The sequence below is a fragment of the Peromyscus maniculatus genome, chromosome 9 (genome assembly GCF_049852395.1).
Source record: "Peromyscus maniculatus bairdii isolate BWxNUB_F1_BW_parent chromosome 9, HU_Pman_BW_mat_3.1, whole genome shotgun sequence".
Taxonomy (NCBI): Eukaryota; Metazoa; Chordata; class Mammalia; order Rodentia; family Cricetidae; genus Peromyscus; species Peromyscus maniculatus.
This window is the reverse complement of record NC_134860.1, coordinates 43,412,561-43,484,649: the sequence shown is the minus strand read 5'-3', so window position 1 is coordinate 43,484,649 and position 72,089 is coordinate 43,412,561. Positions and strand designations below refer to the sequence as shown.

The following is a 72,089-nucleotide window of genomic DNA, read 5'->3' as shown; positions in this document are numbered from 1 at the left end:
AATCTTTTCTCAAAACAAAACAAAAATTGTCTTCAAGCTTGTGGCTGCGCTCACCTTTTGCCGAATCCAGCTAGAACACAGTTCAAACTTCCTGGATGCCTTACCACTTAATTCTTGTACTATTTCAGTTTGCTATGAATGCTCCTGGTTTTCCAACTATATTACAAGCCTCTCAGACAGCAGAGACTACGTAGCCATGTAAGCTATTGTATAGAAGCCCACCTCCCCACCCCAGCACTCAAATCTTATATTAAGAAGTTCACATTCACTTATTATTTACCCTCAATGTTTATTTATTAAAATATGTGGCAATGTGTGATTGCTGAGTGAGGAAGTTAAAATGACGCATGTGACCTAAACTCTGAGAAACCTGGTGATCCTTGATAAGTCGGAGTGTGTGTTCTCATCTCATGTTTACTCTGTCAACATTATAGGACAGATTGTTGACAAATTGAAACTACAAATGTTCCAAGCAGAGTTCAAGTGTGAGAACTGCTGTGCATGTTTTTATAATTGCAACTGACACAAAAATGTTACAAATTAATGACATGACTTAGGGGAACACATTTTGCAAACTTGGGAACTGCATAAATGACCAAGGCTGACGAGCCAGGAATAACACTCTCTATAAGTGCTATTTTCAACGGCATATTGGATGACAGCATGCTCCCTGTGATTCAATCAAGCTGTGTCTATGAAACACTGCCGTTTAATTCCTTCAAGACCAATGAAATAGATGCCCTTCCTCTACTTGGTAGGTGGAGGGCTACCTGCCATCTCTACCATAGCTTTCAAGTTTCAAGACTCTAACATATTTTAACTAATGAAAGTCAGAGTAAGCTGAGTTATCATGAAAACTATTAAACTAGATTTTATTTCAATACATATTAAAATGGATTACATTTGTTGAACTGTGTGCCTAAAGATAGACGTCCCAAACCGTGAAAAGTGTTTCCACAAGTGCTATGTGAGACAGGATCCCTTCCAGAGCAAATACATTCCCTCTCTTTTGGACTCTGCCTTCTTTCAGCTATTTCACCCACTAGGAAGGTGCCAAATAATTCCCCTACGGACGGAACCTTGGTCAGCGCCACCTGGTGGTCAGCTTTGAACTTTTTTTTTTTTTTAACCATACAAATTTTACTGAGAAGCTTGAATACTTGAGTTTCAGGTGGGGAAAAGATTCTAATCAGACTGATATGCATCGAAATATTAGCTCTAGCATTTTTTTGGTCATTACATTTTTTATATTGAGATAATTCAGATCTTTTGGACTTTTTTCTTATCCATATTGTATAACCATTTACAGAATAGAGAAAATAAAGACAAACAGAATAAAATAATACCTTGATTTAACAAGCATCAATCAATTGCACCAACAAATTCTATTGCTGTTGCCAGAAATGCATGCTTCTGTGCACTGAATGCTTGTCATATACCAGGAACACGTGCTGTTTATCTGTGTTGCCTCAGTTAATTCTCTAAGAAATCTGTCAAGTTGGTATCATTATCTACCAGTTTAACAATTAAGCCATGACTGCTGAGAAATTAGTCTCTCCCAGAAATGAGCCCCCTAACTGGTATTCAATATAAAATGATCAGTCCCAAAATCATATACACACAAACCACACTAAACATAGTCAGCAGGTTGTATTTACATATTTATGCATTTATATTTATATGCACATATATGTATGTATGTATATCATTAATAGTCAAAAAAGGACATCAATTTGAGAAGAATTAAGAGGGTGACATGGGGGATCTTGGAGAGAGGACAGGGACAAGGGGAATAATGTAATTATATTTTAAATTTTTATTGAAATTTTAAAAACAGAAGACAATGGTTACAAACTTAAGTGGTTGAGGATCATTTAACAAGTAAAAGAGCCAAGATTCAAACTTACCCGTGGGGCACCAAGGCTATAGTCTTCATGAGTATTATAATACTATCGCTATCCCAAATGATGATGACACACAGGTGATGAATATTTTATAGATTTATCCTATAATAATTTTCTTCATAGATAAATCCAGCTGAAACTGATCCGAAAATTGTATCCCTATCAGCTAGTTTGCATGGTCCTGGGAGGTGCTATACAGAGGGAGTGAAAACACAAATGGAATTACCCAGCAGCAAACCCTGACTGCCACGATGCTAGTCTGCCAGGTAAGATCTTTTCCACTTGTGCAGTAGTGGCACTAAGGTTATGGGAGTGACCACCTGCTTTTGGATTGCACTTGAGGCCTGCTTATTTATCTTCAAAAAAAACATAAAACAAGACAAACAAAAAACTAATCAAAAGCCCATAGCTCAGTAGTTCAGATGCCCAAGGGGAGAACCTCCCACTGCTATCTTGCTAAATGGACATGAAGTCCTACTGCCTTCCATACACAGATGTTATCCTACTGTGGTTCTATACATAGGTTGGTGTTGCCCTCAACTTTGGCCAAAGAAGCTTCTCTCTGCAGAGGTCCACAGTTAATACAGATGCATAGCTAGTCAAAGTGTTGAGGATAAGTTACTATTGAGTGCTCAATCCTAAATGACACATCTATATCAATACCGCCACCACCACCACCAAGGCTCAGGGAACATTAAGGAAGAGGGGGAAGAAAAAAATGGAGGATGGAAAGGGGTGCCATCTGCTGGACATGGCACAGCCATGGCATTCATGGAGTCACAGCAGCTCTAGTTACCTGCACAAGACCTGAAAATGCTCAAGCCAAAAAGATCAGTGAACATCCCAAGAGGCAGCACTAATTGAACTCAGTAGGTCACCAAAAGAGAGAGGATGTGTCATAAGAAGACAGATGTGTTGGGAATGTCTAGGAGGAATGAAAAGGAGATAGAAGTAGATATGACCAAAGTACATTGTTCCCATGCGATCAATTGTCAACAGATAACAGATATTCTATGAAAATAAAGTCATTTACTAAAATCATAAATCGTAATAAAAATCATAGATCAAAGATAAATATTCTCTCCCAACCCTGGCACAAAGGACATATGAGTGTCTATGGGAACAGTCTCTACTAACTTTTCCCCCAGAATTCATAACACTAATTGAAAAGATACCCTTCTATTTTACTTATAGGATATCGATGCTCTATCTCGTGTGTGTGTGTGTGTGTGTGTGTGTGTGTGTGTGTGTGTGTGTGTGTTCATGGATATGAGTGCAAGCACGTGTGCACCACAGTGTCAGTGTGAAGGTCAGAGAACAAGCTTGGATGTCAGCCCTTGCCTCTCACTCTGTTTGAGACATTGTTTTTTTGTTGTTTCCTATGGTGATATTTTATTTGTGCTGAAATGTGATTTTATTTGTATGTTAAAATAAATAAAGTTGCCCGGGGGTCAGAGCTATTAGCAAGCCATAGCGAAAGCCGGGCGGTGGTGGCGCACACCTTTAATCCCAGCACTTAGTAGGCAGAGCAAGGTAGATCTCTGTGTGTTCAAGGATACATCCAGCATTGGAGACACACACCTTTAATCTCAATACCAACCATAGAAGACCTGGAGGTCTATACAGACAGGCAGTGACGAGGCGGTCATGTGGTTGGGTTTACAACCAATGAGAAGGCAGAACAGAAAGTCTTTATAAAGACAGACACACAGGAAGTAGGTCTCTTTCAGAGAGGTAGGACCACTGCGAGAGGAAGGGTAAGGTTTTTAGCTCTTAGCTATTGCTCTGACCTCTTGGTTTTTATCTCTGTATTGGCTCTGTGTTTCTTATTTAATAAGATGGTTGGTTACTTCTACAGTTTCCCACAGTCAATATCAGGATAACTGGCCTAGAAGCTCCCATAGATTTTCCTGTCTTTGCCTCCCATATACCCATAGGAGTACTTAGATCATAGATGATCTCCACCACAGATGATGGCTACCATACCTGGTTTTATGTAGGTTCTGGGGATTTGAATTTAGGTCCTCAGGCTTGTGAAGCTGGTGCTTTACCACTGAACCACCTCCATCCAGGACATCCGTGTTCTCTCGCTTTGACAAAAGTCACTACCTTCAAATATCTCCTCTTAGCAGAACACTTGGGGAGGCTTATACAATTAGATAGAAAGTGCTGTAGGAACAGAGTCATTTAAGCATCTGTTCAAGTCAGCCTGTTCCCAGGAGCCACTTCAGAGGGACTCAATACTTTTCCTCCTATTTGACTCATCCAATTAAAACAAAAGGTTTAATGCAAAGGTGTTATATTTAACATTTTATTGTGAATGGAATATGTGCTTATTGTTGCTATGTTTAGGAAAGTATACTTTTAAAAAAGCACACAAATCAACTGTGAAGGCGGTACACAGATCATGTCACTCACATGCAAAACTATCCTACAGAGCACGACACAGAGTGTATGTGTCCCTACACTCTCAGAACAGTCAGAACCTTGCCAGCTCTGTGCAAATTGATAGTGACAGGGGTCATAAATACAGACCTGCGTCCCGGAAAGTCCGGAGACAGAGGTTATGGTGGTAATAACTAGCTCAAGGGGGGGGGGGGCGAGTAGCACAAGTTTAACAAATAAAAGATACTGACCAGAAAACTCGGGGAAATACACAGGTGTGCAGGGAGGACCAGAAAACTCGGGGAAATACACAGGTGTGCAGGGAGGACCAGAAAACTCGGGGAAATACACAGGTGTGCAGGGAGCCTGCGAACATTCGGGGGGAAGCTAATGAGGCCATTCAAGTGATGCAAACCTTAACACCTGTGGGCCAAACCTGTCTCCTAAATGAGCCATGGGGCCTTGGTAATACCTGAAGTGAAATAGCAAAGGCCACTGCTCCTCAGCCCTGTGTAAAGAAAGCTATTCCAGCCCAGGGAAAACCCTGTCCTTCTCAGCAACAGCATCAGTGTAGGAAGTACCTGGGACCAGTCTGGAATGGGAGACACAATTCCCCTAGAAGTGATGCAGCCAGACTAGAGGACCACAGTCATCACCATGATGAGCCAATACTGCAGCCAAGGACAGTGTTGAAGCATCTATTTCAACGAAGAAGCATGAAACAGCAAATCGGTGTAGCCAACTGGTGTGACGGGAGGGCCACCAACATCTCCTCTGCATTTCAGTATTACCCTGTGGCCACTGCCGGGAGAGAGGACCATGGGCCAGAAGACCTTTGTGAGAAAAGGAGCTAAAGAACAAAGATATTCATGTGTTGCTTTGATAGGCAGGGCAATTACCCAGTGGAGGGAGGAGAAAGTCACACAAACTTGAGCAGGGTGAAGCCAGACTCACTGGTGCAAAGAGCAGGTGGATTCAGGCAAAGGGCCAGCAACATGTGAAATCAGGGAATAAACAAACACACTCAAAATGTGTCACCAAGAATTCACAAACAGGAGGCCTGAAGTCATTGCTTAATATCTTAAGTTTGGTATCTCTGAAAAAAAAATACCAATATACAATAGAATATTGTCTTCATTTCCCATCAGGAGCATATATACATACACACACACACACACACACACACACACACACACACACACACACATATACACACATATATGTATATACATAAAATTCTGATATACACACCTTTAATGTGTCTAGTATACATTTACATCTACACACACACACACACACACACACACACACACACACACACACATATACATATACATATGCATGCTTTTTCCAATGAATAGGAAGCTGCCTATCAAGGTCCTGGCACCAGGGAATAGGGAGATCGTGAGAACTCTACAGAGGTGGTGAAGCATCAAAGGATACTCACTTCAGAATGCTCCATCCAGCATCAAGGTTTGCTGGCTGAACCGAGAACGACAAGGACAAAAATGAAATGACAGACAGGATGCTCCACTTGGCATGTGCATATATAACTAGTAATGTGAATTGTTCAGACTCGGTTGTGCAAATCGCAAGTCCCTGGCTGAGGGCTCTGCTGGGCCGCCTGGATGCATAGATGTGACTGTTAGCAGCTTAGCAGTGTGGGCACCATAAGACAGAGGCCATGAGCGTGACATGCAAGTGTCCTTTATCTTCTAGGCCTCTGTGATCTTTGTTTCTCCTATTTCACTCCATTTTGTCCTCTGGGATTTTTTTTTTAATGCTGCTGAAGAAGTTTTTAAATTATAATTAATTCAGTGGTAAAAATGTATACCGAGCACCATCTCAGCTGTTGGAGTACAAATCTCAGTTAAATGTAGGGTCATGCACAGAGCAAACCACATCGCGAGTAGAATGAGCCTAGAGGGTGGTAAGAGGTTAGGGCATTCCACAAATGAACTTCTAATTAACATCAATTGTAGGCAATTAATGGGCATAGCAGGAAGGTATCTCCACAGAGACTGTGCTGTTGACCTCAAATGGTCCTGATCAGATACTGATCATATCACAAATCAGAAAAAGGATCAGCCCGTTGGCCTGGCAATTCCCCCCCCCCAAGTATTTTATCCTAAGAAAATAACACAAATGAAAGGAAAAACAATAGGCAAGAAAATGTTCTTTGAAAATAATTTATGCAAATATAGCTAACAATAGGAGAATGAATGGAATTGTATCACAATCTACTTGTCATTATGAAGATTACATGGTATGAGAAATGCTAAAGACACAGTGCTAACTATAAAAAAAGAAAGGAAAAGAAACTATATGTAAAAGCAAAAGGCATCCATAAGAAAAATTTGAATGTGTACAAATAATAAGTTACATGTGGCATACTTTCATATAGGTAACGTTTTCTTTATATATTTTAAATTATGTGTATATGGGTGTGCTGTGTATAGGAATATGTGAGTGTAGTGCCTGCAGAGGCCAGAAGAGGGCATCAGATCCCCAGGAGTTACAGTTATGAGGTAGGTGCTGGGAAACAAACCCAGGGCATCTGCAAGAACAGGACCACACTTTTAACTACTGAGCCTTCCCTCCAGCCCAGCTGTCACATTTTTAAGAATGCTTCCATGTTGATGTGTTTAAAGCTAGGGGAGAGATAATAAATGGATGGACACATTGTCTCGAGCCAAAGTTAATACTTCAGGATTTTAAACCACAATACGGTGATTTTTATCTCAAGCTATCTTGATTTTTCTTGGATATTGTCCTACTAATGTTTCTATTGCTGTGATGAAGACTGTGACCAAGAGCAATATGGGATGTAGAGGGTCTATTTCATCTTCCAGCTTACAGTTTATCATGAAGTCAGGGCAAGAACCCAAGGCAGCAACCTAGAGGCATGAACAGATGCAGAGGCCATGGAGGAATACTGCTTATGGGCTTGTTTCTCACCGCTTGCTTTGTTTGCTTTCTAGTACAAGTCAGGACCACCTACCTAAGCCTGGCACCACCCACAGTGGACTAAGCCTTCCACATCAATCATTAATCAAGAAAATGATCCACAGCTTACCTGGAAGCCAGTCTGATGGGGGCACTTTCTCAGTTGAGATTCCCTCTTCCCAGATGACCCTGACTTGTGTCAAGTTGACAAAAAAAACTAATCAGAGCAGATGTTACATAAATAATATCCAGATAATTACATCACTATGCTTTCTTTTTGCAAATTAAAACTAAGGGACTGAGATTGTAGCCCAGTGATAGATCACTGACCCAGTAAGCACCAGGCTTCCGGTTCAGTCCCCAGCAATACACACACACACACACACACACACACACACACACACACACACACACGCCAAAAAAAAATAAGAAAACATAACAGAGAAATGAAATATGAAGCCAGGGAGTTGGGAGCTTACAAGCCTGAGTTTGAATGCAAACTAGTAACCCTGAGCAGTATTTCATTTGTTTTTTTGTTTGTTTGTTTGGTTGGTTGGTTGGTTGGTTTTTGGGGTTTTTTTTTTTTGTTTGTTTGGTTGGGTTTTTTTAAGATTTATTTATTTATTATGTATACAGCATGTATGACTACAGGCTAGAAGAGGGCACCAGATCTCATTACAGATGGTTGTGAGCCGCCATGTGGTTGCTGGGAATTGAACTCAGGACCTCTAGAAGAGCAGTCAGTGCTCTTAACCTCTGAGCCATCTCTCCAGCCCAGTATTTCATTTGTTTTAGGCTTTGGTCTTGTTGAATGTAAAGTAGAAATAACTTCTGTTACTTACATCATGCTTAGAAAGCAGGATGGTATCTGGAAATAGGAAGCATCAATAACCATCAGCCATGAGGTGGTGGTGATGATGACTGGTGAGGGCAAGAAAATCCAGATGTGCAGGAGGGGACCAAGGAAGGAGGGAGAGCTGTCTACAAGATGCAACTGCTGGGAGAAACAGACAGGAAGTGTGTTTCCAAGTCTAGGCTTGAGTGGCTTGCTACTTGAATCCCATGACACTAAAGCTGGTGGTGGCATCTAGATGTATCCCACTGTCACCGAGTCTCCTGAAGACTGGAACAATATCATTCCAATCAAACAATGCATAACCTTTGTCAGAGGTGCCCCCCTCCTAGGCACACACCATGAAGAGGAACACATGTCAAAAAGGTATGTACACAGATGCTCATAGCATTCCTGAGATTCAAGCACCCTTTATCTCAACAGAATGTGTGGTACAAACAGTAGAATACTACACCACAATGAAAGTTACAGCCACTTCTATCATCATGGATGAACATGAGAAATACAAATTTGAAGGGGAAAAGCAGATTACAATACAAATGGGAACTACAATGGTGTCTTTATTATTTTAACATGCAAAATAATACTGTAGCTAGCACAGTGTTTGTGACACTAATCAAAAGGAATAAAATATTAAGCAATTAACCAGAGAGGTAAAGGACTATATACAATGAAAACTACAAAGCATTGATGAAAGAAATTAAATATGAAACTATGAAAAATAAAAGCATATCCCCTATTCGTGATCTGGGAGAGAGTGCCGCTACAGTGTCACATGCTCAGGCTGGGAATGTATGTAGCTCAGTGATAAGATAGAGCGCTTGCCCAGCATGTGTGAGTGACTACTTCCTGTCCATTAGGATGGCCACTATCACAAAACAAAGTAACAATCATCGCAGAGTAATTGGGAAATGGTGTATTGTTGGCAATGCAAAGTGGTACAGCTTCCACGGAACACAGAATGCAGTCCCTCAAATACCATAAACAGAATTATCATATAATCCAACTGTCCTACTTCTTAGAATGTATTATCGTTTAGATGTTATATTCCTTTAATGGCCCCTGTGAAATGTGCTTAGTACCCAAAGAGGTCTTGGGAGGGGGCGAGATCTCAAGAGAGGTCACTGAGTGTACACCTTTCAAGGTTCCTGTGGGATCCATTTCTTCATTTTTCTTACTCTACTCCCTGGTCCATGAGGTAAGTGGGTGTGTTTCTTCACACAGTGAGTGCTCTTTCCAGAGTCCCTAAGAAACAGGGTCACTCAATCTTGGACTGAAATCTCCAGAACTGTGAGCAACAATTAACCTTTTCTCTTTTTAAGTTCATAGTCTCAGATATTTCAATGTTATAATAGAAAATTAATGTATGCCAAAAATAACTTAAATCGGAGATTCAAACACCATATTCATATCAATATTATTCACACTATCTAAAACACAGAAGCATCCCAAGTGTTCGCTAATGGATGAATCAAGAAGCAAAGTGTGGCAAATTCATGCAGTGAAGTATTATTCAGCCTTGAAAAACTTCTGGAAACATTCTACAACATGGAGAAAACTGGAGGACATAATAACAAGTAATGCTATATACTTGTCATCCTAATCCCAAGGGTTACACATCCTCATAATTCCATTTATATAACATTCTTGAAGTGACAAAAATATCGGAACGGGAAAGAATCCCTGGTCATCTGTGGTTAAAGAAGGCTTTGTGTTGGAGGTAAGTGGGTGTGGCTGTACAAGAGGAACGAGGGCACTTTGGGTGACAGGCTCCCTACCTCACTGTCTGTCTAGCATTCTGATCATACTCATGGCACTACAAGTTTTAAGATGTCACCACCAGGAGAAAGCAGGTGATGAGTTCAGGGATTTCTATATTACTTCTTATATACAATTATCCTAGCATTTAAACTTTCAAAAATATGAACATCGGGGAGTTGGGGAGATGATTCATTCAGTAAAGTACTTGCTGGAAAAGTGTGCGGCCATGAGTTCAGATCCCAGCAGCCACGTGAAAGAGATGAGTGTGGTGATATGCTTGGTGAGGCAGGAAGATCCCAGGGCCTTGCTGACCAGCCAGACTAAGCAAGTCGGCAAGTTCCAGGGTTAGTGTCAGGGCTCTATCTCAAAAATAAGGTGAGAAGTGACAAAGACACCAGATGTCAACTTCTAGCCTCCACACGAGTGCGTAGGCTAGCACCTACACATACACATGCACACACATGGGCATATTGATATGCATACACATGCACCCACATGCAAAAACAAAGATAACAGTGCCACAGTTTTTATGGATATGTACAGGGCATACTATTTTGGAATCCATGCACAGTAAAAGAAAATAATAAACATAAGAATGGAGAAAACTGAGTTTAATATGGATTCTATCTTTGAAAACAAAGGGCTACTTTTTGCATCATAATAAAAATCTGTTCAACTATGATAAAAAAAAATATTGAGTTACTAAAAAGCCAGACAAAGATAAATGTTCATCGTGTTATTCTCTATAGAACTCTGCCTCCCAGTGACATGCCAAGGACAAAGCCGTGGAAGTTGCTTGATGTGAGCAAAGGCATGCCATTTCAGAAGAACAGGGCCTGGGAAATGGCTCACTAAGTAGGTGAAGGGGAAAACTGGTGGTGGTGGTAGGTTTAATGACGCAAATAAATAATTATTTCATTCAATAAAATAAATACAAAAAGGTGCTTTGCTATCAATATATCAACATAATTGGATCACACCGTTAAAATGACTGAAGAAACTTACTGTAGGCAGAACAGGAACATTTTGACCCCCAGACATGCAGGTGATGTTTTTCACTCTGTATTGAATAGCAGTCACTGTGATAAAAGTTTATTGTCAAATCGGCCACTTTTCTCCAAAACAGGCATGATAATAGCATTTACAATCACATATTGTGTATTCAGTTGATAATAGTGTACAAGCTCATATAAGCGGAAGAAAAGGTAATTTGCCAGCAACAAACTAACTGTTCTTTGTGAATTTGAAATAACAAGGTTTGAAGAAACTGGTTTGTATAAAATGCAGAATGCTGTCAGGCTTCCTGCCATGATGAACTCCTCTTTTATCTCTCATAAACCCAAGTCAGCTCCTCCTCCTGTAAGTGGCTTTGGCTGTGGTGTTTTATGGCAGCAACAGAAATGTACTAACACCAAGTGTACTCCAATCTCTATGCATTTCAGACAACCGAAATATCTCATGACAAAGGCCATTTGTTGTAAACAAGTTGAAAGCAATAAAGCTGGGGAGTCAGGGGAGATCAGTGAAGTGGACAAAATCTGAAGAAAATAACACTACTTGGGACCGGAAAGATGACTTCGCAGTTAAGAGTGCTTGCTGCTCTTGCAGAGGACCCAGGTTCAGTCCCCAACACCCACATGGCAGCTCACAACCATCTGTAACTCCAGTTCAGATCTGATGCCCCCTTCTGGCCTCCACAAGTACCAGGTATGAATGTGGTACACATTCATATGAAGGCAAAACACCCCTGGGCATGAAATAAGTTAATTTTTTAAATGTTTAAAGGAAAAGAGTTATGTTTTCAGGATCTGCCTCTTCCTATAGCAGCTAACTACAGACCCCTATGGTGTCCATTAAAAAATACCATCTGGCAAGCATGGCCTATAATCTGGAAACTTCCATGGTGGTGCTTCTTCTAGCCTCTACATTTTCAGTTTTAAGAAAAGTCTCCACTTCCCAGTCTTATTCTCTGCTGTCTCAGTCACTTGTGGACATACCTAGGCCATGTCTGTATCTGTAACCTTAGACATCTCTCTCTCTCTCTCTCTCTCTCTCTCTCTCTCTCTCTCTCTCTGTGTGTGTGTGTGTGTGTGTGTGTGTGTCTCTGTCTGCTTGTCTCTCTCTGTCTCTCTCTCTGTATGTGTCTGTCTGTCTGTCTCTGTGTGTGTCTGTCTGTCTCTGTCTGTCTCTGTCTCTCTGTCTCTGTCTCTGTCTCTCTCTCACATACACACACACACACACACACACACACACACACACACACACACACACTCTGAGTTCTGCACACTCAGCTACCATGAACCATCACTTCTTAGCACCACACACCTTCGGCTTCATTGTTCTCTCTTCCTACACCCCTTTGTCATGTTAATTTGAACTCCTCTGCACCTGTTGCTGGATGTAGGCGGGGAAAACACATATGCATGCCAACTAGTCTTGATTTAAACCGTTGATATGTCAGGACAAGTAGGCCACTGTTGCCTCACATCCCTCCCACACCTTCTGCTCTCACCTTAGATGTCTCCCTTTCTCTACATAATCACTTCTGGACGCTGCTTCTGTTTCAGTATGTCTTCACTGTGAGCATCCACATGGTTCTACCACCACAGGACCCACGTGGACCCACATGGAACCGCAATTGCATCCTGACTTTCCAGCTGTTATGGTGGAATGAACTGTGCATTTCCTAACCAGCCCACACCCCTTTCTATCCTAGTGGGACATGTGACCACATAATCCTCTCACCTACCCAAGGGTATGACTCTACAAAATGTGCTCTTTCCCCTAAGTTACCAAATGCTTTCTTACTACTGAGTCACTCCGCGGGTTTATTATTTTTAAAATTTCCCTATTCCCCACCAGAGTTAACACCACATTTCTCTGCCCCCTTGATGAGAGCTTTTTAGAGAAGTTTTATATATTATAGACCATTTCAAGCAGGATTCTTTCTGCCCTTCCACCGCTGCTGATTCTGTTTGGGTCAAATCTATGGACCTCAAATCTATTACTGTCATGCTATCCAATCTCCCAACAGCATTCAATCCACAGGTCACAACTTCCTTCTACACATGCTGTTCCTTTAATTTGAGGACACCTCTATCCCTCTTCTCTGTCTCTGTGTTTCTCGGTATCTCTATGTCCCTGTCTCTCTCTGGCTCTATCAATTTTATTTATTTGTAACACCAATCTTAAATGGTCTTATTGATAAAAACAAACCTGGAGCCAGGTATTGGGGTGAATGCTGAAAGATCCAAGAAGCAGAACCAGCCACAGCTAACCTCACCTTGCCAACTTCTCATCTGATCCTGTTTCCTCAAACGGGAAGCCTCTGAATCCTCACCCAGAAGGGATCTCAGCTGAACTGTTGCTAAAAGCCTAAAAGCTAAAAAGCCTCTAGTTTCTGGTTTTCATGCCTAATATACTTTTCTGCTTCTTACCATCACCTCCTGGGATTAAAGGCATGTGTCTTTCCCAAGCAAGACATGAGATCTCAAGTGCTGGGATTAAAGATGTGTGCCACCATGCCTGGCTCTGTTTACAGTGTGGCCTTGAACTCACAGAGATTCAGATGGATCTCTGCCTCCGGAACACTAGGATTTAAGGTGTATGCTACCACTGCCTAACCTCTATGTTCAATATAGTGGCTGTTCTGTTCTCTGACACCCAGATAAGTTTATTGGGGTGCACAATATATCAACCACATTTGTGTGTGTGTGTGTGTGTGTATTAAGGTTTGCCAGTATGTATGTGTGTGTATCATATGTGTGCCTAGTAACTTTAGAGTCCAGAAAAGAGTGCTGGAGCTGGAGTCACAGATGTCATGTGGGTGCTGGGCTGGATCCTCTGAAAGAGCAGCAAGTGCTCTTAACTGCTGAGCCATCTCTTCAGCCCCAACACTTCTATCTATCTATCTATCTATCTATCTATCTATCTATCTATCTATCTATCTATCTATCTATCTATCCATCCATCCATCCATCCATCTATCTATCTATCTATCTATCTATCTATCTATCTATCTACATATCTATATCTATATCTATCTATCTATTTATTTCTAGCTATCTCCATCTATCTCTTCCTGTCTCACCAGTGGCTGAATGTGTGTTTCCTCATAGGAACAGGAGCATACTCTCCTTGAAGTACACAGTCAACAGGCATCGTTCCCATCCTTCTTATTCCTCTATGATTTCAGTCTGTCATTTTTTAACTGTATGTGTACATTAAGAATACTGGAGTTGGGGATTTAGCTCAGTGGTACAGCACTTGCCTAGGAAGAGCAAGGCCCTGGGTTCGGTCCTCAGCTCTGAAAAAAATTAAAAAAAAAAAAACAAACAAAAAAGAATACCCATATATTTTCTCAATCCCTGACAATCCTTGTTTTTAAGATGTTAACTTTAGGGCATTCCTCTGTACAACCACCACCCCTCCACACACATGGAGGCATCCCACCTTCCTGGTACCCAGAGCCTTACAGTGAGTGACCCTAGAGTTTTCAAAGCTCTTGGCTACATCTCTGACCTCCCTTCCTGGGAACGTGCCCTCACCTGCAGAAGTAACTTCTTGACATTCTTCAAACAGGTCACACAGCTCCAGCCTGAAAAGCTTTGCACTTAAAGATCTGTTCCCTGGCTATCCACACGCCTTGCTGTTTTAACACCTTCAGCTCTCTGATAAAAGTCACATTATCAGCAAAACCCTTCCTGGTGACCCTCTATCAAAATAGCAGCCCCACCCCAAGACTTTTCCCTTCTCATGATTTTTTTTTTCCTCAATAGGACTTCTTTTCACCTAACTTTTGAGACATGTATTTTCAAACTGGGAAGCGTTGGCTGCTTTGTGTTTCCGGCACCCAGAACTTAGCAGTAAGTGCTCAGTCGGGAACTGGTAAGTGAATAAAGCAATGGCTTTTTGCATTATCTTTGTACACTCTGTGACTTGATGTCCCTTTAGAAACGTTTTTTGTTGTAACTTATTCTTGGGTCTGAATAAATTACCCCCTTTGCTTCCGTCAGTGTTTACTGCTTCATTCTCTATTTGGCATTTAAGAATCTAGATATTTTGGGGCATCAAAGTAAATATTTTTTTCACATTAGCTACTATTGATGTTTCTTGTTGGCAGTTAATACCCTCTCTGTTGAAATCTCCGGCTGGTTTGAATGTTCTGAAATTATAAATGTATTGACAAACTTTCTGACAATTCTCTTCTCCCATTTGATATTTTAACAGTTATAGCTGGGACCTGTGTTTCTAATTTAAGAGTCCGTCACTGTTTTACAGCTCTCTTTGGGAAGAGAAAGGGTGGGGGGGTAGGAGCGCAGGATGTGAGGATGGGTTCTATTAAAGGACCTACACCATCGCATGGACTTTAAGGCTCTAGAGCTGGAAGTGTCTGCACTGCAGCCCCCGAAACTTTCCAGTTCGAGCCTCCTGTCTCACCTAAACAAGCTGTCTAGGGAAACTGTGACGGCTGGGGGGGGGGGTAATTAATTGATTAGTAAATAAAACATAAGGATCACTGTGTAAAAAAACAAAAAAGGTGTGCCTCTGCTGGATTTTAGTTCCCTTGTTTCTGAAATGAAGTCGCTGGAATGGAGCAGCATAATGCAGACAAAACATTTAACCCAGTAGTTCAATTCAAGTGTATTCACTATAAATAAGAGGCCATTGACTAGGAGAGCTTAAAGCATAGACTTATCAGAGGCATGCCATTAAACTAAAGGAGAGCTCGGAATCCGAACCAGTCCTGAGATGGGCAGCCACACAGAGTGAGTGGAAACCTAGAGTCGGAGCTAAGACTGGACAAGTAAGACTTGTTTTTGTTGAAATAAGACTCACTGAGGAGGAACATAATGGAAGACTTTTCTTTAAGGAATGCTATAATTATATAAATTGCTTAACACTTCGCCATTGTTGGATGCGTAACTTTGAAGTCTGAACTTCAGTGTATGATCTGCAGAAGAGAGACTAGCTACAGATTGCCAGACCTGATGAGGATGTGGGAAAGGTCGCTCTGCTTAGCTAACTGCATCAAAAGACAGCTGGCAATCTCCTGAACAGTTAAAATTGAATTGAGTTACCTGCGTGAGCACCATTTTAAAAGGTCAAGTTTACAAGTGGGGAGAGCTATCATTTTTTTCAAAACATTATTCGCTTCTGATAGATACTTTAAAAGCAACCAGTGGAACCGATGCACAAATAGATCTTGTTATGGTAAACGTATTAATAATAGCTTCCAAAATGATTTATTAATCACATACCAAACCTGTAGACAAGAATTGGTTCTCATGTGAGAGGCAACTAAATTTGAAAGAGGTGGTTAAATTCAAGGAATTTTTAAAGCCCAAATCCACTGAGCACACAGGGCCTTGTAGCCACCAGAGAACATCAGAGCACTGGGAAGAAAGCCAAGACCTAAGTGGAGCAGAGGCTGCCTGGAGAGGGGAGGGAAGGTGCTCCAGCTGCCCACATGCTTTTGTCTGGCTGTCTTATCCAGAAGCAGCAAGGACGACCACGGGGTTTTGCAAGGCCTCTTCCTTCTTTCAAAACCCCACAGTGGGAGGTTAAGAGTCTGCTGAGTTCCTAAAGGAAACAGGGTGTGTACTATGTCCAGTTGCCTGAGCCAGGAACCAAGTCCTGTGGAAACCCAAACAGCCTATGTCCCTGTCTAGAAGCCGACCTGGAGGTCTAAAGAGGAACCACTAACCCAACAGCTGTGTGAGCCTTCAGATGACCTAAAATGGGCTTGCTTCTTACAGCGGCCAAGCAGGCCATTTTCAAACCAACACTTCCTGCCAAAAGCAACTCAAAAAGCTGGGTGAAACTTTTTTTTTTTCCAGATCTGTAGAAAGGCATTGGAGATCTCTTGGGATGGAGGCGTGTTAAATAAACATCCAGTAGGCGATTTGGCATTACTTTCCCAAATGTGCTGATTCTAAAAGCGGCACCTGAGAACCTGAATGTAGACTGCACTTAGTGTGATACAAATATTGTTTTAAGCTGAGCAAAGATTTCTCATAGCCTTTCTGATCTGATTACAGCAGAAATTTCTGAGAAATGGAAAGTGTCTTCAGGTAGTGTAGCGTGAATCCTAATTGGTCTTAATAATAAAAACCCAGTGTCAGATATCGGGGTAAATGATGAAAGATCAGAGACAGAAAGGAATGAGCCACAGCCACCTCTTACCTCGCCAACTCTTCAGCATGAAAGGGGCCAAGTTCCTGTCTCTGCCCACCTTATATTCCTCTCTCTACCCAGCCATATCACTTCCTGTTTCCTCCTCCCTAGTACTGGGATTAAATACATGTGCCTCCCAAGTACTGGGGTCAAAGGCAGGAGATCCCAAGTGCTGGGATTAAAGGTGTGAGCCACCACTGCCTGGCCTCTGTGGTTAACTAGTGGCTAGCTCTGCACTCCGATCCCCAGGCAAGCCTTACTTCTTAGAGCACAAACAAAATATCACTACAAGATAATCTATTCCCAGGAAAAGGAGGGGGCAAAGTTCCCACAAACCCCTCTTCAAGGAGTTCCCTGCCACGAAGGAGACAGAGAGGCACATCAATCTTTTTTTGTTTGTTTTTAATGTAATTTTTAAAATTCTGGATAAAGCAAAGTGGATTTTAAATTCTAAAACCTTACTGTACAGTATGTTCCCTAAGCTTTTTTGCTGCCTAGCCCAGGCTGGACTTTCAATTGTGGGCCCAATCCTTCTGCCTCAGTTTAGACTCTAAGAAGTTTTAATCAAACATGAATCTATATTTTAATATTAAATACATGTCTTCAATTATCCAATAATAAGTATATATTAATTAAACCTGAATATTTATAAGAAAAAATGTAATGAAAATCAGCCAGTGGATATGTATAATCAATCCACAATGCTAGTCATAGGGGACTGTCAGAGAAATGTAAAAAAGAAGAGATGGTGAGGAAAATGTTACATATTGTCACCATGACTCATTTTCTTCCTTCAGCATTTCCTCATCCTGTTTCTTCGCCCCCTCCATTACATCTTTTAGAACAATTTCATGTCTTCCTTTACTTCATTCACCAACCCACATGAGCGCTCGTTCAAAAGCTCCATCCTTAACTTCATCATGTACGATGTGAATTATTTTTGCAGCTTCTTTGACTACATCACGGCAGATGATTCCTTTCATCTGAAGTTTTTCTATTTCTGTCTTCACAGCTTGCCTGGCTTTGCCGATGGCACAGCCCCAATAACCATATGAAACACCTGATGGGTCACTCATGTAAAGCTGTGCACCATCATTCACACCGTACAACTCTAACATGGAACCAGAGTCAAAGGTCTAACAGCACTGTAGTTTGTGAAAGCATGTTCGTACAAGACCACTCTGTCTGCACGATGTTGGGAATGTTACATCGAGAGTTAGATCCCGAGTTTGAAACTTCTTCTCTTGCTCTGTCTGCCAATGAACGAGCATCCCCCAACAGACCTGCTCCTGCCGTTCCGACATGTCTATCAGCATTACAAAGTCATTTAGTGGAGCCTTCTTCACAAAGTTGAGAAAGGACTAGCTTTTCTACACAAGACAACACTGTCTTTACCTCTGATCTCAATAGCTTACTACTGTTCCCATAGCCTTCATGGCATCCTCAGCTTGAAAAACTCTTCCACCAGGAGAGAATGCAGAGGCTGACAGGTCATGCTCAGGGCCAGTGCAGCTCACAGTGCTGATGCAGCAGGCCGCAGGGAGAGGATGCAGCAGGCCACAGGGAGAGGCCCGAGGTCACACATCAGACTTTCTTTCTTTTTATTTATTTTTTTAATTAAGAAATGTTCTGTTCATCCTATATATCAGTCACAGATTCTCCTGTTCTCACTCCTCCCAACTCCCAGCCCCCGCCAACACACCCATATTCCCACATTTTCCAAGGCAAGGTCTCCTATGGGAAGAGCCTGGCACATTCACTTGAGGCAGGTCCAAGCCCCTCTCCTCTGCACCAAAGCTGAGCAAAGTGTCTTACCATAGGCACTAGGTTCCAAAAAGCCAGCACGTGCACTAGGGACAGGTCCCAGTCCCACTGCCTGGGGGCCCCCCAAACAGTTCAAGCTAAACAACTGTCTCACTTATTCAGAGGGCTTAGTCCAGTACCATGGGGGCTCCTCAGCTATTGGTCCACAGTTCATGCATTTCCACTAGTTTGGCTAGTTGTCTCTGTACTTTTTCTAGTCGTGGTCTTGATATCTCTTGCTCATAGAATCCCTTCTCTCTCTCTCTCTCTCTCTCTCTCTCTCTCTCTCTCTCTCTCTCTCTCTCTCGTCAATTGGACTCCTGGAGGTCTGCCTGGGACCCGGTCGTGGATCTCTGCATCTGGTTCCATCAGTCACTGGATGAGGGTTTTTTGATGACAGTTAGGGTATTCAGCCATCCATCACCAGAGTAGGTCAGCTCAGGCACCCTCTCCACCATTGCCAGTAGTCTATAGTGAAGTCATCTTTGTGGATTCCTGGGGAACCTCTCTAGCACTCTGCTTCTTCCTATTCCCATGAGGGTCTTCATTTATCATGGTATCTCTTTCCATGTTCTCCCACTCTGTTCCTGATCCAGCTAGAACCTCCCGCTCCCCTAAGCTCTCTTTCTCCCGACTCTTGCCCTCCATTACCCACCCCCTCACCCCTAGTTTGCTCATGTAGATCTCATCCATTTCTCCCTCCCTGGGAGATTCCTATGTCTTTTCTAGGGTCCTCCTTACTAGCTAGCCTCCCTGGAGCTAGCTGTGGGTTGCAGTCTGGTTATCCTTTGCTTTACATCTAGTATCCACTTATGAGTGAGTACATACCATGTTTGTCTTTCTGAGTCTGGGTTACCTCACTTGGGATAATATTTTCCAGTTCCATCCATTTGCCTGCAAACCTCATGATGTCCTTGTTTTTGTCTGCTGAGTAGTACTCCATTGTGTATATGTACTACATTTTCTTTATCCATTCTTCAGTTAAGGGGCATCTAGATTGTTTCCAGGTTTTGGCTATTATGAATAATGCTGCTATGAACATAGTTGAGCATGTCCTTGTGGTATGATTGAGCATTCCTTGGGTATATGCCCAAGAGTGATATAACTGGGTCTTGAGGGAGATTGATTTCCAATTTTCTGAGAAACCATCATACTAATTTCCAAAGTGGCTGTACAAGTTTGTATTACCACCAACAATGTAGGAGTGTTCCCCTTGCTCCACATCCTCTCCAACATAAGCTGTCATCAGTGTTTTTGATCTCAGCCATTCTGACAGGTGTAAGATGGTATCTCGGAGTCATTTTGATTTGCATTTCCCTGGTGACTAAGGATGTTGAGCAGTTCCTTAAATGTCCTTCAGCCATTTGAGATTCTTCTATTGAGAATTCTCTGTTTAGCTCTATAGCCCATTTTTTAATAGGATTGTTCAGTATTTTGATGTCTAGTTTCTTGATTTCTTTATATATTCTGGAGATCAGCCCTCTGTCAGATGTGGGGTTGGTGAAGATCTTTTCCCATTCTGTAGGCTGCCATTTTGTCTTATTGACCATGTCCTTTGCTCTACAAAAGCTTCTCAGTTTCAAGAGGTCCCATTTATTAATTGTTGTTCTCATTGTCTGTGCTACTGGTGTTATATTTAGGAAGTGATCTCCGGTGCCAATGCATTCAAGACTACTTCCGACTTTCTCTTCTATCAAGTTCAGTGTAACTGGATTTATGTTGAGATCTTTGATCCACTTGGACTTAAGTTTTATACATGGTGACAGATATGAATCTATTTGCAATCTTCTACATGTTGATATCCAGTTATGCCAGCACCATTTGTTGATGATGCTTTCTTTTTCCATTGTACAGTTGTGGCTTCTTTGTCAAAAATTAGGTATTCATACATGTGTGGATTAATGTCAGGGTCTTCAATTCGATTCCATTGATCCACATGTCGGTTTTTATGCCAGTACCAAGCTGTTTTTATTACTGTAGCTCTATAGTAGAGCTTGAAGTCAGGAATCATGATGCCTCCAGAGGTTGTTTTATTGTACAGAATACTTTTAGCTATCAAGGGCTTTTTGTTTTTCTATACGAAATTATTGTTCTTTCCAGGTCTGTGAAGAATTGTGTTAGGATTTTGACACATCAGACTTTGGTAACTAGATGTTATAAACTTTTGTGGCTGCATTCCCGCTGAGCTACTCCTGGCCTGGCTCAGTAGCACAGAGCCCTAATCCATCCTTTGTTTAACCGACACCTTTTGTTTCTCTTATTGCCCTATGTGAATCTTGTCTAAGAGTCTCCCAAGGATTAAAGGCCTATGCAAAACTTGGTTCAGGAAACTGTGGTACCTGAGAAATGGAGGAATTTGCACTTGACATTTTATCTTTGGGAGCTCCTTTCAGGTTGCTTTGAAGCTATGGAAACTAACTGGCTAAACTGTAAATAGAGAGAAAATAAAAATGCCCTGGGTGAAGGGAAAGGCTTCAGTCCTTTGAGGCTGGACCCCCCTGCAGCCATGAAAGGCTGGATTCATTCTTAAGCTGCCTCTGAGTCTTCTTTGCATGGATCTGTGTGAACCCACACACCTGTACCGCAACACTCTGAGACAAATTTTCTTATCTCACATTTGTTCTCCAGAAAATCCACTAATCTCTCATAAAGCAGCCTCTCTGTTCCCATAAGACCCTCACAGGAGCCTTTATTTCCAGGCCTTTTCCCACTAAATTAAGTATAAGCCCCAAATTCTAATCTCTCCTTTGAGGTCCTCATCAGTGAGCCCTTCTATGAACAGATGAATTGCAAATGTAAAGGAGCTTTTACTCCTGCTAATCTGTCTTTTGTCATTTAAAAGGGTAGAGAGGAGACACCTCCTCCCCCCCCCCAAAAAAAAAAAAAAACTTCCATAAATCACCAGGACCAGAAAAATAGAAAGCCCTCAGAAAGCAGACCGTGGTGAGTCCAATGGATGCTCGTGAGTGACATCTCAGCTTATGTGATGGGATAAGAATGAGCCACAAATAGCCTCATCCTCATAAAGGTACACAGTAGACTTGAGTCATTCAGCCTTGCGTAGAGCATGAGAAACTGGTTTTCATGGCTGATTCCATGGCTAGATTGTTTGCCAGAAAACCTCCCTCCAGGATGATGGCACTGTCTGGAATCTGAAATCATCTTTACTGAACAGTCAGGTTGTTTGACACTTCAATCTTTAAAAGCCTGCAAAATAATGACGTGATTGAAAACAAAGAAATAAAACAGATGCTCACACTGGTGGAAAAGAAGAACTAAGAAGTGGCATGCCGCCAACAATAAGACGTAAGATTCCTTTTGAGGATGATGAAAACATCCTAAAACTAGTTTGCGGGATTGGCTATACAAGTCTGTCCCTAAGGACCATTGAATTGTCTATTTTGAGGGAGTTAACCTTAGTATTTGTAAAGGATAGATTTTAAAAAATTCATTCATTTAAAAGTAAAGGGGCCTGAAGATTCCAGAGAGGTGAAGAAGTCACACACAGGAAATCTGTAGAGCTGCTGGTGAGCAGAAAGGGGTTCAGCTGAGGACTGGGTACTGGGTGAAGATGCCAGTTCTACCAAGTGTAAATACCAAGTTCAGAGAGCAGCATATGAGTCCGGAGTTTGAAAGAAATACCTGGGCTGGAAATACAGTTTTTGAAGTGGTAATCTATACAACCTAGAGACAGACTGACATCACCAAACAAATGAATGAGAAAAAAGCAGGATCGAAGAGCTGTACAAATCCACGATGAAGGAAAGAGAAGGGAGAGGAAAGGGATGGAGGAAAGGATGGAGGGAAGGAGAGAAGGAGGAAGATTGACTGGTGAACAAGGGGTTTTCAAGGTCCTGATAACAGTAAAGAGGGTGTATCTAAGAAAAGGGAGTGAAAATAAGAAAGGGACCAACAATTGATCGTTGTATTGATAGCATGGAGGGAATGAACAACACAGAAAAGCAGACTGTTGAAGGCCATACGGGAATGCCTACTCACACTGAGTTCCGTTTAAAAATGGATGAAGATAAGTAGAAAAAGATTTTTTAAAAATCAACTCTTTCTAGAATGGGAAAGGGGAAGAGAATAAATAAGATGTTTTCCTGGCCAGCGGGATGAGTGAGATGAAGAAACAGACTGCATCCTCCATTAGGCATCTGGTCTTCAAATTTAATTGATGATGAAATGATTACTTCATTAAAAATCAGATCTTAAATGAATCCACACACAGGAAGCATCCACTATAATGTTGAAAATAATTGTGATTAATATGTTTGAGAAACTAAGACACATGGTTGAAGATATTAGTAGTTTAAAACACTGAGGATTGTACAGCTGAAAAAATGTCATAAATGCAATTAAGAACTCAATGAATAGATTTTCAATTTTAGATGAAATAAAGGAATTCTATTTCTGTTCATGACCAAATTAATTTGAATTACATTAACCATTTCAGAGATAAGAAGCCTAAACTTTAAACAAAAAGCAAAAAAGAGAAACAGGCATACTTTCCAGAGGAGTCACCACGTAAAGCAATGCACCAGGACTGAGCAGGTGTTAATCCCACAGCTGCAAGGAGAAAAGCTACCAACCCAAATCATCACGGACAAATTAATTAAAGCAAGCTTTTTTTATTATTGTTCATGGGTAGCCACCTCCTAAAGCCAAGTTCAAGAGATGAGCTTTGGACATGAGGAAGATAAGGTTTTTATAGCTCAGGAGTAGGGGATTTCCAAAAGGGGGATGTGGCAGGAAATAGGTGGGATTACAGAAGCAGAACATAAGCATACCAAGTTGGCCAAAACAACCTCCTGAAGCAAAGATGTAGTTGCAAGGTGGTAATAACAAGGTAGTCATAACAAGGTGGTCATAACAACAGGCGGTCATAATAACCTTTTGAAACAAAGGCATGATTGCTGTTTCCTGGAACAGGCAGTCAGCACCATTGGCAGTTAAGGCTACAGGTGGGGTATAGTTCAATCCTCGAGAAACAAAGATTTAATCACAAACAGGGATGAATCCCATTTGTCTTTACTATAAGATGCCCTTCAAGCTTAAGATGAAGGCAGACTGGTTCATTGCAGGTTCTCCATGCTTCTTTACCCTCTCTAGCTGAGGGACATCAGTCAGATCCCTTCAGGGTTGCAAAAACACAAGTAAGAAACTTTGTCACCTTTCTGGTGTGAGAAACCAACACTCAGAATTTAGAGCCACTAAGGCAGCTTTGAGGAGGGAGATACCCACTTCCTGCTTTGAGGACCCCTGTCCAGAAATTACCCAGGGGTAATTGAAACTCAGCAGCCTTGTCTTTGGTGTCACTGGAAGAAAAGATAAAAGACCACAGGCATCCCCCAGGGACTCCCCAGTGCCCTCCCTCCATCATCCATTTCCAGCCTATCTCCTGTTTGATCCAGATTTTGGAGATGTGCATTCATGGCCCCAACAACTGTATGTGACATAGATACAGGAACTCCGTTTCACTTGCAGGGAGAATGAATGTTGTTGACATCACTAAAATAAAGCTGGAAGTTCACTGTCAACAGTTGGGTGTGTACCGCATGTTATTGCTTTTTTTTATCCCCTCTCTACATATATTAATGGCCTCACCCTTGTTGATTCACGTGGTAGGAAAAAATTTCCAATGTCAGATGATGAGCTGGCATGTTACAATTCAAAATAGTAATGAATAACCCTGACTCTGTGTTAGACGCAGCTCTAAATGTGTTACACAGATGAGCTCACTTAACAGTCATAACAACCCTATGATGTTTGTGCTACTGCTCTCCTCCTTCTGTAACAAAGGACCTGAGGCACAAGGTTAAGTGATTTATACAAAGTCAATGTTGTATGATCAGCCCGAAACAGGATATTATTATTACCCCAACTCAGGCTCAGGGAACATGACAGAAAAGGAGGCAGGAAGAACGGAAGAGCTGGAGGAAAGGGTAGAGTGTGAAACCGTCTTCTGGGCATGACTCAACTGCTGCCCTCTTGAACTCTCCACAGCTATGATGAACAACACAAGATCTATACAATATTGGGCTGTTGACATTCCGTCAGGAGGTAGGGAGGGACTCTTGAGGCCCTGCCCCTCTCTGAGGAAATAGAGACAGTTAGTGGTTGCCTGGGAGGAGGAAAAGACGTTTTCTTTGGTGGTGTAGCAACCAGGAAGTTGCCCATGCTTCTGTAGCCCCTCACTCACGTTCTCCTTAACAGCCCTAGTTAACTTTACCAGGTCGCCACAAAAGCTGCCCAGGGAGAAAAGCAATCATTAGCTATGGATATAAAAAGATATAAAAGCCACAGACCACAACCATGACCAGCAAGGCATTAGAGCACAGCAAATACAGACTTATTAAGGAAAAAAAAAAAAATGAGGAAAAACTCCCCAAAATGGGAGGGGTTCCCAAACAAAAATGAATATTTACTAATTTAAAACAATAAAAAACTTACTAATGGTCAAATTATGCATTGCTAATATAATTGGTTCATTTCTGGGCTTCAGAATCCATGCACTTCATCTTAATCCAAGAGGCTTCTCAAGTGCTTAGTAGCTCTCTCGGTGAAAGTGTAAAATGCAAGAATATTTTCATACCAAAAGGCATAAAAGGATGACAGACACTCATCACAATTTTACTGGTTGATCTGGCCCTGTATTTTGCATAATTTTACGCACATTTAGAAAGATAGAAAGCTAAAGACATGGTTTTAAAGTCTAGAATCAATATGGAATTCCACAGGTTGTATGAATCTAGCTTTTATCTAAGTAAATAAATAAATTACTATGGGATATTAACACAGTTGTCCCTCCGTATCCACGAAAGATTGGTTCCAGAGCCCACGCATGGACACCAAAATCCGTGGACAATTGAGTTCCTTATGTCAAATGGCATCATGTTTTCCCATGTGTCTTCCCACGTTCTTTAAGTTGTCTCTGGATTTTTTCATTCTTTTCCCAACCTAATGTTATAGAAACAGTTGTTACACTGTTCTGTTCAGAGAATAATGACAGGAAACAAATCCACGTGTTCGTACTACTGCAAAGTGCTAATGACATCAGGGATATTTTTAACTGGATGAACATAAATACATCAAAGAACGGTGTTTCCATGTGAAAGCACATTAGCACTGAGACTAAAGCCTACATTTTATTATAATTGAATATATCAGTAAACCAAGTCATAATTAAGTATTAAAAATTAATCTTGCCTCAGTCATCTGTATTTATGTATAAAGGAAATCTGACAAGACTGTGGATGATCTTTCTTATAGATTCATTTTGAACATCTGACATGAAGAACCCTGAGAGAAATATAATGACATATTACCCCAGAACATACAGGGTCATGAAAACCATCTGTTGAAAGGAATTTAATAGGCATGTGGCAATAACTTGGGCTTGATATGTAGGAGATCTGTTATTAATGATGGAATTCACGGCTAAATCTGAAGACACAGCTCACAATTAAAAGAATAAGAACAGAATGAAGAACAATAGAGGCTGTCTTCTAGTTAGTGTTGGTTTAGTGTGTGTGTGTGTGTGTGTGTGTGCCTGTGTGTGTGTGTGTGTGTGTGCCTGTGTGTGTGTGTGTGTGTGTGTGTGTGTGTGTGTGTGTGTGTGTGTGTGTGTGTGTGTGTTCCTATGCTGCTCAGGCTGACTTATATTAGAACAGCACACACACACACACACACACACACACACACACACACACACGACCCCAGGTTCTCCAGTAGGAGAGATTACAAAGGCATTTTCTTACCTCTTTACAGCTAAGACCTTGCGGGGAAGCAGGCATTTTTGTGAGACAGACGACGATTTTTACTGAGTGCCCTTTCTAAAGCTGTCCATACTCTCTGCAAGCCTTTGCTGATGTCAGCCTCCAGCAGAATCAAACCCAGTTCCCGGCATCTAGGCCACTTCTTCCCAGTGAGTTCAGCCTGCCCTTATCCCCACTCCCGTGGCTGTGAGGCCTGCAGCTTGACCCCTGGCCTTCCCAAGCCTCAGTGTCCTCACTTCCAAACAGATTATAAATAGTGCTTCTTTTCCTGGGAGGTTGTCAGTCAAAACCAGGCAGGGCGGCTGAAACCACCCTAGTACTGCAGAGAGGAAATCTAATACAGCTCATGGGTTAGCAGGCGATGAAATGGCTGAGAAGTCAGGCAGGGTTGGTTAAAGTGAGAAGGAAAGCATGTGTCTGGAAAGAACATCAACTCGGGGTAGGAATAATGACATACTATAAATAATAAGGTATAAGGATATGTGTGTGTGTGTGTGTGTGTGTGTGTGTGTGTGTGTGTGTGTGTGTGTGTATAATAAGGGTATATGTAATAATATATATATATAAGGGTATATGTGTTATATATAATAAGTGTATTATATATAATAAGATTATTCACCATGTAGAATCCCAGAGGGAAGGGCCCTTAGCTCAACCAGGGGTTTGGGCAATGACTTCTCCCAGAAGCTAGGTGTGATACGTCCAAGGATGTTGTAGAGATTTACCGACCAGCACAATGTCCTGAGCCGGGGCAGGGAGGATCAGACAGCTGTATGGAGGATGTGTCTAGAAGTGCCAAAGGGTGTGTCATGCATGCCGAGCAACAGTCGAGTCTGGTCTGCTCAGGCCGTGTGTGGGTTTGACTCGGAAATGCCCTTCACAGGCTCGAGTCTTCAACACTTGCTTCCTGGCTGGTGGCGCTGTTTTGGAAGACTGTGGGGTAGCTGATGGAAGTAGATCACTGGAGACCAGCCTCACAAAGCTCATGCCTCATGACACAAAGCGTATGCCTCACTGCCACAGACTGAGCCTCCGTCCAAACCTTCCCCACTAAGAAGGGCTGGAACCCTGAGCCAAAAATAAATCTTTCTTCTCACATCTCGTGTCTATCAGGAATTTTGACCAGAGTCAGGAGAGTAACTAAGGCAGGCCACTACAACACACTGTCAGAGACTGGGCGACTAACAGTGGATATTGATTTCTGTGACTTTAGAGACTACGGAGTCTATCACCAAGACAGCCGCAGAGCCAGTACCTTGTAAGAACCTGTTTCCTGCCTTGTGTGCATGTGCATGTGTACTCATGTGTTACTCAAGACCTCCTGTGTTCTAAGCATGGCTCTGTAGATCCACCTGCCTCTGCCTCCTGAGTGCTGAGATTAAAGGTGTGTGTGCCTCCCAAGTACTGGGAGCAAAGGCATGAGATGCCTGGCCTCTATGACTAACTGGTAGCTGGCTTTGCCCTCTGATCTTCAGGCAAGCTTTATGTGTTAGAGCTTATACAAAATATCGCCACAGTCTGACACACTCCACCCATCACTGAAGGAAGCCTGGCCAGGCACAAGCAGGAGCAGAGGCAGGAACAGTGGATTAGCGCTCTTATGAAAGAGGTCCAGGCAACCCCTCTCCCAAAATATGTTTCCACCCACAAGGAACAACAAAGTAACATAGTAGCCCATACTACTGTTTCTCAGCCCAGATTCCTGAAGCCCTGCCGTTTACACAAAGGTCTAAATTTAAAACCATCTCCTGTGCTGGAATAAAATCAAATGAAACTTTAAGGTTAATTCTGTGGGTGCAGAGGATGATTAATGAGAAGGCTAGTATCTCCCAGATTGGCTACCAACAGGGGCTACAAGGCGTCCCAAACATGGAAAACCATAATGCTTTAAATAGAAAGTGCTCTACAATATTTAAAATCAATTTATTGACTAATTACCTGATGGCCTCAACATAAAATGATGAAAATACACAGTATTGCTTATCGATTTAGCAATTACTAGGGTAAATAATTTTATTAATTTATATTAATGTAAAAGTATGGATCGTCCCAGGTGATTTGTATTCATGTGTTTGCTTTCTGCCTGTGCTCATAACGCATTCCTTATCTCAACTACTTTGATGTTCTCCCATCTGGGGACATTTGCTGCAGGGAACAATATAAATAAAAGGATCTTTATGCTTTATTCATGGTAGTGGTTGCCATCTCGAGGCATTCAGCTATGCACTGGTTGTAACAGCTGGGCCGAGTAATTCCCCTTCTCCTCTGGTTTAACACATCAGGGCTCATCTCTGGCTCTTGTCAGAACCGATCAGTTGCACAGAGGAGATGGAGTGCTGGGTACGCTCCAGACATTCAGGGTCCAGGCTACTGCAGGTTCTGCCTTCTTCTCCCTGCAGCCAGCCAGGCACAGACAGCCAAGGGAAGAGGGGGGATGTTCTAAAGACGTGTGATGAGGCCACAGAGCAAAATGCAGCAAGTCTGCCCACATCCTGCTATCGAGAATTAGACCACTCTAAATACATAGAAGATTGAGAATGTAGTTCACCTGTGGGTCCACGCAGACATGACCAAATGAGACCATTCCTAGAATCTATCTTAAATTGCCAGTCTAAATACAGAAATTGGTTTACATAGATGATCTCTTATAATAGCGGAAAACCTGAAAGCAACCTATTTATGCAAAAATCACTTCAGTTAAACCCCAGTATCATCATTTGATAGGTATGATTTAATTTACTAATTTTTGAAAGTTTTATTGAGCTCATACAGAAACATCAAGGAATGCTATAAATGTAAATAAACAGAAAGTAGAGCCGTGAGTTTGATTTACTGATTACTATTTTCAGCTATGTTTGCAGTAAAATAAAAGATTGCAGAAATTTTCTAATAACTAAAAGGGAGTTATGATAATGGCAGCATTTAATGCATGCCCAGGGTGGGGTAGGCAAAGTGCTGGCAGCTTTATGGTTCTCCCTAATGGCTCCTGCCTCTACACCCCCACAAGATGGATCTAACTTGTAGCAGAGATGCTAAGCAATCTTAGCGGTAACTCCCAGTTCAATCACACGCTACAGCAGTGGTTGGTGGGCATGGCTGGGTGAGCAGACATGGCTGAATATTAATTAGCCAGTGTGACATAGGCGAAACTTAGCAAAGGAATTTCTTCCCATATGAAGGACCAAGTCAGTAAGTGCAGGACCCTGAATTCAATCCCTAGTGCCACAAAATTAGATGATAGATAGATAGATATATAGATGTAACTAACCGTCTTATTAAATAAGAAACACAGAAACAATGTAAAGGAGAAAGCCGAGAGGTCAGAGCTCAGAGCTAAAATCTCACCCTTCCTCCTGCTGTCCCAGCTTCGCGAAAAGAGACCTACTTCCTGTCGGTTCGTTTTTTTTATAGTATGTTGTTCTGCCTTCTCATTGGTTGTAAACCCAAACACATGACTGCCTCGTCACTGTCTGAATGTACAGCCCCCTAGGTCTTAAAGGCATATGTCTCCAATGCTGACTGTATCCCTGAACACACAGAGATCTTATGGGATTAAAGGCGTGTGCCACCACCGCCACACTCTTGCTATGGCTCTAATAGCTCTGACCCCCAGACAACTTTATTTATTAACATACAATCAAAATAATATTTCAGTACAATTAGATTACCACCACATAGATAGATAGATAGATAGATAGATAGATAGATAGATAGATAGATAGATAGATAGATAGATGATAGATGGATGGATGGATGGATGGATAGATAGATAGATAGATAGATAGATAGATAGATAGATAGATAGATAGTACATAAATACATAGATGATAGTAGATAGACAGACAGACACATACATACATACATACATACATACATACATACATACATACATACATACATACATAGATGATAGGTAGACAGACAGACAGATAAAATTAAGACAGGCCAAGCCTTGTAAGAGGTAAGACCTGCTGTCCCCACTCCTCACCTGTCTACACTGGCCACAGTTACATGTCAGGCAGTATTTTTAAGCTAAGTGGTGATCTTGGGACCTACTCTTGATCATGTGATAATGAAAAGCCATTAGCTTTGCTCAGGACCCTTGACTGTGTTTCTGGACTGCTGTCCTGGCTCTAAAACAGCAAGCTTTAGACTTCTTCTTAAGTGATATCATTTAATGTCTTAATTCTTCAGCCACATTCAAAGAAATGTTCTACATTTTCAGTAGAAAATGCTCTCAAAAAGCATATTATGTATGCTTCCTTTATAGGCTTCATGGCGGACTGAGTGGTAGAAGGAGGTCTGGGCTGGTGGAAGGCAGACTGGGCTGGTAGAAGGCGGACTGGGCTGGGGGAAGGCGGACTGGGCTGGTGGAAGGCAGACTGGGCTGGTGGAAGGCAGACTGGACTGGTGGAAGGCAGACTGGACTGGTGGAAGGCAGACTGGACTGGTAGAAGGCGGACTGAGCTGGTGGAAGGCGGACTGGGCTGGTAGAAGGCGGACTGGGCCCAGGCTGCTCAGTCTCTAAGGCCCAAGAACTCTCTAGGACAGCATAGTGAAACCTAAGCACTGCTTCTCCCACATCTGCTCTCTACTTTACAGGGAAGTGAAGGAATGGAGGACGTGTGCTGTCTCTGCAAGCCACACTCTCCCACACATCATCCCATCAGCCACACTCCACCACACATCATCCCAACAGCCACACTCCACCACACATCATCCCAATAACCACACTCTCCCAGATATCATCCCATCAGTCACACTGCACCACACATCATCCCATCAGACACACTCCACCACACATCATTCCATCAGCCACACTCTCCCACATATCATCTCATCAGCCACACTCTCCCACACATCATCCCATCAGCCACACTGCACCACACATCATCCCATCAGCCACACTGCACCACACATCATCACATCAGACACACTCTCCCACACATCATCCCATCAGCCACACTGCACCACACATCATCCCATCAGCCACACTGCACCACACATCATCCCATCAGACACACTGCACCACACATCATCCCAACAGCCACACTGCACCACACATCATCCCATCGGCCACACTGCACCACACATCATCCCATCGGCCACACTGCACCACACATCATCCCATCGGCCACACTGCACCACACATCATCCCATCAGCCACACTCTCCCACACATCATCCCATCAGCCACACTCTCCCACACATCATCCCATCAGCCACACTGCATCACATATCATCACATCAGCCACACTCCACCACACATCATCCCATCAGCCACAGTCACAGAAAGCCACTTCCCTGCCATCCTCTGCTATTCCATGATACCCAAGAACTTCATTCACTAAGTCGGCCATTCCTATTGCAGGTGTTTCCAAACCGTCTTTAATACTATTCCTTCTTGGTAGGTCTCTTGACACAGTACTTGTAAAGAAAGATAGATGATTGAGTGTGGAATAGAGACACCCCCTGCCCCCAAATAAAAACAACATATCTTTTTCTGGCCTTGTTTCTGACTGGGATAAAATTATCTGATTTTTGTCAAGATTGAAAAATTGTGCTTGGTGTAGGGGGGACAAAGTTGCTCAGAAAGTAAAGGCATGTGCCGCCAAGCTTGGCAACCTGAGTTCAAGCCTCGGGACTCACTCACACGGTGGAAGGAGAGAACCAAGTCCTGACAGTTGTCCTCTGACCTCCACATGAGCACAGCAGCATGTATACACCAGCACAAACACTCAGAGACACACGCATAAAATTTTTTTTTTAATTTTTTAAAACAAGAATAACCGCTTGAACCTTTACTCAATGAATCAAATCATCCTATTCTTTGGAGCTGAATCTACACTTTCTCCAATAATGTTCTAAATTTCCCATTTGTCATCCTCTAGCTGTGTTCTTTAAAAAGAACACAACCTCCTGCAAGTCCGTACTTGTAAGAGAGTACAGAACTGAAATGCTGACTGTATTGCCAAAGTCACTTTCAGATTGGCTTCTGCCAGATGTCTAGGTAACACATTTCATATTTTTTCCAATCTACAGGGGTATAAAATGTACTATGGCATGAGTCTCTCATGTCCCCACTTAAGCTGATACAATAATATGCTGTAGTTTAGTCTTGACCTAAGGAGGTCCTCAGGAGAGTGATGCTCTTTCTGATCAAGAAATATGTCGGACCAGGCATGATGGTGTATGCCTGTAATCCCAGCAATCAGGCTGCTAAGGCAAGAGACTGCCATGAGTTCCAGGTCAGTCAAGGCTTCATAAAGAGTACTTGGCAAACCAGGGCTACATATCAAAACACTCTCTCAAAAACCAAAAATGTTGGCCAATTTGAAGTTGTACCAAGAGGTGCTATGTGGTAGGCATCTCCTCATCATCTGCTGTCACTTACTGCAGCAGAGAGGTCCTGGAAAAGGTCACTTCTCCAGATTCAGAAATGTGCCCCATCCCTATAACATAAGCAAACTCCTGCAACCACATAAATGGGGGTTAAAAGTTCATTGATGCCCATGAATTCTCATTCTCTTTCCTGTGAGTCCAGGAAGTTAACATGTATCTCAAAGTTGAGCCTAACACTACGAAGAAGAAAGAATGCAAATGTCGTCTTATCTCCCAGTCAAAAAAACAAAACAAACAAACAAACAAAAAACTTATCCATCCAGAGTGAGAAGTGAAACAAGACTTGTCTACAAGTTGAAATAGAGCATTTCAGATCCTGGTGGGAAAGATTAACTCTAAACATTCCGATTTTAGATGCTGTCCCATAACTAACCAATGATATGTAAATGTTCTGACAAATGTCAGCTTTCTTGTACATAAAATGATAGTGATGTCGATAAGAAAGCCGTACCACACCTCATGGGTGTATCTTTATACACTCTGACACAAATGTGGTGAACTGGGTTGAGGAATGTTATCCCATCTTACAAACTAGAATGTGAGACCTAGAAGCTTAAGGGACTTGACTTAAGTTCATCTAACTACCAAACTGCAGAAGTCTATCTCAGGTAAGTATTCCACATCTAAAATCAATGGCTTTCTACCAAGCAGGCAGATCCTCATAGAACTCAAAACCGATAGTACTATGCTAGAAATTCCAGGAGATAAAATTGAATTATGTGTGAATATCCAGAGGTTAAAATTTCAGTTTTCATTCTTGTTCTTATCATTTCATTCCCAGGACCAAAGCATAGAGGGTAATAGGAATAAGCGTCAAAAACCCAGGAAGAGTCTGAATAACTGCATAGAAAGGAGGGCAGGAGAGGAGAGATGGGAAAGAAGAGACAAGGCAGAGCTTATAGGAGAAGCCATTGAATGCTACACAAATAAGAATTTTTGTCAGATAAAGAATATTTTGACTTTGGTGAAATAAAATGAATGACATGGTTAAAGGGTGGTTTTGCCTGTCTGTTGTTTTTCCCATCCACTACCCCAGGACCAGTATTTTTACCAGCCCAATAGAAATTTCTGCCGTGAATTCAGCTGGGAAGTAAAATCAGTCATATTCCTCTTGGGGTGCATAGAGGTAATAAAATGAAATAAGCTGGAATGCTTTCCTGCTCTCCTGAACCAATTTCTTTCCCATTCAGAAAAAGAGAAAGAACAAGTGTGTAATACTTTTGTTATAGTTAGCTTAAGTTGTCAACTTGACATGCCTGGAAAGAGAGAACCTCAGATGAGGACTTGCCTCCAACAGATTGGCCTGTAGGTGTGTCTGTGGGTGAATTATTTAAATTCCTGATTGATGTGGGCGGGTCCAGTCCACAGCAGGTGGCACCATTCCTAGGCAGGTGGGCCTGTGCTGTATAAGAAAGATAGTTAAGCAAGCCAGGAAGTAGCATTCCTCCATTGTTTCTGCTTCAGCTCTTACCTTTGGGTCCCCTGATGTGGAACCTGTAAGCAGTAAGCAGAAACAAGCATTTCCCCCAGTGGTTTTGGCTAGTGTTCTATCGCAGCAACATAAAGCAAACCAGGACAACTGCTAAAGCTTAGGAGTATGAGGAATTCAAGACTCAGAGATGAGATGGAGAACGCTTACATTATCTTCTCTGAATTTAATGGTTTTTATAGAAATGTGCACATTTTCTAAAATGAATTTGAAGCCACTTAAAGTAAAAAAAAAAAATGCACATACTCATTAAACAACAAAAGTCTTTACTTTCTCTCTCTCTTACTCATCCTCAAGGAAATGGTTCTCCATTGAGATACTCAGGCTATCACTCAAGCACATCATTATATGTGCTAGGTTATTCATGCATGTCATAATATGTGCAAGAATTCCCTTCTTTGTAAGGCTGATATCCAATATCCACTGTGTGATGGATCTCTTGCCTATCCAATGACCTATCAATGATCAACTGACTTGTGTTACTTTTTAGCTTGTGAATAACATTACTGTGGACATATCTGTTTGGTGCCTTACTTACCATTCTTATGGATAAAAAATGAGATACTATTACACAAAATGTTGATAATGATATGAAGCAACACATTTTTGGTGAGAGTGTAAATGGTCTAATCATTTTAAGTGAAATTTTGGGAGTAATTTATATAAATATGACTAGAAATTCCCACTGAGGCATTTATCCAAACAGAGAGATGAAGAAAAGAGAAAGATTCACATAAACAGACTTAGACAGGAATATACATAATATATTTATTAGTCAATAATAATTTTAATGAATTAATACAAATGATACAAAATGCATGTATCTTAAAAATCATTATTTTTAGTAAAAGAAGTTTTACATAAAAGAGTACATGCTATATAATTCCATGTATATGAAGTTGTATAACAGGCAACTGTTGAGAAAATCAGAAGAAAGAAAAAAGAGAAAAGAAGAGCCACTTCCTCTAGCAAACAGGAGACACATATTTCCTAGGAGGAGGCACAAATGACCTTTTCTAATCTGATGACAGTTTTCTGCATCTTGATTGGTACATAGGTCACACATGGGGTAAATATAGTGAACTGCACGGCAACTTAATATTTGTGCATTTCAATATTTAATTGTTTTAAATAGCACTAAAAAAGTCCACAAATATAGAGCTCTGAATTATAGGAATTCTGAGTTATGAGGAGCAACACATATTGTTTCCTGCAACTGATTTTGAAAGATAATTGATGGCTGTAGAGATGATAAAGCATACATAATAACACGGTAATTATAAAAATCACTACAAAATTATTTCAGCTCTCCTGTTCACTTGAAATTTTTCATAATAAAACATCCAGGAGATGCTACGAGCACACAATCCAGAGAAAAGAATTCTCCCTGGGTTTATTAGTTGCTTTTGTGTTGCTGTGATAAAACACCATGACCAGAAGCATCTTGTGGAAGAGAGGGTTTGTTTTGGCTTGAAGTTCCAGGGGGCTTGAGTCTATGATGACCTGGAGGCATGACAGGAAGCAGCAGGCACAGCACATAAGCAGGAGGCTGAGAGATCACATCTCCAACTGCAGATATGAAGCAGAGAGAGAAAATGGTACTGGGGCGAGGCTACGAACCCTCCAACTCCACCTCCAATGACATACAATGACATCCAGCAAGGCTCCACTATCTCCCAAAACAGCATCTCCAACTTTGGATCAAGTGTTTAAATGTGAACCTATGTGTGATGTTTCCCATTGAAACTGCCATACTAGGTACAGAGGGAAGTAGGAAGATGTCAAAAGCATTGTCTCTTACAGTGTCTGTGTTGTGCTGAGTGAACAGAATCTTCAGGAGTCAAAGATATTGGTAGGCAGCACATTTGTCTATACTTGCTAGAGCATGGGTGTGTAGGAAAGAAGGACCAGAGGTGTGGTTAAACTGGCAAGCTGAGATCAAATGACAGAAGGTCTGTGTGCCATGCTAAAGTTTTATCCTGTTAGTCATGGAGAATTGTTTTAAGGTTTAAACACAGATTGTGTCGTGGTATTCTTTATACTTCAGAACGATCACTCTGGAAACAGGATAAGAGAAATTTCTAATAGTGCGCCTAGAAGCAGGAATAAAGAAAGCAAACAAGAGGTGTCTTAGAACCAGCTCAAGATTGTTCTATTGCTGTGAAGAGACACCATGACCAAAGCACTCTTACAAAAGAAAGCATTTAGTTGGCGACTGGCTTACAGTTTCAGAGTATTAGTCCATTATCATCATGGCAGGAAGCCTGAAGACAGGCAGTCAGTCAGCCATAAGGCTGAGAGCTATATCCTGATTCACAGGAAGGCCGGTAGAGAGAGACTGGGCCTGGCATGGGCTTTTGAAACTTCAAATCCCACTCCCAGGGACATACTTCCTCCAACAAGGCCATACCTCCTAGTCCTTCCCAAACAGTTCCACTAGCCAGGGACCAAGCATTCAAACACATGAGACTATGGAGGCCATTCCCATTCAGATCACCACATTCACTCTCCGACCCCCAAGAGCTTGCAACCATGTCATAACGCAAATATATTTAGTTCGACTTCAAAAGTCCCCGTAGTCTTTCCCCCAGTCTTAACAATGTTTGAAAGTCCTGAGACTCAAGGAAATTCTCTTCATTGTAATCCCCTATATCAAAATCAAAAATAAGATTACAAACTTCCAACATACATTGGCACAGAATATGAATTACCATTCCAAAAGATGGGAAGGGGAGCATATTGAGGAAACAATGGACCAAAGCAAGAATGAAACCCAGCAGGGCAAACTCCAAACTCTACAACTGTATATTGGACGTTAAAGGGTTTATTAGGGGATCTTCCCTTCCAGATTTGCTGACTGCAACACGCTTCTCTCTCCTGGGCTGGTTCCTCTGCAACCTGTCTGCAGGTTTCCTTGGCAAGTATCCCATGGCTCTGGCTGGGGTCTCCAACACAATCCGGACTTTACCTTCACAGCTCCACACAATGGTCTCTCCTGGCCCCCATGCAGGGACAACCCTGACACAATCCTGGCCTCAGCAGCTTTCCTTAACAGTGGAGGAAGATTCCACAACCCCTTTCCCACATCCTTCTTCACTCTAAATCTAGAACTACATGCCAAAGCTGCCAAGTTCTGCTGCTGGGGCTGGAACCTGCCCCTCCTTGAATTACATTTACATCAGCTTTGACTCGTTGATGGCTTCCTTTGCTGCTTAGACTTTTCTCTAATTCCTTTTCTCAAGTTGAAAGCTGAGCTGAGTGGGGTCTTGTCCTGAGATCACCACTCCCTTTGTTCCATTTAGCATCAGGCTTTTCTTTAGACATTTTACCTCCTTGAGCACAGGACTTGGCTCCACTATGTTTCCTAGTGCTCCTTTTCTCCCCAAACTGTACACTTTGTATTTCTCTTCTCCCACTCCCTGCTTGCTCCTTTTCATTGTAGATCTGCATAAGAGTGATAGCTAATAGCCATGTGACAGTCAATACTAGAATGTCTTGAAATCTCCTCTGGCAATGACATTAATGTAAAACTCTTCCATTTAGCCTCAGGCATATTCTCAGGACAAGGACAAAAAGCAGCCACATTCTTTGCCAAAATATCACAAGAATGGTCTCTAGGCCAGCTGCTGATATTCTTCCCCTCTGAAACTTCTTGAACTAGGTCTCCATAGTCTAAATTGTTCTCAGCACTACTGTCTTCTATATTCCTACTAAGATGGCCTGTTTAGCCCTGCTAAAAGCATTCAACCACTTTTTTTTAGTCCAAAGTCCTAAAGTCTCCAATGAATGGCATGGTGCCTGTGACAGCAATACCCCAGTCTCTGGTACCAACTTCTGTCTTAGTTACTGTTCTGTTGATATGAAGAGACATCTTGGCCAAGGCCACTCTTATGAAAGACAGAATTTAAATGGAGGCTTGCTGACAGTTTCAGAGGATTAGTCTGTTATCATCATGGCAGGAAGCATAGAGGCAGGCAGGCAGCCATGACGCTAAGAGCTTATATCCTTCCTGACCCACAAGCAGCAGCAGCAGCAGCAGACAGAGAGAGAGAGAGAGAGAGAGAGAGAGAGAGAGAGAGAGAGAGAGAGAGAGAGAGAGATTGAGCCTGGAATGGGTTTTTGAAACCTCAAAGTCTACTTCCCAGTGATATGCCTCTTCCAATAAGGCCACACCTACTAATCCTTCTTAAACAGCTCCACTAACTAAAGTCCAAGCATTTAAACACATGAGCCTATGTGGGACATTTTCATTTCAACCACCACAGGAAGAAATCTGAAGCAATAGATTGAGCTAGGGCAAACAATAGATCAAATTAAAACAATGGAAGTATGAGTGGTGAAGAGGTATTGGAACTGAATAATTAGAGCTATGATTGACAAGAGATAACGCAGATGAAGCTATTGACCGAGCTGACGCATGGAGTAAGAGGAAAAGGAAGAATTGAGGATATCCTTCAAGGTCTTAAGTGAACAGTGATTGACTGTAGGTGCACAGAAGGTAAGCTTGGGGAGACAATATGCAGTTTGGGACATAATAGTTTTTAAAACCTATCTATCATGTCAAAATAAACTTGGTCAAGAATTTATTGGATACATCACCTGGGCGTCAGTAGGGAAACCAGCAGAAAGGATTGACTTGTGTTATTTTTTACTTTTTATCGTCTATTCACATGCTAACTCATTCTAAAAATGATTTGAGAAATAACCTGTATATATAGTAATGCCAGAAAATTTAGTGACAGCTTGTCTATTGCTAGACCATTAGAGAGAGCAAAGGGGGAAAAAAATCAATGACCGTGTTCTACATCAATTCACATAGACTGTGTTTCCCCAACATTGACTTGCTCTGTGAGTATCATGTGACCATGGTATAATAGGAAAAGCACTCCCCAAGGAGTTTTGAAATATGGTTTCTGGTTTCTTCTCCCTCATTAGCAATGTGACCCTAAGCACCTCATCTGAACTCTCAAAGCCCTGTGATACAAGAGAGATGGATCATTCAATCTCCATAATGTCTTCCGCGGTCAATGGGAATTCACTTTGAGCTCTGTTGCACGGTTCATTACCCAGGCCTTTCCTCTCTTCAGTGACCTCTATTTGCCCTTCAAGGTACTAATTAACACTTCAGTTTGAGAAGAGAAAGGAAGATGAAAGGAAGATGCATGGGCTTGCTCTTCAATAACAGTTAGAACAAGAACAATTTAAAAGGGGAATCTGACATTATTAAAATCACTGCTTAGATGTGATGTTTTTAGCTGATCTTAATCCCATCCTATCCAACAAGATTATAGATTCTGTAAATTTACTCTGCATTAAGAAAGACAGTTTAAAGCAGGTTCCTTTAAAAGCAAATGGTGTTGCCCTTATATTTTGGACTTCCCATGTATTGTATTGAAATCTTACATTTATGATTATATATTTATAATTATATAATTATGATTTATGAATTATATATAATTATGATTTATTATTTATTTATTTATCTTACATTTATGATTATATAATCTTACATTATATGATTATATATTGTTGTCTGAGAACAATAAAAAGTTCTCAGACAACTGCAAAATGTGTTTCAAGAAAAAAACAAACACACCACGCCACACAACCTGAAGTTTTCCCTATCAATATGATTATGAATCAAATGACCCAAACAAGAAAAGGATCGTATTCCTGAATCAGGAAAGAAACATTGATCAGAGCAAAACTGTCTGGAATTTCTCAGTAGAGTTTGCACAGTGTTTAGGACTTGACGATCCCCACAAATGCTGCTAGTAAGCTTCACACTTTTTCCAATGGCCTGCAATTCCCTTTTCTATCTCCCCTGTGTGGAAAATGCACACACTCAGTGTTCTTGAGTATATATTATATATACTCAAGGACATATTTGTTTAAAAAAAAAAAAAAAAAAAAAAAAACAATGGCCAGTTCTTATCCTTGGAGTTTGAGTCACTAAGACTAGAATGGTCCCCAAATTGGCATTTTTACAAGTTTTCCCATGCTGATGCTGATGATGGTGTTCTTATGCTGATGCTGATGTTAATGTTAATGCTGATGATGCTGATGCTGATATTGATGCTGATGCTAATAACTCAAGAACCAGGCTGTGGGAAGCAGTAGTCCTACCACCTTTTCCATTTCAAGTGCTCAAGTCCCTCTCCCTGCATGAAGATGGAGAGAAGGAGGAGGGAACGCTCATCCTGGAGACTGTAGGCAGCTCTCTAGCACAACTGCTCAAACCTCTAGTCTCAATCTGCTGCCTGGGGCTGAATCCCTCCCCTGCCACCCTCCCCTCAGCAATGCCTTTGAAAGGAAAGCCAAGCCCTATTCCCACTTTCAAGTTTCTTAATACCTTCAGCAGCAGTGTCTGTCCCAGGGCTGTGAAAATGGCACCACCAATGACCCTCCTAGAGAGAAAGTAAAATGCAGGCTTCAGAGCGGGTGTGTGGCGCCCGAGAGTATGAATTTTTGGCACATTGCAGGTGAGGCCAACGCTGCAGTGCTGATAGAGCACACTTGAAGTTGTAGGGTTGGAAGTGGTTCCCAGGCTGGATGTACGTTAGAACGGACTGCAGGCTTTTTGACAACATGGCATCCAGTCCATTTCTTTTCTAAAGATTTCTTTATTTTTATTTTATGTGCATAATGCTTTGCCTGTGTGTGTGTGTATGGCACCACGTGTGTGCCTGGTGCCCATGGAAGTCAGAAAAAGACATCAGACCCCCTGGAACTTGAATTACAGATGGGTGTGAGTTGCCATGTAGCTACTGGGGAACAAAACTGGTCCTCTACAAGGGTAACGAGTGCTATTAACTGCTGGCCATCTCTCCTGCCCTTCTAGTCAGCTTATTGACAAGTAAGTCAGAGCTGCTAGGGAGGAAGCCCAGGCATCCTTGGTTTTTAAAAGCTCCTCTGTGGTTCTAGCGCCTATCCACGGCTGAGAACAGTTGAGGTCTAAGCAAAGAAGCATGGCACATTCAAATTACTCCTTAAAATTCAAATCTGTTTGCTCTAAATTTTAAAGTTTTCCGTACTTGTGACTTGATCATACCAGACATATTATGCCTCTCTAAATTTCTTACTTGACATAACATCACATTTCTACTCAACCTACACAGACAAGGCCTAATGTTCACTTCAGGTGTAGTATTTACTTAGGGTTTCACAAGGCAACATGTTTTGGGTTTGTTTGTTTGTTTGTTTTTTTAATCACTGCTGGGAAGGGGATACACACCTGGAATTCTAATACCCTGGAGTGAAGCAGGAAGACCTAGAGTTCTAGGTTAACCTGTGCCACAAAGTGAGGTCCTGGCTCAAAAAAAGTCAATAACTATTTTAGGGAGCTATGACTATGATGCATATTTTCTCAATGACAAAGCAATATTTCTCCAAGATGCTGCCATCAACATCAATGGATGTGAAATGTTAGATGTCACAGAATCTGGCCCTGAAATCTTGACTTTCAGAGTGCTCCATTGTTCCCACAATCAATCTTAAAGAGGCAGAGACAAGATTTGTTTGAAAAATCTACCCTAGGAAAAATTTTAAAATCCATATTTGCCCAGAAGATACACTATTGTTCTTTTTTATCGCAAAAGAATGCCCTTAATAGGATACTTTCAATTACCGAGTCACCAGAGTTCCTTTAAAATTTAGCTCTGTCTACAAGCCAATTTGCAACAGCTCTCCACAAACACATCTGTGCCACAATGTAAGAAACACTGGGCTGGAGAGGTGGCTCAGCAATTAAGGGCACTGGCTGTTCTTGCAAAGGACCAGTGTTTCATTCCCAGCACCCATCAGTAACTCCAGATCCAAGGAATCCAACGCCTGCTTCTGGCCTCCAAGGTCACCAAGCACACACGGTGCACATAAACATGAAGGCAAATACACATCACATAAAATACAAACAAACATTTAAAAAAATACTTATGTGGTTGACTTTGATGTTTAAAGAAACAACACAAATAATGCTAAATCTTCCAGATCAGGGATGGTTAGTTTTATCATTGTTCTAGAAATAGGCTGCATGGTCCATTCCTGGCCTCTGACTCCTGGACCCTAAACAACAGGACCTCTCTCCTTGGCTGGATGTAAATTACAGCATCAGACACAGTAGGAGAAAGAGGTCCTGGCCAACCCTGCAGACCTAGTTGACGCTGCCAATTCTCAGGACAATAAGTAGCTCCAGGATGCACTTAGTTGAACGAAAGCTGAGTGAGGAATTCAGCCTCCCTTGGGCCTTCCGGTTTTTAAAATAATAAAGGATCGAAACGAAAAACTTTGGAAGACTAATAGTTGAAACCCTTTATTAGTCGAATACTCATATTTCTTTTCAGATAATCTTAACTTTCTAGGCAATTGCAACCATGAAAGAGGTATTGAAGGCCTTGCATTTTAGGAGAACACATGAATGGTGCCAAGTTCAGTGAATTGTGCTGTTGTGAACTAGGATCTAAGAAAAGGGAGAAGAGCCAGGAGTAAGCAAGGGGCTGCCCACACGTACACGTCCTAGTGGACTGAAAGTCTGTTCTTACGGCTAAGTGCAGAGCTGAAGGATGCTTAGAACATATTAAAGAGAAACAATAGGGTAGCTACGATCTGACCTATTATTCCAACACCCTGGAATCTGTTTTCCAATTTTTCTCCCTTTTCTGAATTTTTTCTAAGATCATCAGTGATGTCCCACAGAAAGCAGATGTGTCAGACCAGAAGAACATTTCACTCTGCCTCCCCAGTTTTCATCTAGGGCAAAGATGTGAATTGTACAAACTAATGGGAATGGCAGGTAGGACCACTGTGGACTCCAGGGAGGACTCTAGATGGATAGTTTTGGGTATAGTAAGGACTCAGAGAGGGGGAAAATGTGATCACAAAGAATTTCCCTAACTTCGAGGATATTTCTTTAAATAGTTTTCTAATATTAGCAGTATGGTAAGAATTATAAACACGTAAATTACCTTTTTTCTAAGGTTAATAATGAGGTGGGAATCACTGATTGCTATCAATATAAATCTGCATCCCAGGAGCCATGATGTCACCTGTGGACATCATGTGTGTGGAAGATAGATCAACAGAGAATGTTCTCAAATGGAGGAGGACCCTGTGATAGTCAGCTTCCTATTCCTGATGCAAAATGCCTACAGTAAACAGCTTAAAATAAGCAAAGGTTTATCCTTAGTTCCTGGTTTCAGACTATGTCCAGGTGGCATTATTGCCTCTGGGCTGTGGCAAGGCCCATCATGGCAGGAAGTGTGATGGAAGAAACGTCTTCTTTCTGCTGGCCAGGAAGCAAAGAGATGAGAGATGGCCAGCGTGCTCCCATACTGTGACTCCCTTCCATCAGGCTACACTGATGGAATTTCTACCACCAATTGTGCCACAAGGAGGTGACCACATTTTTTAAATAGTCTTTTGGAGGGCAGGTATGATTCAAACCAACAGCCAAAGCTAATGATTGCTGAAATTACTGATGATGAAAATAACCCCAGGGAATGATTTCTAAAAACCTCTCTACATTCAGAAGAGCTGTGTCCTCGGCCCTAACTAGTTCAAGCTCTTACTGACAACTTACTTGAAGGCATCTGTGGCCCACTGATCAAATCTTCAGCCAATTTGGAGATAGGCAAGAACAATAATGACAAATGGCTCAATGAAATCACACAAGGGTCGCCGCTAACTGAACCGGTAAGCCAAACCTCGTTAGGTCGAACTTACCAAGATGAAAATGAAATTCCTTGACCCAGCTCATCTGCTCCTTCCTGAACTGGGATGGGAACCTGGGACGGGAGAAAATGCCAAGAGATGCTTCGGCCCGGGCCAGGCACAGAGTAAGTACACAACACGACTCGGTGTCAACTTCTTCACTATGCACTGACGCTTCCGTCGCTGCAGGAGGCCCCGCGATAGCGTGTGTTCATTGCTGTGATGGGAGCAATGAGACGAAGGAGATGCTTATTTTACTCCATAGCTGGGAGTCACCCGAGTGACTTCATTCACGTCAGCGCACAGGAAGCGGAGCACTGGGTCCGAATGAGAAGCAGACTGCACCTTCAAGCTCCGCCCCCACCAGCCCTCCTCAGCTAGAGAGATCACAGTCCTGAAAGCTCTACAACCCCCAAAGTAGCATTACCAGTTGCGGACCACATCTTCAAAATCAGAAGTCGTTCAAACCCTAATGAACATCAGTAGCTACTGCGTATTCAAGTTGCAGACAACTGAAAAAACAGGGTCATGCCCCCATTCTGTCCCTGTTTCTGCTCTAGAGAATGTGCGACGCCTAACATCTTGGTATCGCTACAAAAAAGGAGAGAAGTGTCAATTGTGTGCTCTGTTTTAATATGTTCATAATCTGGCCTTCCGTGGGCTCCCCATTCTGGCTTTCTAGAACTGTCTCCTTGTTTAGTTAGTTGTTCATAAGCAATAAGTCCTTAAGTGCTGCTATTATTTGGGGTTAACTGTGCGCCCATGGCTTAGCTGGGCACTTACAGATGAGCCCCAGCAGTACGTATCCAGCAGAGTAGGTGTTATCCCTATCTTATTTCTGTCCTTGTAGAAGCTCAAGGGATCTAGAGATGTGCAGTCAAAGAGTCAGGGCTCAAATGCCTTCTGTGCTTGCCAGTTCTTGTTAATTTGTCACAAACCTAGACATATCGGGGAAGAGAGGATCTCATCTGGGGACTGTCTCCCTCAGATTGGCTTGTAGGCAAATCTGTGAGGCATTTCCTTGATTAATGTTTGATGTAGGAGGACCTAGTTCATCATGTCAATCCGGGGCAGGTGGTCCTAAGTTGTATAAGAAAGCAGGTTAAACAAGCTATGAGTGAGCAAGCCAGTAAGCAATGCTCTTCCATGGCTTCTGCCTCCAGGTTCCTGCTTTGAGTTCCTGCCCAGCCCTCCCTTCATAATGACCTGTGATTGGGAAGTGTAAGCCAAATAAAACTCTTTCCTCCCAGGTTGCTGTTGGATGCAGTGTTTTATCACAGCAATTTTTAAAAAAGGCAGACCAGAACACCTTTTATCTCCTCTGGGAAGTCATATGATTATCTTCAACATACTTTGGCTGTCTCAGAATAGAAGCCCCCATTCCAACCCTACCAAGATTGCCAAAAAAATCTTAACTTTGGCACACTTTCATGGACACTTTTCACACTTTATTTTGGTGTAGAGTGATCATAGCTTCACCTGATCACTGAGAATCACCTGAAACATGCCTGTGGTGGAAGCAACCAAGATTCCCTAAGACATTTCCATCAAAACTTCAATCTTCATCTCTCTGAAGGCCATTCCATCCTGGGACTACCACTCTTTCTCACCATGGTCATTTCTGAACCAAAGCCCTTCCTCCTGCATCTCCTCATTCCCCTCAGCCTAAATGACTCATATGGAAGAATAAATTTCCAATTAAAATGCTTGTAAAACCCTCAGCCCATACCCACTGTAGGTGCAACACCTCAGTGGCACTGATTTAACAGTTACACAGGAAATAACATGATAACAAACAGTCACGTTTGCTACTAAAATCCCACTAAGGAAGTAATTAAAGATTTTCAAGACCTTTCTAGGGCTGGAGATATGGCTCAAGAGATTGAGAGCACTGACCACTCTTCCAGAGGACTTAGGGTTCAATTCCAGCACCCACATGGCAGCTCACAACTTTCTGTAACTCCAAGATCTGACACCCTCACACAGATATACATGTAGGCAAAACACCAATGCGTATAAAATAAAAATATTTTTTTTTAATTGGAAGGTAGAGGCAGGTGGATCTCTGTGAGTTCAAGACCAGTCTGGTATACAGAGCAAGTTCCAGGAAGCCAGGGCTGTTACACAGAGAAACCCTATCTCAAAAAACAAATAAAGGTCTTTCTATCATGGTAGTGATACAGATTGCTTATCCACAGAGAGTACATTCAAACACACAGGCATCACACACAGGCATCTCACATGGAAGACCACAGCTAATGCTGACGGTATTCCAGGTAGACAGAGGAAAGCCAGACTCTCACATCTCCAACCCTGTAAGGTTTCATTTTGCCCAAGTAACCTGGCTCAAACCCACATGTCAAGCACTTAGGCAGATCAGAACCCCTCATAGGGCTCTTGTTGTGAACTGGCACATGAAAGACCTTGGCAGCTGGAGCCAAGGTGCCTCACAGTCTCCATGCAGACGAGGTGAGAGGCAGTGTGGCTCGGTGGAAAGTTACTCACACCATGCAGACACGGTATCCATGTGGAAAGTTTTATTATTAAAGGCGGGGAGAAGAATAGAGAGCCGAGGGAGAGAGAGAGAAAGAAAGAGAGAAAACAGAGGTGTGCACTACCTCATGGTGAGGGAGGAAAGAAGGAACTAGAGAAGAGGGAGAGGTTTTCCTTTTTTTTTTTTTAAGATTTATTTATTATGTATACAGCATGTATGACCAGAAGAGGGCACCAGACCTTATTACAGATGGTTGTGAGCCACCATGTGGTTGCTGGGAATTGAACTCAGGACCTTCTGGAAGAGCAGTCGGTGCTCTTAACCTCTAAGCCATTTCTCCACACCTGAGGTTTTCCTCTTAAAGGGGATTTTACATAAGATGACATCAGGACACTGGGTGAGTCTCCAGGGTGCAGTTCAGAGTGCTAACAGGTTTCATTTATGCATTCCAACGACTTTTTATTGAGAAGCTACTGTGTATCATGTTTGACTCTAGGCACTAGAGGCAGGGCATGAGAAACAGATACACATAAGCCCTTCCCTCATGAGGTTTGCACTCCACATGTGTGAGCAGGCTCCTCCCTCTACAGCCCCTTATATCCTCCTGGCTGCTGCACCCTTTCTTTGCCTTGGTGGGAAATATCACATCTTCTTTCTTCAGTCCCCATGAATACAATGTGGGGGGCGGGGGGGCATGTCCCAGGCTTTCCTAGGAGATGAAAGCTCTCAGAGGGAGGTCACAACATAATGAAATGTGTAAGCGAGTTTTGCAGGGAAAGGTATCCTGACTGTTCAGGGAGTCAGGCGACACCTTGAGCTGGTAGGACAGCTCTGGCAAGTGGAACTGCAAAGGGACAGCTCAGCTCTGGAGGGAAAGGGTATCCCAGACACCTCGAGATGCTAGGACAGCTCCGGCAACTGGAGCTGCGATGAGACAGCTCAGCCTTGGAGGGGAAGGTATTCTGACTGCTCAGGAGAGTCAGGCCTGGAGCTGTTAGGACAGCTCAGCAGGGAAAGGTTCCCTGACTGTTCAGGAGTCAGGCTATACCTGGTGTGTTGGGGGATGGTCTCCCCACAGGATATAGTAATCCTGCTCCTCTTCTGGAGAGCTGCTACAGCCCCCACATAAGGGGGCTTCCCAGCAGAGCTCTGCTTCTCTAGCCTGAGATGTTGCTTCTTTTGCTTCACTCTGCTAAAGGGGAAACCCCTGTGGAAATGTAGCAATCTCCTCTGGCTCCAGAGAAAAGTGTTACTTTTTCTGCTCCTCCTTGCTCAGCCCCCTAAGGGATGTCTCAGCAAGGTTTTTTTCTGCTCAGCACTAAGGGATGTCTTAGCAAGGTTCTTCCATTCAGCTCCACCTTGCTCAGTCCACTAAGGGATGTCTCAGCAAGGTTCTCCTGTTCAGCTCTGCTTTGCTCAGCCCCACTAAGGGAACGTCTCTGCAAGGTTTTTTCTGCTCAGTCCACTAAGATATATATGTCTTAGCAAGGTTCTTCTTCTCTGTGCCAGCAAATGAAGATCTTCACACCTAAAACTCTTTTGAGAAAGAGATTTATTTTGGAAGGAGGAGTCCAGGAGAGTGGCTGCCTCTATTAGGATGGAAAAGAACAGCCCACAACTGACCATGCAGGGTGATTTATATAGGATATCTTAGGGATGGAGTTTCTCCAGGGAGATTTTCCGCCCAGGGATTGGTTAGTTGTGTGGGTTAGGGGCAGAGATAGTCCTGATTTCAGAGGCAAACTGTGTTTCTTTCACTGGCCTTTCTTAGCTTTTTGACTCTAATTCTAAGACCAGAGCATATTTCTTTCACTGGCTTTGATTCTAGGGACAAAGAGTGTTTCTTTGGCACTGGTTTCAGAGTCAGGGCATGTTTCTTTGGTTCTGGTTTTGGGGATAAAGTGTTTCTTTCTCTGGCTCAAGTCCCAGATCTAGGCTGTGTTTCTTTCACTTGTTCTGGGCTCCAGGGTCAGAGTGGGTTTCTTTGGCCAGCCCCTTTCCCTACAAAATGTAAATAATATTTAGCAAAATGGTGGCCGTAGATTCTCCCCTACAGCTTATGACCTGTTTAGCCACAGGTTCTTGGTTCCATTAACAGTGCCTGGTATGGGTTTCAACTTGTGGAGTGGGCCTTAAATCCAACCAGAGAGTGGTTGGTTACTCCCAAACCATTCATATCATATACCTGCAGGTTAGTGCCTCTGTCTACCCTTATCAGAGAAGCTTTTTGTCAAAGTTAGATGGCATTTAACACAGAGACCCACAACTGGTCAAGCTGCAGACAATAAGAGACTGCAGAGTTCTTAGCCCCAGGTGGGACATCTATATTGAAACAGGACAAGGCAGGGCAGAGGTTCCTCCATCTTGTATTCTTGCTGAGGCCATTTCAGGTTTAATAGAATTTGATCTCCTTAATGGAGAATTCTGTGGAAAAGTACCCAATTCTATTCTAGGAAACCAAGGTCAAGATGTCCCAGCTAACACATCTTAGCTTCTGCTAAACTGCCTGCTTGTGCAAAACTCGTCCTCCAGCTAACTGCTTATCTCGGCTTCAGCTAAACTGCTTGCTTGCACAAAATCTCCCCTCCCACGGCCTACCATCCCTACCATCACCAGAGCAAGATACCAGAATGTGATTTGGGTTTGTTTGTTTGCTTGCTTGCTTGTTTGTTTGTTTGCCTTTAAAAGCCCTTAACTCTAAACTCAGGGTGTTACACTTAGGTCCCAAATACCTGAGTATAGTCCCAACCAGCTGGAATAAAGACTTTCAATTGGCTATAAACTGTGCCAAAATGGTCATCTCTGTGGGTTCCCCATAACAATATCATACTGCCTCCTCCTAAGCCTCAAGGATCACTGTGGAAGAGGAGTCAAAATACTATAAAAAGCCAGAGCAGGTAGGTGACTACAGTTGTTTGTTTGTTTGTTTTTAAGCACATCAGGGCTCATACAGCACTTGTGACAACATGAACAAGTTCAAGCCAGACAAAATCCCAGCGTAGAGAGGGGAGGTAGATGAAGTCCCAGCCCTAGCTAAAGAGCTATTGGTAGCTGCTGGGAAGAGTTGAGGGAAAGAGGGGTGAATATGATTGAACTACACTATTTAAAATTCTCAAAACACTAAGGAAAAACTGAGGAAAATGTGACAACTTAAAGTAGAACTTATGTTCAACATATTCAATCAGAAGCCACCACCCATTGTCACTGGTGGACAGACTCTGTTCTCCCTTGGCTGCTTGCCACCTCCCCTAAGAGCGCTCCCTCTCCCCATCACCCACCCTCCCCACTTCTCTTCTCTTCCTAGTCCTTATCAGCCTCTGACCTTCCATTTACTTTTACTTTTCTCAGTTCACCACCCCTTCTGGACTCTGCGCTGATGGATGGAAAGAGAGAGGCTTCACCTTTCCCACCCACATTTTAAAACAAAGACACGTTTTTAAGACAAAAAGCCATCACGCCTGCGTGAGTCCTACCACTCTGCTCCAGTGTGAAAGCAGCTGCGCTCTGTTCTGGTCTCAGTAGGGTTTTTGTTTTTCTCTGGACAAATTCAGCCAGCATTTGCAGAAAACAATATGCAGAATGAATTACTAAAGACCACCTTTAAGGTGGGATTTAAACTCTCACAGACGTGGAAAACGTTGTTGAAGACTCTAACGGCGTAAAGCGGCCATCCCAGCACACTCCATCCTGAGTGAATAGAAAGCAGAAGATGAAAGCCAGATCACTCTGGCAAGGATGACATCAAAAATAGCTTTCAAGAGTCAAAAATTCAAAAAGGAATGATGAAACTAAGAAGTTGAATATGATCTGGGTTTTTATAAAAACGATTAAGTACAAAAGACTTTCAGATGTGGTACTGAATGTAGAAAAATAAAGAAAAAGTCTGAGTAATCTGAAGATATGTAAGTACTAAGCTTCTGCATACCAATAGTCCTACAAACCTAACCAAGAATGAAAACAGAGAAAGTGCCACAACACAAAACAAACTGCAGGACAGTTTCTTCAGTGGACAAAGACAGATCTCATCAAAAGGAAAAATTTAAAAAGCAGGAAAGCAATGTGATTAGGAAATACACACACACACACACACACACACACACACACACACACGCACATATATGCACACATACATACATATGCACATACACACTCACAAACATACATGCACATACACAGATATACATGCACACACATACACACACATATGCACAAAGACATTATTGTGGTGGGAGCTCCACCTCAGCCCCTGGCATCCTGGCATCCATACACCCAAAGAGTCTGGAATGTTCTGGTGGAAGATCCACCTCAACTCCCCTCCCCCATTTCTTTCCCCAAACCTGTCCCTTCAAAGCCCACCAAACCCAGCTCCTCCCCAAACCTGGCCCTTCAGAGCCCATCAAACACAGCTCCTCTCCCAGAGATGCTCATGACCACTCCCACAGGGTATATAAGCTGCATCCCAGAAAACAGACACGTGGTTTTCCAGTCTTTCGTCCCCATCTCCTCTCTGCTGGGCCTGGGAATCACCTAGGAACGCTCTACCCATTAAACCAAAGCTTTTCCTAGTTTGGTCTGATTTGGATTGCTACATTGGCAGAGAGGCTTATTGGGGTGCAAAAAACCTTTCAGACACATACACACTCAGAGACACAGAGACACATACACACTCAGAGACACAGACACACACAGAGACACACAGAGATACACACACAGAGTGGAGGGTTTAAACTCTCCCACTCTCACAACTGAATTTAGGTTTCAGTTCTCTCAGAAGGGGGAAGCAGCTATCTCTTCACAAAGGGCCATTTATTCACAACTCCCTTGCATTCAGGGATGAGGTCTGAGTCGGTCTCACAATGTCTCAAGGACAAATCCAGCAGCCCCTTCTGAGTCACATCCAAACTTGCCCAGGCTTGTGCAAATATGTCCAAAAAATGATAAAGACCAAATTTTGGCCAATTAAAAGTTTACTGATACAACCGCTGCTTGTGTAACCAGTCATATTTGAGATGACCTAACTGCCTCTGCAATTCCCCTTAGCTGTGCTTAAAAGGAGCCTGCACGCTCCTCTGGGGTTCTCACCATTTTATACAGGTCAATGCCCCCCCACATATACTGGAATATTAATAAATGTCCTTTTCTCTTACATACTACTTGAGTCTGGGGTCTCCTTCAACATTTCCTCGGATCCCACAAGAGAAATGCACATAGATATAGACACACAAAAACACAGAGACACATACCCCTCCACACGCATACATACACAGATGTACAAATAACACCTAGACACACAGAGAGACACAAGCACACAGAAATACAGACATATGTACATATTCACACACAGAGACACACAAACATACACACACAAACACATGCATCCAGACACACACATACACAGAGATGCACAAATAGTACCTGGACACACACACATAACACACATATGCACATATACACTGGAAAATATGTATGCCTTTACATAAACAAATAAGCATCTTGTAAAAAGATGTTTCCACTTAGCTAATGGCCAAAAATACCAGAATGTACTCTCTTTGTGTTCTCTTGCTGTGAAGAGACCGTGACCACGGCAACTCTTAGAAAAGAAAGCATTGAATTGCAGCTTGCAACAGTTTCAGAAGTTTAGTCTATTATCCTCATGCCAGGAAGCATGGAAGCGCACAGGCAGACATGATAGCTAAGAGTTCTACATCCAGATCCAAAGGCAGCCGGAAGAGAGAAAGACACTGGGCTTGGCTCGGGCCCTTGAAACCTCAAAGCCCACCCCCAGTGGTGTGCTCTGCCAACAAGGCTATCCATACCCCAAGAAGGTCACACCTCCTCTTCCTTCTAAGTAGTACCACTCCTTGATGACCAAGCCTTCAAATCTATGAGACCATGGGGGCCATTCTCATTCAAGGCGCCACATGTACAGTTCCTGTCTGTCTTAGTTAAAGTTACTATTGCTGCAATGAAACACCATGATCAAAAATAACTTGGGGAGGAAAGGATTTCTTTCACTCACATTTCCATATAACAGTTCATCATTGAAAGGAGTGAGGGTAGGGGCTGGAACAGGATAGGAACCTGGAGGCAGAGGCCGTGGAGGAATGTTACTTAATGGCTTGCTCTTCATAGCTTTCTCAGCCTGCTTTCTTAATTGAAGCCAGGACAAGCCCGGGGATGCCCCTCCCACAATGGGCTGGGTCCTCCCCCACCAATCATTGATCAAGATGTGCTGAAATTTTGTACAATTAGGCAATATCTAGTTCAGAAACTTCACTTGGCAGCATAGTTCCTTAGATATCTGTTAAAGGATTTTATAACAATATTTACCATGGCAACACAACTATAATAATATAAAGCTTCAAAGAGTGACTATGAACCCTGTACATTCATACAATTTGAAACACTGTGAAGCTGTATTAAAGAAGGTAGTAGGTTGGGATGGGGAACTATAAAAGTGTAAAAGAACTTCCTCTGCAAGCAGGAAGACATGAGTTCAAATCCCCAGCAGTCCACATAAAATAATGTCTACAACCCCAGTGTTTATCAGACCCCAAGGACTCACTGACCAGCCAGTCTAGCTGGAAGGATGAGTTTCTGGTTCAGTGAAAGACCTTTCCTCTAGGGAAAGGCCACAGAGGAAGACACCGATTCTCGTGTATATCCCCCCACCCACCCACACACACAAAGGAATGAAGTAGGTTATTGTTAAATTTATGGATATATTAGTAAGTGTGACAGACCAATGATTCTATTTGGATTTTTTTTAACATAAAAAGTGTTTTTGAATCTTACCATCCAAGAAGGTTAACTTTATTTCCTTAGAAATAGATATTTATATCTCCATTGAATTCCTAGTCTACAAAGTGTCAAAAACTTAACTGCTTAGAGGTCCATTTCCCCAGAGCTATATTTAAGTACTGGGATGTAGAAATTGTGAAGGCATCCAGAAACAAGTACATCTATCCACAGCAGCTTCCGTCTATCCCCTGGAATGTGATCTATCCACAGTGGCATCCATGGGTCACCCTTTTTCCATTTGGTCTTCCTGATCATTTCACCAAAGATTGATACTTAATGGAAACCCAAAAGTACCACCAATATAACAGTTTAACCAACTGTTAAAATAGTGAAATACTATTGTTGGAATTCATGGCCACTAGCCACTCCCCCAGCTACATGACCGCACATGCGCTGGCAAAACAATTAATCATCCCAGGGACTTATATCCTACGTAATCCGTGCACTGCATGGTCACATAATTTGCATATAGAGTGGTCACTCAGTCTATGCGCATGCATGGTGTAGCTCCATAAGCCTATATGTGCATGTGTGGGGGAATCCATAGAAAACGAGTCACAGACTCCTCCCCCTTTTTACTTCCCCCTTCTTCTTCCTCTCTCAAACAGGCCTGAGCACACCCTCTTCTGTCCCCTGTTTCTCCTAATAAACCATCATAGTGGGTTTTGTTGTGCCTTGTAGCTTTCCTCACATGGTAAACAGTGCTGCTTAATGAGTAACATTGCGCCGCCACATAAAACCAACAACTGTGTCAGAAATATGATCAATTGGTAAAGGTACTTATTGTACAAGCCTGGTAATCTGAATTTGATCCCCAAAACCTATGTAAAGGTCAAAGGGGAGAACCAACTCCACAAAGTCTTCCTCTGACCTACACACATACACACAGATAGATGATAGATAGATAGATAGATAGATAGATAGATAGATAGATAGATAGATAGATAGATAGATAAATGATAGATAGATAGATAGATAGATAGATAGATAGATAGATAGATAGATAGATAGATAGATGATAAATTGTTCTATACTAGTTGATAGAATCTATCCCAAAGACTACTCCACCTTCTAGATTTGTCCACCTCAGCTCTCTTTGCTGTGGTCCTCCTATACCTTCCCCACAAACCAACAACTACTGCTAGGCACAAGAGTTTGTAAGACCTGCTCAGTGACAAAGCCAGCATATTAGATTAGCGGGGGTCTGTGTGATGCCAGTTACACTGTAGAACTCAAATATTCATTCCATCCAAACATCACTAAAACAACCCACTGGGCTAGGAACACAACTCAGTGGTAAAGCACGTGCCTAGAATATCCCAGATTCAATCCCAGCACCACAAAATAAACACACTGGTAAGGAAAAGCTGAGCTCATGACTTCCTGCAGTGTGGAGAGTACCACTGTGGTAGTGAGACAACAGTATCTTAGAGTGGAAGGCTAAGTTAGGCATTTATGGGCTTGGGTTTAGGATAGAATGCAAGCCTTCCTATTAGAGAGCAGTTTGATTAATATTAGGTGAAGATTATGAAATAATAATTAAGAATTTGTGTACTTGGTAAAGAATTTTTAAGACAAGGGTTTTAAAGTCTTAGAGCTATAAACCAAATTCAGGAACATATCCAAAAAAAAATCATCTACCATAGTAAGAAGCCTTGGAATAAACCTGACAAAGGATGTGAAATACCTCTACAAAACACTGAAGAAAGAAATTTAATAGACACTAGAAAATGGAAAGCTTACCCATGATCATGAATTAGAAGAATCAATATTATAAAACTAACAATTCTACCAAAAACCATCTACAGATTTATGCAATCCTAATGAAGTTCCAATGACATCCTTCACAGAAATAGAAGAAACAGCTAGGTGGTGGTGGTGCACATCATGAATCTCAGCACTCAGGAGGCAGAGACAGGTGGATCTGAGTTCAAGGCCAGTCTGTTCTACACAGTGAGTTCCAGGATAGCCAAGGCTGCACAGAAAAACCTATTATCCAAAACAAACAAACAAGCAAAAAGAATAACAAAAAATAGAGAAAGCAATCTTAAAATTCATATGAAAGCAAAAATAAATAAAAATAAATAAATAAACAAGCAGATAGCTAAAGTGACCCTGAGTAAAAACAAATACTACTAGAGAAATCACCATTCCTGATTTCAAGTTACACTAAAGAGACAGAATAATAAAAACAGCCTAGTACTAGCATACAAACAGACACACAGATCAAAGGAATAGAAAAGAGGACCCAGATACAAGGCAGGAAACCATAGCCGCCTGATATTTGACACATTGGAGAAAAGACAGCATCTTCAACAAACGGTGCTGGGGAAATGGAATATCTCCATGCAGGAATATGAAACTAGATGTACCCTACACAAAAGTCAGCTCCAAATGGATCAAGGGCCTCGCCATAAGACCTCAAACTGAAAGACTAGATCACTGGTTCTCAACCTGTGGGGCAAGACTCCAAGAGATCTCAAAATTGGGGGAAATATATTTACATTACCATTCATAACAGTGGCAAAATTACAGTTATGAAGTAGCAACAAAAATAGTTTCTCGGCTGGGGGTCACCACAACATGAGGAAACCTATTTAGGGTTGCAACATTGGGAAGGTTGAGAACCACTGTTCTAGAGGAAAACGTAGAGTGTACTTGAAGATATAAACATAGGCCAGTGATGCTCTCAACCCTGGTCAGAGAGGCTTCTCTTTGCAGTGGGCAGCAGTGCCAAGTCCTCAGTGACTATTGGGTGTTCAGCCTTAAATGGGACATTTAGGTCAGCCTTGGGTATCACTCTTTGGAAGCTGTCCACCTTGTTTTTTCAAACAGGGTCTCTCGCTGACCTAGCTCATCCATTAAGCTAGCACAGCTAAGCAGTGAGCCTCAAGGATCCATCTGTCTTTATCCCTGGGCTGGGGCTGCAAGCATGCACCACCGTACCAAGCAGTAACCAAAGCAGCTAAACCAATGTATCTGTCTATTACCCTCCGACAAGGCCATCAGGTTTGGTCACTGAGTCAAGAGACTATAAAGAGCATTTGCTGGATAAATCTCAAGAAGTTGAATTTAAGCATTAAGGACCCGTCTAGGTCTCTCAAGTAAAAAACAAAAACATGAAACAAGCACTCTTAAGATGAGCAGGCAAGCCATGACCAGTTAATGTGTAGGATAATAAGAAAGCAGTTTGGCTTTCCATGACTTTATTAGAACATGGGGTGGCAGAGAAATTTCAGGGGGAAAAAAATTAGAAATACATTACATGTGGTAGCAGTGAGGCCCAGGAATCTTCTAATTATTTCTCATTGCTAGATTTGGAAAGTTTTAAAATAGTTGATACTCTGTCAAAAACAAGAAATTTAACCACCTTTGAAAAAACTAGGTCCTATCACAAAGCAAAATGACAATTTCTGTTTGGAAATCATGCGCCTTTCTCACGCAAAGCAGTAAATCGGTAGCATGATTTGTTTTAGAATGCACCTTTAGAAAATGACACAGGGATTGTCACCTATGTACTGCATGAGAATGGAACCACAAGTCCTTGCTGAGACTCATGAGCTGTGCGAAAGTGTTTCAATAAAGTCCTGGCACCTAACAAATCAGTGTGTTATCGACTTTCTCAGAAGGCAAATAAGGATTGACTATTTTGAATCTGAGAGGGATGCTAATGAAAGAAGCACAAACATCTACAATTGTAAAATAGTATGAGTACTGTCATTTCTCTTCAGATCAGCTAGTAATCAATAAGTAATAAAATCCCAGTGGCACCAAAGATGAAACTGGGCTTGAATTTGCTACCACAAGCATTGCACAATAATCTGAGTGTTCATAAATCCAACTGTATTGCTTGCCTCATGCTAGAAACAGCAAACAAACCCTAATGAATGGGGGAGGGGGGAGGTCACGTGATGGGAGGTGGTTGCTGAATTAGTAGTGCGGCCTGCACTCCAGATCAGCACACTGAGTCAATCTCCAAGAAGGTGGAGTCGGAGCCGAGAGTGGCAGAATAAATAGAGGGACGGTACAATGAGGAAAAGTCAATATTACATTAATGCTTCGAAAGAGGCTCAGAGCAAGCCACAGCGCTGTGTCTTACCTCATTTCCACCAGATGCCTGAGGGAGAAGCCACAGAATGCTAAGATCATTCCTGCTTTTGAAACCCGATCTGCCTGAATGGAAGCTTGAGAACCTTAGATGGCTTGCTCTGGGACACATTTTGTTCATGTGATATGATGCTGGATCAATTACTAATGTCTGAGTGGAACTCTAACAATGAGCCAGTATCATCTGACTTTTGTTTTTCAGGTTATACATCCTATACTGGGTATTGGTATAACAGGTAAGGTGAGGTGAGTGATTATGACTGATGTTGATGGTCAAGTACATTGGGAAATTTAACTCAAATTCTCCAATGGCTGCCCCACATAAAAAGAATGGGTGACCTGTTGTATAATAAAGAATGCCACTGGCCTTTATCTCTGTTTTCCAGCAGGTCATATACATCCTTAGAATTTCCTGAGCAATTGGGACTTTTATTGTTTCTATTATTGATGAGCCTCTTGAATCACACTAGAGTTTATGGAAAAACATGGTATGACTCAGGATGAGAGCCAGTCACTCACCAGAAAAAAATCAACCACGTGATTAATGGTTAGAGATTTGAGTCGGCTTGATCTCTCTCTGTGGGAGGGTGGAGAGCAAATTCAATCACTCACTCAATGGCCGAACCCCTGTAACAAGCTTTGGATATGAGGACTCAGGGGTATGCCCCAAATGGAGAACATGTCAGGTTGCTGAGAGGGTGACGCACCTGATTTCACAGGAGAGCTTTGTGTTTGGGGCTCTCCCAAGCCTGAACTTATATATCTCCTTCATTTGAGTCCTAGATAACCAAAGTGTAAATGTGAGTATAGTATTGTCTTTAATTCTGTGATCCATGCTAAAAAAAAAAAAAAAAAAAAAAAAAAAAGGAGGTTGTAGCAACCCTTTGAACTTGTGCCCAGTTGCTCAGAAACATGTGACCTGGAAATGTCCCTGGCAGCTGATGTCTAAAGTGGGGCAATGTCGAAGATTGCACCTTTAACATGTGGAATCTGATGCCAACTGAGTCATAGTTTAATTGTGTTGCAGCATAACAGTTACCACTACAATTATAGTTTAATCAAAAATAGCTATCTTTATTTATGGCCCTGGGATGCTGAACAAATGTATAGATAGTTTTCAGCTGGTTAGGACATTTTTTTTTTTTTAATGCAGAAAATACAATGAGTCTTTATTAAGCTCCCAACTTTTTACTTCATCACCCTTTAGCTTCTTTCTGGCTTTAGAGAGCTGTTATGTAAGTTTAACTGGAGATTTAGATGGGTCAACTTTAACTTCCATGGTTCAATCCTAATAACCCTGCCTGTCAGTATAACTTATTTCTGGACAATACTGAACTACTCAATTTGGGCTTAACTTAGACTGAAGACATCTGCAATTCAGTGTTGAAATGATTTATGATTCACTATTAGTAGAGGATGCCCTAGATATTTCAAGGAAGAGAAAATAGGCAATCTGGCAATTTTATTTGCATAATAAATTCTCTTGTGGGGGCAATATGACAGTAGCATAAGCAAATATATTTGTGTGTTTCCACAAGGTCAGAAATTTATGGACTAACAAAAAATTCCTAAGGGTCAGCAACTTCAAAGATAGCAGTTTGTCGTATAATCCCACCTACCTTGGTAATGCAGGTTCTCTTATTCAAATCTTAATCAGTACTGTTAACTCTCGTACCACACATCACACAGTAAATACATCTATCTATCTATCTATCTACCTATCTATCTATCTATCTATCTATATGCACATATTTGAGTTCCAAAATAAATACAAATTAAAAAGACTGCGTGGAAGTTCAAGAGGTTTCCAATGTGAGCTGAGAGCATCTGTAGTGATAAGATAAGGTCCAGGTCAGGACCAGGAGAGATGGGCTGCTGGAGCTGCTGGAGTCAGGATTTGAATTCCAAGCTACAGAGTTCAGCTGTCAGGTGAAAGTTCAAACAGGGGTCAGAAGACAGGAAACAACAAGTTCAGGTCCTAGTCCAGAACAGGAGGATGAATAGGCAGGCTGCATTAATAGTAGGGTACCAAGCAGAGCGGAAGCTCCAGGGAGTCCCCTCTTGCAGTGGTTTGAATGAGAATGGCCATTATAGGCTCATAGATTTGAATACTTGGTCATTAGGGAGTGGCACTATTTGAAAGGATTAGGAGGTGTGACCTTGTTGGAAGAAGTGTGTCACTCTGGAGACAGGCTTTGAGGTTTCCTATACTCAAGCTACACCCAGTATGGATACAGACTCCTTCTGCTACCTGTGGCTCAAGATGTGGAGCTCTCAGCTCCTTCTCCAGCATCATGTCTGTGTGTCTGCCACCATGCTCCCTGCCGTGATGACCATGGACTAAGCCTCTGAAACTACAAGCAAGACCCAATTAAATGTTTTCCTTTAAAAGAGTTGCCATAGGGAGGAGGCAGGGGGAGTGGAGGGAGAGAGAACTGGGATCTGGAGGCATCTCTGGGGTGAGCTAGAAACCCAGAGCAATGGAAACCCCTGGGAATCTATGAGGATGACCCTAGCTCAGAGTCCTAGCAATGGGGGATATGGAGCCTGAAATGGCCATCTCCTGTAACCAGGAAAAACTTCCAGTGGAGAGACTGGGTCACCAACCCAATCACAAATCCATTGACCTACAATTTGTCCTGCCCACAAGATGTGCTGGGGTCAAGATGGCACAGGAATTGTGGGAGTGGCCAACTAATGACAGGCCCAGCTGAAGACCCATACCCTGAGAGGGAGCTCACCCCTGAGGGCCAGGACCCCAAAGACCTAGGATAGAGCCGAACACACCAGGCAAAAAAAAAGAAAAAGAAAAAGAAAAAGAAAACAAAAAAGTTAATGAAATGATTCCTAGTGATATTCTATGATTCTTATAGATGGATGCCTAACCCAACTGTTAGCAGAGAGGCTTCACTCAGCAACTGATGGAAACATATGCAGAGACCCGTGGCCAAGCATTAGGCAGAGCTTGGAGAATCCTGTGGAAAAGGGGAAGGAAAGATTGTAGGAGTCAGTGGGGTCAAGGGCACCACAAGAAAACCCATAGAATCAACTAACTGGGCTCATCAGGGCTCACAGAGACTGAACCCACAACCAGGAAGCCTGCATGGGAACAACCTAGGCCCTCTGCACACGTGACAGTTGTGTAACCTAGTCTTGTGAGACTCCTAACAGTAAGAGCAGGAGATGTCTCTGGTTCTGATGCCTGCTCTGGGGACCTGTTCCTCCTACTGGAGTGCCTCATCCAGCCTTCATAGAAGAGGAGGTGCCTAGTCTCACTGCAACTTGATATACCCTGGCTGGCTGGTATCCATGGGAGGCCTGCCTGTGTCTGAGGAGAAACAGTGGAGGAGGAGTGGGTGGGGGGAATAAAGAGGAGGTGGGGGAGGGATTGGGAAGAGGTGAGGGAGGGGAAATTTTGGTTGAGGGTGTAAAAACAAAAACAAACAAACAAACAAAAAGAGTCGCTGTGGTCATGGTGTCTCTTCACAGCAATAGAACAGTAACTTAAACACTTCTGCTTGCCAGTCCTTGAGACACACACTAATAAACTTGTAGGGTGGCTCTTTCTCTATTTCCAATTATAAGTCATTTATCAGTCTGATCTGGGTGGGTGTTGTCCTGGTTAGTTGTTATTTTATAGTTTTAACTTGATGTAAACTAGAGCCTCCCAGCAAGAGACAACCTCAACTGAAGAAATGCCTCCATCAGATTGACCTGCTACCATGTCTGTGAGGGGCTGCCTTGACTGATAATTGATATGAGCAGAACCAGCCCCACCATAGGTGACACCATCCCTAGGCAGGTGGCCTGGGCTGTATAAGGAAGTTAGCAGAGAGGAAGACAGAGTGAAGCAGCATTCATCTGTGGTTTCTGCTTCAGGGTTTCTGTCCTAACCTCCCCCAGTGATAGACTGTGACCTGGAAGCATAATTCAAATAAACTCTTTCCTCCTAGCATTACTTTTGGTCAGACACAATAGCAGAAAAATGAACTGAAACCAGTAGTGCCTGCCAGAGGCTGCAGTTTCTGGATCCACTCTGGGGCTGGAGCTGTCTTTCCTCCTCAAAATGGAGTCCAACGTTGCTTGTAAATGACAGTTTCATCAAATACAGAGTAACTTAGAGTAGGCCATAGCCTGAGCTTAATAATCCTCGTGGTTAATTTAGTGGATAGAGTGTCCCATAGGAGAAAGAATATTCTTGATGAAAGATCCAAGAGTGATGGATAAGGACAGTGTCTTGGTCACTGTTCTATTGCTGTGAAGAGACACCATGGCCAAGGCAACTCTTTTAAAAGAAATCGTTAGATTGTGGGCTGGTTTACAGTTTCAGAGGTCAGTCCATTATTATCATGGCAGGGAGCCTGGCAGCAGGCAGGCAGACATGGCGCTGGAGAAGTAGCTGGGAGTTCCACGTCCTGATGTAGAGACAAAGAAACTGGGCCTGGAATGGGCTTTTGAAACCTCAAAGCCCACCCCCAGTGACACACTTCCTCCTAATCCTTCTAATCCTTTCAAATAGTGCCAATTCCTGGTGATTAAGCATTCAAACATATGAACCTATGGGAGCCATCCCTAGGGAATGTCTGAGAATTTCTACTGAGGCCCACCATCTGAAGCTTGTTGGCCTAGGGACAGTAGTAGTGTAGATGGTTGGGTATCAATCATGACTGATATTGTGATGCCTGGATTTGGAGAAAGTTTTCCTTATAAGGTAAAAGGTGAAACAGAAGATTAAGTTGTTTATTTTGGCCATCACTAACCATGCTTTTCACTTTCTTGGTTAACTTGGACAATAGTTTCCTCAATGTCTTTTCTACACTGTAAGTACCTCTCTCAGTAGGCAAATGATTGGAATACATGTATCTGGTTGTTCTGTTGCAAAACCATCTGTAATTTTCTTTTTATTTATTCTTTATGTCTTTGACATCATGCATCCCCGTCTAATTCATTTCCCCATCCCTTCATATCTGCTCTCTGCCCTTGTAACGTCCCCCTCAAAATGGTTACTTTACCATTTATTATCAGTAAAATCCATGCACAATTATCACAAGACAGAATGGGGAATCCTAACAGTCACCAGCTGCTGCTGCTCTCTCTTGATGCTCTTTCCACGTTGGAAAGGACCAGCGCACCTCTCCGCTCTGCATTTTCTTTCTGTCACGTCCATCCCCAGTGAAAACTCTGCCTCTTGGACAAAAATACTCCTTTCAGTTGGGTAGTGGACCAGTGACAGAATTCCCGTAATTCCACAAATAGATCAAGTGGCCCCCCAATGATTGAAAGTCTCACAAAAATGGTGACATTTTTGGGTTGCTGGAAGTTTCTCAAAGGGATATCACATGGTGTGTGTGCACCTTTGAAAGCATTGTTCTTACAGTGAGACTGATTAAATGAGAAAAGATATTCAACTAGTCAATGAAAACCAGATTGGCGTCCTGGCCTTGCCTGGGTGAAGTGAACAGGGAACATTCATTCTTCTCTTCTGAGCGTCCATTACAGTCACCTCAGAGAGCTCTCCCACCAAGGTGGTGCATCACCAACAGCAGATGCCAGCAAAGGAAAAACCAGGATACAGAAACACACACACACACACACACACACACACACACACACACACACACACACACACACCTGGAGTATAGAGTAGCCCCTGAAGCAACAGGAAGAAAAACAGATTCGGAAAGCTGAACGCTTCTAACTCCTCAACCTGCTTGAAGAAATAACTGACCAACTGAAAAGACGTGGTAAGTTTCCCGACACCCATGAGAAGAAAAGCCGCACCCTCACACAGCTGGGCTTTGCGCCTGCGTGTGTTCACACGCCTCTATTCAGGACCAGATGCGCTATTTCACTTCAGACAAGATTCTTCCTGGAAATAGAACTATAGACGTGAATTTGAGAGAAAAGGCTACCTGAGCAAAACTGAACACCCTGTATTTTCTTTTGTTTTCAAACGTAAATCGTCCACCCTGGCATACCAAGAAGTATTTTACAGTCAGACAAACTGCTTTCTGCAAGTTCTGCTTTACCCAAACAATGTCCTGATTTATTCCCTAATTTATGGCTATGTGCCCCCACATACAAAGGAAGGGGACACTGGGCCAACTGTTAATCCTTGAGCTGCCAGGTGGTGATGGAGGACAGGGCTTCAGAGGGATTCATCGGTGAGCCTAGGGCTAGGCCCAGATGCTCAAGGGAACAGATACTTGTATTTAAGTTTTTTGGTCAGTGTTTCAGGCAGTTAAGTACCTGAAGCTGAATTTGATTCCTGAACTAAACCCATATACAAAATTCAAAGAGCATCTAAGGACTTAACCTGGAGTTTACGTCTTAGGTCAAAAAAACTGCTAAATGAAAAGCTTTTTCGCGGGGCAGTGGTGGCGCACGCCTTTAATCCCAGCACTCGGGAGGCAGAGCCAGGCGGATCTCTCTGAATTCGAGGTTAGCCTGGGCTACAGAGTGAGTTCCAGGAAAGGCACAAAGCTACACAGAGAAACCCTGTCTTGAAAAAAAAAAAGAAAAAGAAAAAGAAAAAGAAAAGGTTTTCCATCTCTTTGTTCCTTTTACAAACTTTGGGAGACTCCACTTATTCATGTAAGTCCCATGTAGAATGCTGCCAATGTAACAGATCGGATAGGTAGGATGTAACAGATGGTAAGATAGTCATAATCCCTTTGTGCCATAATTCACTAACAAGAAAGGCACCTGTTTACAAACTATTGGCTTGAAGAGAATGGACAGGCATAGTCATGAGGACCTGAACTGGAACAAGACCTGCTTTTCGGCCTGGCATTCATGAAGGGCAGAGTGGAAAAACAAAATTGTAGTAAAGAAATCTGACTTGGGACTTGGAAGACATCTCAGCAGATAAGAACCCCTGCTGTGAAAATCAGAGGGCACCAGTTCAAATCCCCAGCATTCACATTAAAGGCTTGGCATAACTATGCTGCAAGAACCCCAGAGTTAAGGATGGAGATAAACAGTTCACAGGAGCTCTCTGGCCAGCCAACCTAGCCAAAATGGTAAGCTTCAGTTCAGTGAGACACTGAAAAAAAGAAAGGAAGGAAGGAAGGAAGGAAGGAAGGAAGGAAGGAAGGAAGGAAGGAAGGAAGGAAGGAAGGAAGGAAGGAAGAAGGAAAGAAAGAAAGGTGGATCACAGTTTCCAACATTCTATGGCTTCTGTTTTTATGCACATGGGGGCACATACCTGTACATGTGTTCCGTGCATACATAATATATACAAAAAGGAGAGAAAGAGAGAGAAGACTCAACAGCTAGTTATAGAGGTAGATAACTATAATCCCAGACAGAGGTAGCAGGATTCAGAGTTCGAGACCAGCTTGGGTGATATTAAAAGATCCTATCAAAGAGAGAGAAACAAACAGACTGAGAGACACTAAAGAGGAAACATTCAGAGGATCTGTGTGTTATATACCATCTCACACTAAAAGAGTTTCAAGTTTCTGAGTGACAGAGACAAGTTCTAGCAAGAAAGGAGGAAATACGTGGTAAGTAGGGTTGTCTTATGCAGATAAAACAAAGGGGTGTTTTGGAAACATCAATAGCTTTTCTGGACTTCAACACTTTCATTAAAATATCAAGCATTTTAAGTCATCTTTTAACTCAAAGAGTATGCTGACTTTTAAAAAGTTAGTATAGGCCAGGTGTGATGATAAACACCTTTAGTTTCAGCACTGAGGAGGCAGAGGCAAGGAGCTCTCTGGGAAATCAAGGCCAGCCTGGTCTACATAGCAAGTTTCAGGCCAGCTAGAGCCACATAGTGAGATCTTATCTCAAAAACAAAAAGGCTTTTGGTCCTCCAAATGTTATAAACCTGTATCTCTAGAGTAGTTGTGTATATGTCCATGTGTTACAAGAAAAATCAGGTTGCCTAAATGCTTGACAGCCAGTATTTAGAAGGTAAAAGTTGGAAAGAAGGGATCGATTGTATTCAAAGGCTATCAATTCTGAAAAGATGGAGGTGTTCCTTCTCTAAGCTCCGTGATGGGGGTGCTCAGGGACGTAGAGGTGTTCTATACTCTGGCCCTGGAATAGCCTCTGCCAGAGATGGGACTGGGAGCCTGATCCAGGATCTGGAAGTTCAGGCTCAGGTGTCAGGACACTAACTCCAACCCCTCCCCCTACACGAAGCTCAGAGGCACCTCAGCAACAAGCCCCTGGCTTCTCCAGACCTCTGTGATTACACATCGCTGTTCCTTCTCTCTACCCCAGTCCCTGGGAACTGTCTGTCTCCCCCATCCTTTTGAGAAGCACTAGAATAAAACTTTCTGCAAACTCATTTCAGAAAAGCTCCTCAGTCCTCTTTTGTGCAGAAACATGGCTCCGATACAAACTGGAACATGGGAAATTTTAGCTAACACAGGGAGGCATAAACTGTAACATTATTTTACAGCTAGACAGAAGAAAGGGTCTAAGATCCCATACATTCAGATATCCATGGAGCTAAGAGATAAATGAGAGATGTCTAAGGTCCAAACAACAGGAAACTGCCTGGGAGTTCCACAGAACAGGAAAGACGGCTCAAATGCAGGCTCTTTATTCCATCCTTACACGACACCTGCCCCTTCCTGTGTCCTAAGCACCACATCCTGACAAGTTTTGTGTCCATTTGACACAAGCTAGAGTCGTTTTAGAAAATGGAACCTCATGAAAAAAAAAAATGCCCCCACCAGATTGGCCTGTGGGCACACCCATGGTGCCTTTTCTTGATTGAAAATGAACCACATGGCTGTAGGAGGGCCCTGCTCATGTGGGCAGTGCCACGCCTGGGATGGTGGTCCTGAGTGCTATAACAAGCTGAGCCAGCCATGAGGAACAAGCCAGGAGGCAGTGTCCCTCCCTGGGCTCGGCTCCAGTTCCTGTCTCCCCATACTTGTCTTGACTTCCCCAGATGATGGAGCAAAAGCTTGTAAGATGAAATAAGCCCTTTCCTCCCCAAGCTGATTTTGGTCATGGTGTTTTATCACAGCAAAGGAATCCTAACTAAGATGTCCAAGAAGCCTTCTGCCAATGACCCCTCCCCTCCACAACCCCTTCCCCCCCTTATGCCTTTTTCTACCTAGTGCTCCCTGGAGAGAGGAGGCACTCCTTCACGAGGACAAAAAGAAAAGAGCCATGAGAGTTCATTGCCTTGCCACGTGGTCCAGGCTGGCCACAATCTCATCCTAATTCTACCTCAGACTCTTCAGGGCTGTAGTCACAGGTGTCTACTACCACATCTGGCATATTTCCCCTTCTCAATGAGAGATTGGAGATACGTTATAGAAATATTGGTCTACAAAATTCTTAAAGGAATTTTGTTACATGATTCTGACATCTGAGTGTACACAAAGGACTTCTCGGTCATATGTCCACACTGCTAAAATGCAGATGAGACATCCCATATCCTGGATGCTGGACAAGTGTAGGCATATCAATAGCAAGTTATTAACCCAGTTTTCTAATGGAGCAACAGCATTTCCTGAGGCTAATCCCAACTGCAACTATCAGGTCAGTCAATAAGGACAATTGATGGGAACGTAGGTACCAATTATGATTCGGTGTTGCAGGGAGAAGTGAAACAATAAGTTACCAAAGCAGCGAATTTTGCAAAGACTGGCAATGACCCAATGAGGTGGAGAAAACCCTGTGTCTCTCGGTGAGCAGCTAAGTAAGGTTTTCTGAGAATTTAAGGATGTAGACCTGGAATGCCTGAGAGGGGAATTATTCCCACCACTGTAGTAGGTAGCTGTTCTGTCTATGACCTTGAAGCACTGCCCCTGGAGATGCAGCAGGTAAGTACCTGTCCCTGGGGCATGGCTCAGGGCCACCCTTAAGACCTGAGATGCATGTAGGCCGGCTCTCTTCACTCCCTCATGGGACTTGGATGCTAGGACAGTCTCCAGGTGGAAGAACAGCGTGGGACTATGACTCACCTTTTCCAGGACCCTGTGACAATTCCTCTGTTCTGTCTTGTGACAGCCATTTATAAAATAATCACTCAGAGGCTTAAATTAATTACAGACTGTATGGCCTATGACTTCAGCTTCTGGCTAACTATTTCATCTTAGATTAACCCGTTCCTATTAATCTATATGTTGCCACATGGCCGTGGCATTACCGGTCTGCTGGCATCCTGTTGCTCCTTCAGCGGCGGCTGGCATCTATCTGGACTCCGCCCATCTTCTCTCTGTATTACTGCTTAGATTTCCCACCTGGCTGTAAGCTTTCTTGCCATAGGCCAAAGAACAGCTTTATTTATTATCCAATGGTAGTCACACGTGTTCACAACATACAGAAAGATATCCCGCAGCACACTATTCAACTCACAACCTAACCAGCCTCTGACATTCAAATAAAGGTATAAAACAGTAGCTATATGGGCCCCCAGAGTCCTCACCTCGGGATACTCAATAATAGATAAATAAAGCAAGAGGGGAAAGAAGGATGGGAAAGAAGAGAGACATGGGCAGGAAACACAGTACATCCACCTGACAGGCACTGCTTTCACTGACCTCCAAAATCCGCTCAGCACTCTTCCTGGACAAGAGGTTCTAGCCTGAACTCTGGTTGAAATTGCTATGTTCCTGCATTGTGACAGACAGTTCACTCCCTTTCACCACCTTCAAGATTCCCTCTTAGCCCTCGCTTTACTGCTCTGAGACCTATCATGTGGGTCTTCACTTGGGAGTACTTCCATCCATACATCTCAACAATTTCCTAGGGATAGTACTTTGACAATACAGAGACTAGAAAAGCCCCGGGAACAACGTGACTCCCACTGCGGCCGCGGTTTTCTGGACTCTCAGGGCCTTAGACCTTCTCACTGCTGGTGAAGGAAGCACCTGCCTTCACTAGAAGGAATAGGGTGACTTTGAAACGACTACGGTAATGTCATCCTGTTCTGGTTCGATTTTGTCTTTGCTTAGACAGTTCTCAGCCCCTCTGCCACCTTTCCCCACAACAGTCACGTCTGCTTTGGCAACACAGGTGACATTTCCATGGCCCAGACATATTAACCAAAATAATTGGCAAGTTGTGTCTAAAATAATGACTATGCTCTGCCAGAAGTGAACGTTTCAAGGTTGCTCTGACCTTCACCTAATTCTGATATATCTTAGCGATTTTTGCTTTCAAATCTGTATCCCTGAGTTTTAGACACCAAGAGACTTTTCAAAGGCTCAAGCCTCTCTTGGTCTGGCCATCAATAAAAAAGACTTAAAACTTTTTAAGTCGTCTTAATCAGTGTGGTTGTCAGACACCATCTTGAGTGGATCATTACACCGGAGGCCCCAATGAGATCTCTATGCTCTGTGAGACTCAGCCTCGTTCCCATCCTGCCGGGTTATGGGGGAGATGCCTCCTGACAAACGTTCCAGGGCCCAGCTCCTCTCATTGAGTCTGGAAAGGTCTGGGGTGACTATTGTGTTCCCAGCACCAAAAGAGAGTCCTTCTGACGCTCCTAGGAGGTGGGTCTGTATGCTGAATTCAGTTATGGTTCTGGTTGAAGAGGACGAGCCCCATGGGAGCCTTCTGGATAAGTGGGGTAGGCCCCAAAGGAAAGTCTCTTCTTCTTCTGGATAAAAGGGGTCAATCGTCAAATCCCTTTTCCTGGTTTAGGAAGTAAATTTCTGATGAGAACTTCTCCCCAGTCCTCCACACTAAGTTAGGATGCCGATAGTGGGGGGACCCTGTGTCCTCTTTTTGCCTCTCGTGAAAGATGTTTCCGTTTTTGCTTGAACGAATGGCCCGCAATTTATTCGGGTGTGAGTGATTGAGTGTGTGTGTCAGGCAAGTTTGGTCCAGGGAGGTGTTTAATTGATTTCTTGCTTTTGCTGGTGGTGTTTCTGTTTGGTTTGTCCCCCCAAAAGGGAGCTGACTCTGACTGATAGATTGAAATTCTGCTGGGTTTTCCGGGTTCTGCCAGTAGGTGGCAACCTCTGCCGGTTTTAGCTGTTTGTATTTTTTTGTTTGCAAAGAATGTCTCCTTTTCTCTCTGGAACGGGAAATGTCTAGTCAGACCCATCTGGTCCTGGAGCCACACACCCCTGGCCCAGGGCTCCGCAGCGGGGAGTCGTTCCCGATCATTGACAAACCCCAGGCCAGGCCTGCTTCGCCTGGCAAGGACTGGGTAGACTGTGCCAGCCATAGGCGCTGGCCCGGCCCCATCCTGGGTGCCGCAACTCCAGTTCGCTGCGCTGGGAGGACAGAGAACCTGTCGAAGCTAGGGAGCTGGGGGGTGGGGCGGGGGTGCTCCTCTCAGATCTGAGAAGGTCCTGGGCCAGGTGGCGGTGGCACTACCAGGTGCCGGAAGGCGGAGGCGGGCAGCTGGCGACTGCACCACCAACAGGGAATCCAGGGCGGGTAGGCTGCCTGTCACCAGCCTCCAGCCACCCGTCCTGCTGCCTTTGGAGTTCAAGGTTCTCTACTAGGCTCCCGTCTACGCTTGTCTTCCCGCATTCTCACCTCCCCTACCTCTTCCAGATTCATCCCCAGCCCCAGCCCCACCCCACCCCCTCACCTCAGGCACCTCTATCGCGTCCTACCCCATTCTATCCACCTCTGCGCTCTATCACCCCCAGCTTTCGCTACCAGATGTCACTAAACCGGTCCACCTTTTTGTTCCAGATCCTAGCCAAGGCCTGTAACATATCTGTCCAAGAGTCTGGACATGGTGGCTGCTGGTTGGCCATCCTGTCTGCATGCCATAGCTGCAACCACTGTACAAGTAGGGGGGAGCTCACCCCGGGGCCAGAACCTGACTTTCTCCGCTCCCCATGTTGTGGAAGCCCTCCTAAGAGGGACAAATGGCCGATGTCTCCGTCACTATTCTATTACTGTGAAGAGACACCATGACCAAAGCAACTCTTATAAAAGGAAGCATGCAACTGGGGACGCTTATAGTTTCAGAGGGTTAGTGTATGACCATCATGGGGGGAACACGTGTCAAAGGCCGGCATGGAGCTGGAGCAGTAGCTTAATTCTACATCCTAATCCGAAGGCAGGCAGGGAGGGAGGGGAAGGGGGAGGGGAGAGGAAGGGGAGGGGAGGGGAGGGGAAGAAGGAGAGGGAGAGAGAGAAACTGGTGCAGACTTTTAAAACCTCAAAGCCCACCCTTAGTAACTCACACCTCCTCCAACAAGGCCACACCTCCTGACAACTGATGACTAAGCATTCAAATACATGAGCCCTTGGGGGTCATTCTCATTCAAGCAGTCACAGCTGGAGGATGTCAAATGCTTACATCACTGTGTAGCTTGACCAACCCCATCTTTTGTTACTGTGCAGTCTCAACCCTGCAACATTAATGCCTGATGACAACCCTGAGGTGGTCCTCCATGACTGCGGGGACTTGCTGGACATATCTCAGGCCAGCTGGCCAGATCTCCAGGACACTCCCGTGCTTAAGGCCTATTGACTGCTGAGAAAAAAGGAAAGTGTTTAAAAATTTTAAAAAATGAAAATGAAAAGGGACCCTGTCATTGAGATTACCAATTGGTCTCTGAATAAAAATAAAAAGAATTAAGGAAAGAACATGGCTGCTCCTAGGTATGGTGAGGGAGAAAGTTTATGGTAGATATGTGGAGGAACATGGCCAGAGACAGAGACAGGGCATCTGGGAGAGTCCAGAGTGGACATGAGCAGACTGAGCTGGGCCATGTGGGGGGAGGGGAAGGGAGAGGACAGAGAGGGGAAACAGGTGCAGCAGCCCAGGAGGACAAAGGTACAAGAGAGGGCAAGTAGCCAAAATGTCTGGATTATGTAGGGAAGAGCCTCTGGAGGAAGGGCAGCCCCAGCCCTGGACTGGAGAGTTCAGGGTAAGGGGCAAGGTATACCAACCCTCTGTAACAGGTAGGGACTGGGGAATGCTGGGAGAACCTGGTGGCCAGGTCCTCTTTGATATGTTAAGTAGGCACCTCAGCAGTTTGTCCCAGGCTTGACACTTCACAGTCTTCTAAAGTCTGCCTCTCTCCAACAGGTCCAGACTGCAGTCCGTTCTAGGGTTCCAGATGCCCTTCCAGTTCCCTCCTCACTGCCTCATCACTCATTCTGACCCAGGGACCCAGGTACATCAAGAAGTTTCAGAAGAAAGGACTGATACCTGCCTGGAAGGGACCTCCCACTGTTACCCTGACCACACCAGCTGCTGCAGTCAAGGTTGACCAGATGTCTACCTGGGTTCACCACGCCTTTGCTGAACCTATTCCAAACCAGGATCAGAAATGGACCATTTTACCTGGCACAGATCTACCCAGGCTAAGACTCTCTCGAAACAGGACTCCTGTTTGATTATGCGTTCCCTTTCTGTGTCTTGTAATACTACTCTCACAGTTACAATAACTCAAACTTATTTCGTTTCCACGGGAACGTGGCTTGCGTGTGTACCATTGGTCTCACCCACTGAATGACCTCAGAACATCTGCATAACAATCCAGTTTTATGCATGACCATCCACCTACTGCCCCCCCCTAAGTGTATGCTTTTTA

The 72,089-nt window shown here is 43.0% G+C and overlaps 1 pseudogene; it reads right to left on the bottom strand.

Moving 5' to 3' along the window:
• Positions 1-17,507: 17,507 nt before the first annotated feature.
• On the bottom strand, positions 17,508-69,751 carry LOC102910345 (proteasome subunit alpha type-3-like; annotated as a pseudogene).
• Between the last annotated feature and the right edge of the window lie 2,338 nt (positions 69,752-72,089).